At 36.5% G+C, this 60,948-nt stretch overlaps 1 long non-coding RNA gene across 2 annotated transcripts; it reads left to right on the forward strand.

The window, feature by feature from the left end:
• Positions 1-5,543: 5,543 nt before the first annotated feature.
• LOC101672051 lies at positions 5,544-38,555 on the forward strand. Of its 2 annotated transcripts, none has more exons than XR_006602417.1 (5): positions 5,544-5,666; positions 6,089-6,153; positions 16,863-17,489; positions 18,149-18,263; positions 34,594-35,411. It is a non-coding gene; the product is annotated as an uncharacterized LOC101672051 (long non-coding RNA). The 2 variants fall into 2 exon arrangements; XR_199990.3 differs by lacking the exon at positions 5,544-5,666 and adding an exon at positions 38,503-38,555 and having other exon boundaries at positions 5,756-6,153; positions 34,594-34,790.
• The last annotated feature ends 22,393 nt before the right edge of the window (positions 38,556-60,948 follow it).

The raw sequence follows: 60,948 nt of genomic DNA on the forward strand, positions 1-60,948 counted from the left end.
TTGAGCCATATGAAGTAACAGCAGTCCCACTTGGGAAACAACTCTGAAGGTAGTCTGATCAGTCTCAAGGAAATTTTATTGACAGCAGCTTGTTCAGAAGTAAGCAAGTGATTGCATGCTAGCAGATAAAATACAACGCAAGATTGCTATAAGAGATTCAAGAAATATTTTTCTTGAAGTAAAGAAAGTTTAAATGAACACAGGTTTTACTTCCTTCAGGATATCAACAAAGTAATAAGCTGCAACATATTTATTATAAGTTACTCACAGAGTAAAAACATGCTTTATGGTATAACTAACAATGTAGATTCCAGAGCAGAGAAGTTCAAAAACTGAGATTTTTCAGTGACTCCTAAAGCCATGTTACGTCTAGGCTTCCTATTACCTAAACTAATGAATTCATGCTTGTCTAAAGCATTTTGGAAAAAGTTAAAACCACACATTTTCATCACTACAGAGAGTTCTAGAAATAACCACCATTAAACCTGTTTTCTGAGCTCCAACCTGCACGCTTTCTATTAGGAGCTCAATTCACAGGACAGCCTTTAATAAGGGCAAGTGATTAAAATCAACTAATCATCTTCACATGTGCTCAACTTTTTTTTTTCCCCCCAAATACCTAAATTCTCCCTATCACTTCCCAGAAGTCAAAGGACATAAGAATTAGAAGTCTGATCATAACTACTTTTTAATTAGTAAAAAGAGATAATGAACAAGAGGCAAAATGGAGAAGGCGAAGGTAGACATTTTCAGAGGAACCTGTCAAGAAACAAGGCAAATAGTTTTTCTCATCTGATCCTGTCATCTCTTCAGTACTAGGAATTCAACACTTAATAGCCACTTTCTAGAACACTATCTTTCTATATAATATACTTACTCAACTCGACCCTTTTAAGGATATCTCCTACTTTAAGTGCGACAGGACATACAATCTACAGCAGTGATCCCAGACTCTCAGAATTACAGACTGATTGTAGTGGGTAATACACGTGTACAAAACAGGGAGAAGTCATGATGGGAAAATGACATCTGTTGAGTGTTGAAACTAGGACAGGTCACTAGGTATTTTCAGAAGGCAATCATAATATGAAATTCCTCCCAACTCTCTGAAGTTGGGGATATTATCTCCACTTTGTAAATGTGGAAGGGAAATCTTCAAAAGTGAAATAATTTGTGGAATTAATACAGACCATAAAAGAGCTGATTTTGAAGCCATTGCTAGAAAATAAAAAATACATAAATACATAAATAAATAAATGTCTTTATTAAGCATGTGGAAGACTTAAAGAAACTTATAATTGAGCAAATAATGTAATTGAATGTCTAAGTGAATAATTGTTTTTCTGTAAGGAAAATCCTGTTGGGTGACTCTTTTGGTTAAGCATCCGATTCTTGGTTTCAGCTCAGGGCATGATCTCAGGGTAATGAAATTGAGCCTAAATTGGGATCCATGCTTAGTGGGGAGTCTGTTGAGATTCATTCTCTCCCTCTCCCTTCCCTCTTTCACTCTGCCCCTTTCCTGTTCTCACTTGCTCTCTCTCTCAAACAAATAAATAAAATATTTTAAAATATGGTTTAAACACATGAAAACAGGATACACAATATTCTGGAAGATGATGATGGATGCCATTAGCAAGTCAAACTTTTGAGGTATTTCTGAATGATAAAAACCTTTGGAAGTGAAAGGGAAAAATAAGGCTCCCAGGAGAGATGTCTCCACCTATAGAGGTAAAGATCAGAATCAGTGAATGCGAGAGCAGAAAAGACCTCAGGAGCAACAGTCAAAGTAGTAATGTGAGGCATGCAGAGGGTGTAGTTTTTCTCCCCAGAGACAGAGACATATCTCCATGGAGACCATGAATCATTAGGGACATATTGACCATGCAATGAACTGATGAGCCCCTAGCACTCCCTGCCTTTTAGTATAGCTCTTATACCCTAATCCTTACCATCACCAGAAGCAGTTATGTATAGTCAAATCTTGTCCCAATGGTAGTAATAAAATAGGAATTCTAAAACACAAAAGTCAGCAAACAGCCAAAATGCCAACATTTGAGGGAATTAAAACAAGACAAAAGAAACATTAGTAAAAAGACCAACAAATGTGAAAATAAATCAGCAGTCCAAATAAGGAAATATAAAAATAAAGATAATGCCTCTTCTCAGATATTAAATAGAATATTGTGTCATACAAGAGAGCTATGCAAAAACATCTATTAGACATTTTGACACTTGAAATATAATAACACACACACACACGACAGGTTAATAAAGAAAAGTTGAGAAGTGACTAATTTTAGTCCTAAAACACGGTAGAAAAGGAAAAATTATAATTTGGGAAAGAAAATTTAAGAAATAGAAATAGAATAAAAAATATTAACCCAAAATATTTAAATTGAAAAATATACTTTATTCCCAGATTATCAAGTTATCACTTCATAGTACAGAATAGCATTAATATAAAAACGATCAATATCTAGATACATTGTAGTGAATTTTGAAAAATTGAGGATAAAACAAGTTTCTGAAAGGATATAAAGATCTGTTATCTACTGTAAAAAGATAATTGAGCAATAACTTCAAAGTTTATGTAGAAATTACTGTGTGAATTAGAATCTTATATGCAGGGGTGCCTGGGTGGCTCAGTGGGTTAAGCCGCTGCCTTCGCCTTGGGTCCTGGGATCGAGCCCCACATTGGGCTCTCTTCTCAGCAGGGAGCCTGCTTCCTCCTCTCTCTCTGCCTGCCTCTCTGCCTACTTGTGATCTCTCTCTGTCAAATAAATAAATAAAATCTTCAAAAAAAAAAAAAAGAATCTTATATCCAGAAATACTAAATTTAAATTATAAAAAAATAAATAAATTTATTTAATGCAACAAAACAAAGGAGGCATACAAGAAATCAGAAAATGTTACAATCATATTCTAGATAAAAATACAACTCAGAAGTTTAAGGCAGCAAAATAAAAATTGTGAATGTGGGAAATATGAAATAGCATATGAATGAAAACAAAACCAAACAAACATATGTGTCAGTATTAATATCAGACAAAATAGAATTCAAGGTGAAGATATTAATTAGACTGGAAAACTTCTTATTTATAAATTATTTAACTATAAATAATGTAGCAGTCATGCTTGTTTCTACACACATACATAAACATTTCCTCTAGCCATCTAACTTAAAAAAACTGCAAGTTAATGAAAATAAAAGTAGACATTTTAAAAATCTATAATCATAGTGTGAGTCTGATCATGAACATTAAAAATTCCAAAATAAAACATGCAAAGTATTTAATACTAATGAAAAGTGCAAATATTTTGTACCATAACAAACCAAATGCTTATTTTTACAAACAAATTCGAACCAGTTAAAAACATAAATGCCTTTATTAAAAACAAACAAACAGATGGCAGTGAGAAAATCAACATTGCAATAAACAGGAATTGAAGGTGGAGGTTGTCAAGCAGAATAGAATATTATGTGTGTGTGTGTATGTGTGTGTGAAAGAGAGAGAGATACAGAGAGAGATGTCTACCTAGTATTTTTGTCATTTTTTTGTTCATTTTCAAAGCATGTATGAGCAAATTTCTAATTCCCCTTGGGTAATCTAAAAGTTCAAAGAGTTCTTACATTTTTATAGTAATGTGCCATGTTCAAAGCTTGTTAGAATTGCTCTGTTTGCTTAAATTATAACAGAATGCTTAGAATATTAACACTGAAGCCCTTCAGATCTATTTTTGTAGGAACACTATCCATAGTTGACTAAATTATTTTCTTCACTAGTTATTTATTTAAAAATTTTTGGTTATATTACTAGGCTTAATTGAATTTTGTTTTACAGGTATTTCCACTATCAATCTGTGAAGTCAATTCTGAAGTGATGAATGCATTTGCTTATTATAATTATAATATGTGAACTATCCCGCAGAAGTGTAGCTGGGCATGAAAATCATTATTTGAATGTAGAACGCTGGGTAGCAATTTTATAATGTTTATAGAGGCATATAGACTCTGTTTCCTACACACACACACACACACACACACACACACACACATACACATAGGTTCTGTTTCACTTCTGTTGGCCATTGGGGTATAGGATGCTAAAACAACCTAGAGTGTGAGAAGGTCATCGATTTAGAGTCAGGTTTTCCTAGGAGACTTTTCCTGGCATAATCATCTACCAGCTGTGTGGTCTTATCATTTATTCCTTATTTATTCCACTACAGTGGAATATTGTCATGTATGGGGCATTGTGGATGATATAAGTAGTATATAAATATTCTTAGCACAAAGCTTTATATGTGATGCTCAAAATAGGAACCTGATACCACAATATAATGTATATTTAATATTGATACATAATATGAACTCATGTTTATTACACTCCAGGATTTATTAAGGGTTTTGGTGGGTTTTTTGTTTGTTTCTTTGTCTTTAGGTAGGTTCCACAACCAGCATGGAGCCTAATAAGTGGATTGAATTAAAGACTCTGAGATCAAGAACTGAGGTGAGATATGTAAGGGCCTATTCAGCCAGAGCAGCCCCACCCTGGTTGAACTGCCATTTTGTTGTAAAACTTAAATTGACTTTACCCCCCCCCCCCACGGGAACTTACTTTAAAACAAGTCCCAGAAACCACTCCCAGGTAGCAAAGTCCAAGTACAAGGGTGGGTCAGGCCAGGTGGAGGTATTCAATCAGAGGGGGTGCATACTGTCTCCTACCTACCAAGGACTATGGGCCCCGCCCTTTGGGCACCTTTTGGGTGCCAATTCTGAATAAGGCGATAGGCTGGTTCAAATGTCTACGAGGGTAAATTGTAATTCAATTGGTCACCCAGCATGACTGTGCATCTTTCTCAGTGTGTTACAATTTCACTGGCCACCTGTGTGTGGCCAGGCCCAACCACATGGCCTTTGCTCTATAAAAGTTAGTCTGGAAAGCAGGGAGGGGTCGTCCTTTCTGTAAGGGGCGGCCACAACTGGTCTGTTTGACGGTCGGTTTGATTCTTGATGCTTGATGTGAAATAAAGTCAAACTTTTGCTTTGTATCAGTCTCGCTCCTTTAATCATGGACCCATTATTGGGGTACCCACTTTTGGGGGGAAGCAACATTGGGGGTTTGTCTGGGATTAAACAATGAGAACTGAGCCAGCATTAGAATTTCTGGGTCTGGATCTGTCTGGTTGTGGAGCTCCAGGTAGGGCCCACCAGGGAGAAGCTGGATGCAGCCATGCTCTCCAGGGCTGGAGTGGATGCGGGAATGCCCCATCCCTCTTCTGGTAGATCATCTAGGGGTCCAAGTCCCCCCTAGGCGGTCATCTGAGTCTGGTTCTGTTCTGTGGCTCATTCAGGCAAGTGTCTGTAGGGGGCCGGGAAACCCCCGTCTGTAGGGGGCTGGGAAAACCCCCACCAGCAGGTGAGGGCTGCTGGGTCTAGGTCTGTTCTGTGGCTCATCTGGGCGAGCATCTGTAGGGGGCTGGGCCAGGAAACCCCCATCTGTAGGGGGCCAGGAAACCCCCGCCAGTGGCAGCCTCTGGGTGAGGGCCGCTGGGTCTGGTTTTGTTCTGTCGCTCATCTGTGCAAGCGTCTCTAGGGGACAGAGAAGACCCCCTGGCAAGCATCTGTAGGAGGCCAGAAAAAAACCCACCCAGGCCAGCTCTGGGTAAGGGCCACTGGGTTTGCGGTTGTCTTTGTCTTGTCTTTTTGTAGCCTGTTGTGTTGTTTGTTGTGTTTGAAGGATGGGGCAAGCAGAGAGTAAGGGGACTCTGATTTCATCTCTCCATTCCTCCTAATAGATGTGGGGCTTCTCCCTCACTCATTTCGTGTGTTAAGGGCTATAAATGGAGCCAACTGGGGTTAGTCTAACTCAAGACAGACTTTAAGGAATATTCCTAAGCAGATGCCAAAACTACCTTTGTTTTGGGGACATTCCTTGCCCTCTCAGGCCCGACAGGAAATGACCAGCCCCTCCCCCTTGCTGGCGGGAAAGCATGGCGTCTGCTCCTCTCTTGGAGCTGATGAGCACTCGAATGGGAACCCTTTCTCTGCCTTCTGGTGGCACTTTGTTTTGTTCTTCACTGTCAGGAAACAAGAAAAGCGCCCCCTGGACCTAACACCCCCTACTCCGGATCTTCCCACTCAGGTCTCAGGTAAACATTGGAAGCAGAGTGGGCCCAGGTGGAATGTAAATCAGTATTTGAACTAAGTTAAGTTTGTCGGGTTAATTAGGATGAACATGTCTTTTGAGTTATCAGTAGTAAATGGGAGACTTCAGAGTTTTTACTTAAAGTCAAATAAGCTCGTGTTATTTGTTACAATCTGTTAAAATCTGTTAGCAAAGAGATGACTAAACTGATGATTAACTGTCTATCTCAAAGTTTTAATGGGTAATTGTCAAAGTACCTGAAACTTTGTTAACCTGAAACTTTAAACCAAATGGGATAAAACGCTAGAGTGCTAGTTCCTGGAATTAGGTTTGTGCTTTTGAAATCTGTTGGTAAACATCTTTTGTGCTTAACTGAATTTTGTTATAACAGCTCACAATTGGTTAATATTTAGTCTTCACTAGAGATTGAGGTGTTTTTAAGAAAATGTAAATGGTTTTTCTCTTTGCCTGCCCAGAGTTGTAAATGAGATCTCTTTGACTCATAAGGCTTTTCCTTGTTATGCTAAGTTACTCAGGGGGGTACTGCTAAACCAAGGATAAACCTTACATTACATTTGGGTAACCTCCCTAAAGGAATTCCTTTGGGAGACTTTCAGGACAAATACAGGTCTTTGATATGTTAAAATCCTGGGAACTGTAATGGGTAATAATTTCCAGAAGTAAAAGCTGCTTTAGGACTAAACCAGAATTAGTAACATGGGACTAGATGAACTGAAGGGAAGTTGTAATGTTGTGTCTCTTAATGTGTTGTCTTATTTTAAACATGACTAGTTTTGTAATGTTTGCTCGTCCAGACTAGGGAAACTTTTTCTTAAGTTATCTGTAACTTATAGAAAGGTGAAAGTGCTCATTTGTAAACGAATCAAGACATTCAACCTTTCTCTCTATCTGAACCCTCTGAAACCAAAAGGTCTTAGTAAGTATTCTTTCTTTCATGGCAATCAGTCATTTGCATAAGTTCAATAAGAAAAGTAGTTTTATTTATTTTTTTAAATTTTATTTATTTGACAGACAGAGGTCACAAGTAGGCAGAGAGGCAGGCAGAGAGAGAGGAGGAAGCAGGCTCCCTGCTGAGCAGAGAGCCTGATGCAGGGCTCAATCCCAGGACCCTGAGATCATGAACTGAGCCAAAGGCAGAGGCTTTAACACACTGAGCCACCCAGGTGCCCCAAAAAGGTAGTTTTAATAACATACCTCTATGGGTGTTAAATTCTAGATTAGGTTGTCTTTAAATGTTTGTTTACCTAAGCTAGATAACTTGAGGTAAACTCCAGAGAAGTTGCACCATAGCTCGTTTAGACAGTCTTGCTTTTGCCAATCAGTCAGCCCCAGAGATAAGGAGGAAACCTAAGAAAATTGAAATTTAAAAGGAAGAATCTGACCGAGTTAGTGGGAATAGCAGAAATAGCCGCTGAGGACTATGGGTAATGCTTGCGGGGGGGGGGCAGGGGGGCTCTCTTACAGACTCTGCAGGAAAAGGGTATCAGGTATCAGCAATGAAAGCACAGCTTTGTCAGAGCCACACCACTTATTTAGGCTTTGATCTCCAAGAGGGAGTTTCTTGGGATTGTGGGTTACTGCAGGCTGTGGATACTGTGGTTCGAGGAGATGGCGCAACCTCTCTACGAACTGACTAAGGGAGGTTTGACTCAGACTCTGGAGCCTTGGCAAAGGCCAGTAGCCCACCTTAACAAAAAACTAGATCCAGTAGTGGCTGGGTTCCCCCCTTGCCTCTGCATAATTGCTGCCATGGCCCTTCTGGTAAAGGATGCAAGCAAATTGACTTTGGGCCAAAATCTCATCTTGCCCAACATCCACGCTATTGAGGGCCTTCTCCGGACTCCACCTGATCAGTGGATGACAAATGCCCAAGTGACAGGGTATCAGGCCCTCCTCCACAACAAACCAAAAGTGACCTGCCAGCCTCAGGTGGTGCTAAATCCAGCCACGTTGCTACCAGAGGTGCTGGCTGAGCACCCACATGACTGCAGGAAGGTCCTGACCCAGGTCACAGGAAAAAGGCAGGATTTCAGAGACACTCCCCTCCCAGATGCGGAAATGACTCTGTTCACAGACGGGAGTAGCTACATGGTCGATGGAAAGAGGTATGCAGGGGCTGTGGTGGTTTCTCCGAGCAGGAACTCTGGATGACAGCCCTGCCACACAGAACCTTGGTACAAAAAGTGGAGCTGATTGCACTCACCAAGGTGCTACAGATGGCCAAGGGTAAGACCACCAACATCTGTATGGATGGAAGGCTGGGTAGAGGCTTTTTTTTCTGCCAAACATGAGATGGCAGGAGTGGTAGCGAAAAAGGCTACTAGAGGTTTGGGTTATCTCTCACGATTGGGTCAGACAATGGCCCTGCATTTGTGAGTTCAGTCTCACAGGCATTGGCCAAATCTGCGGATACTAATTGGAAACTACATTGTGCCTACCGGCCCCAGAGCTTTGCGCAAGGAGATAAAATGAACTGAACTCTCAAAGAGACCTTGGCAGAGCTAATTCTGGAGGCTGGCAGTGGATGGGTGGATCTCCTTCCTTTTGCCCTCCTCAGGGCTCCATGTACACCCTGCTTAAACAAGGTTACCCCATTTGAAATAGTGTTCAGGAGACCCCACCCATGCTCTGCCCTTGCCTACAAGAGGTTGCCCTAGCAGAAATGTCTGATCAGTCTGTACTCCAGTCACTACAGGCATTGCAGTCTGTCTTGGAAGGAGTCACATCCTGGCCAACCCAGGGCTTTGGTTTAGATATACCACCACCAAGTGGGAAACTTGGGAGCCTGGCTGGAAGGGACCATTTACTGTCATCCTGACAATCCCCACAGCAATAAAAGTAGACAGCGTCAGGGTCTGGATTCACATGAATCATGTCAAACAAGCTGAGGACGAGGACGCCCCCCAGAGATGGACCCCGCCACTCATGGACTGAAGCTAAGACTCAAAAACAATGAGTTCATTGCATTCATTGTTGCTTCTATTGTTAAAATATAGGTGGAAATATAGACAATAAGGGCTTGATATACTATTTCTAACAAGAGGGAGCTCTGTGTAGCCCTAGGAGAGAAATGCTGTTTCTGGGTAAATCACTCTGGAATCATTAAAACAGTCTGGCAGCCAGTGAAAAGGGACATAGAACTGGCTGAAAAGTCAAAGATTTAACCTCCAAAGAAAAGGGGGAATGTAAGGGCCTAACCAGCCAGAGCGACCCCACCCCGGTTGAACTGCCATTTTGTTGTAAAACTTAAATTAACTCTGCCTCCCACCCCCCCGGTCTGTTTGATGGTTGGTTTGATTCTTTTTTTTTGGTTGGGAGTATTCTTTTGGTTTTATTGTTCTTTTAATTTTAATTTTATTTTTAATTTTATTTTATCTTATTTTATTTTTGCACATTTTATTTATTTTTTTAATAAACATATAATGTATTTTTATCCCCAGGGTACAGGTCTGTGAATTGCCAGGTTTACACACTTCACAGCACTCACCATAGCACATACCCTCCCCAATGTCCATAACCCCATCCCCTTCTTCCAACCCCCATCCCCCCAGCAACCCTCAGTTTGTTTTGTGAGATAAAGAGTCACTTATGGTTTGTCTCCCTCCCAATCTCATCTTATTTCATTTATTCTTCTCCTACCCACTTAACCCCCCAATGTTGCATTTCCACTTCCTCATATCAGGGAGATCATATGATAGTTGTCTTTCTCTGCTTGACTTATTTCGCTAAGCATGATACCCTCTAGTTCCATCCATGTCATCACAAATGGCAAGATTTCATTTATTTTGATGGCTGCATAGTATTCCATTGTGTATATATACCACCTCTTCTTTATCCATTCACCTATTGATGGACATCTAGGTTCTTTCCATAGTTTGGCTATTGTAGACATTGATGCTATAAACATTCAGGTGCATGTGCCCCTTTGGATCACAACATTTGTATCTTTAGGTTAAATATGCAGTAGTGCATTTGCTGGGTCATAGGGTAGTTCTATTTTCAACTTTTTGAGGAACCTCCATGCTGTTTTCCAGAGTGTTGCACCAGCTTGCATTCCCACCAACAATGTAGGAGGGTTCCCCTTTCTCCGCATCCTCGCCAGCATCTGTCATTTCCTGACTTGTTGATTTTAGCCATTCTGACTGGTGTGAGGTGATATCTCATTGTGGTTTTGATTTGTATTTCCCTGATGCTGCGTGATATGGAGCACATTTTCATGTGTCTGCTGGCCATCTGGATGTCTTCTTTGCAGAAATGTCTGTTCATGTCATCTGCCCTTTTCTTGATTGGATTATTTGTTCTTTGGGTGTTGAGTTTGCTAAGTTCTTTATAGATTTTGGATACTAGCCCTTTATCTGATATGTAGTTTGCAAATATCTTCTCTCATTCTGTCAGTTGTCTTTTGGTTTTGTTAACTGTTCCTTTGCTATGCAAAAGCTTTTGATCTTGATGAAATTTTTGCCCTTGCTTCCCTTGCCTTTGGCAATGTTCCTAGGAAGAAGTTGCAGTGGCTGAGGTTGAATAGGTTGCTGCCTGTGTTCTCCTCAAGGATTTTGATGAATTCCTTTCTCACATTGATGTCCTTCATCCATTTTGAGTCTATTTTCATGTGTGGTGTAAGGAAATGGTCCAATTTCATTTTTCTGCATGTGGCTGTCCAATTTTCCCAACATCATTTGTTGAAGAGGCTGTCTTTTTTCCATTGGATATTGTCAAAGATTAGTTGACATAGAGTTGAGGCTCTATTTCTGGGCTCTTTATTCTGTTCCATTGATCTATGTGTCTGTTTTTGTGCCAGTACCATGCTGTCTTGATGATGACAGCTTTGTAATAGAGCTTGAAGTCTGGAATTGTGAGGCCACCAACTTTGGCTTTCTTTTTCAATATTCCTTTGGCTATTCGATGTCTTTTCTGGTTCCATATAAATTTTAGGATTATTTGGTCCATTTCTTTGAAAAAAAAATGGATGGTATTTTGCTAGGGATTGCATTAAATGTGTAGATTGCTTTAGGTAGCATAGATATTTTCACAATATTTGTTCTTTCAATCCAGGAGCATGGACCATTTTTCCATTTTTTTGTGTCTTCCTCAATTTATTTCATGAGTTCTTTATAGTTTTCTGAGTATAGATTCTTTGCCTCTTTGGTTAGGTTTATTCCTAGGTATCTTATAGTTTTGGGTGCAGTTGTAAATGGGATTGACTCCTTAATTTCTCTTTCTTCTGTCTTGTTGTTGGTGTAGAGAAATGCAACTGATTTCTGTGCATTGATTTTATTTCCTGACACTTTACTGAATTCCTGTACAAGTTCTAGCAGTTTTGGAGTGGAGTCTTTTGGTTTTTCCACATATAGTATCATATCATCTGTGAAGAGTGATAGTTTTGATGAGGGAGCAGGAGGCTGACTGAAGACAAAGCAAAAGCTTTGCACTCCCTCTCCACTGGCTCCCCTTGGTAGTAACATTCCTAAGGCACCCCTGACTGTCATAAATGATAAACAAATAGTTAACTTGCAGAGATCACAATCCTGCAAGACAGGAGTCTCCCTTGGTTTACAAATGTCCTAAAGATCTACTAACAAAGAAGTTACCTTATCAATAGCACAATTTCCAGAGGCAAATAACTCAGTTCCTCAGTCCTAAATAAAGTTAAATTTCTTCTAAACCCAAATCTCACTAATAAAGATGATTGATAGCAGAAATGTGAATGGCTTGCCAAAAGACAACACTGATCAAGCTGCAAGGCCTCCAGTATCCTGGCACCTTGTAGGCCCTCTTTAGCATATGAAAACTCCATTGAAACCTTCCTTCCCCTCACCTTCCCCCAATGACAGGGTACATAACCTGCCATCCCTCACAACCAGGGGCAGCAGCTCTTCCTGCCCATGGGTCCTGTCCCTGTGCTTTAATAAACCACCATTTTGCACCAAAGATGTCTCAAGAATTCTTTCTTGGTCATCCACTCCGGACCTCAGCCCACCGAACCTCACCTAGGTTCTAGAACTTCATCAGTTTGACTTCTTCTTTGCCAATTTGGATGCCTTTAATTTCTTTTTGTTTTCTGATTGATGAGGCTAGGACTTCTAGTACTATGTTGAATAGCAGTGGTGATAATGGACATCCCTGCCGCATTCCTGACCTTAGCGGAAAAGCTTTCAGTTTTTCTCCATTGAGAATATTTGTGGTGAGTTTTTCATAGATGGCTTTGATAATATTGAGATATGTGCCCTCTATCCCTACACTTTGAAGAGTTTTGATCTGGAAGGGATGCTGTACTTTGTCAAATGCTTTTTCAACATCTATTGAGAGTATCATATGGTTCTTGTTATTTCTTTTATTAATGTGTTGTATCACCTTGATTGATTTGCAGCAGTTTGATTCTTGATGCTTGGCATGAAATAAAGCTTTGCTTGACTTTTGCTTTGTATCAGTCTCGCTTTTGTAATCATGGACCAATTATTGGGGTACCCATTTTGGGGGGAATCCAACAAGATCAACAGTGGGACTTTCAACTGACTGAGCCATGTAGGTTCCCCAGACATTATTAAGGTTTTAGCCTATAACCTCTAAAAACTCTAGTAGGGGGTTTTAAAATTATTTTCATCTTGTGGGTGAGAATGATGAGGTATAGAGGTTAAATAACTTACATAAAGTTACACTGTGTGACCAAGAATGCTGTAATCATTAATAGTGTCCCAAGCATCCTTAAATTTGTCCTAGTGTGATTGTTTCCAAATTTAGAAGGCCCAAAGCAAATAAGTAACCAAGGATGGTGGTAAAACCCTTTTCTACTATGTCCTCAAAACATATTTCTCCTGTAAAGAATCACCTCTTCCTCCTTTTTACAAAATCTTCTATAACTCTAGGAAACTGTATTAAAATTGTTACTAGTTGTTCTCCTATGTCCCAGGGCCCATTAAATATATTGGATTCTTTTTTATATCCACTTTATTCCACAGGTTATGGTCCATCTTTCACTGAATATTTTGAAAAGTCACTATCTGTTCATGAAAGTGTGTTCACCGTGTAATACAATAGTTCTTCATTTTTGTAACTTTGCAATTGCAGTGACTTTAACTGCTCCACTAATTAAGAATCATATCTAAATGATGAAGTCCCAGAACCTAAGTCAGGTTCGGTGGGGTGAGGAGGTTCGGAGCCGATGACTAAAGAATTCTTAAGACGTTGTTGGTGCAAAATGGTGGTTTATTAAATCACGGGGACAGGACCCGTGGGCAGGAAGAGCTGCTGCCCCGGGTTGTGAGGGTAGGCATGTTATATACCCCACAGTTGGGGGTGGTGGTGGTGAAGGGATGGGAGGTTTCAACAGAGTTCTCACATGTTAGGGAGGGCCTACAAGGTGCCAGGGGGAGTCCTTGCCCTTATGGCTTGATCAATGTCGTCTTTAGGTCAGGCATTAATGTCAAGATAGTTGGGAAATTCTTGGTGGGGTATTATTGATGAGAGAGCAGGAGGCTGGCTGAGGACAAAGCAGGAGCTGGCACCTTGCACCCCCTCTTCACCCTTTCCCCTCCATAAGTGTAGTATCCCTCAGGCAGCCCTGACTGCCATGAACAATGAGCAAATAGTTAACTTGCAGAGCTCACAATCCTGCTAGACAGGAGTCTCCCTTGGCTTACAAATGTTCTAAATCTCACTAACAAAGATGATTGATAGCAGGATTGTGACACCCCACCAAAAAGTCTCCCAACTATCTTAATGTTAATGGCTGGTCTAAAGACAACATTGATCCAGCAGCAAGGGCAAGGCCTCAGGCAGGCCTGGAACATCCTGGCACCTTGTAGGCCCTCTTTAGCATATGAAAACTCCACTGAAACCTCCCTTCCCCTCACCTTCCCCCAACAGCAGGGTACTTAACCTGCCATCCCTCACAACCCCGGGCAGCAGCTCTTCCTGCCCATGGGTCCTGTCCCCGTGCTTTAATAAACCACCATTTTGCACCAAAGATGTCTCAAGAATTCTTTCTTGGTCATCGGCTCCAGACCTCAGCCCACCAAACCTCACCTAGGTTCTAGAACTTCATCATTATGATCCGGCTATCATTTACATTCCCTTCTACCTCAGTCTCCTCCAGTTTATGGTGGGAGGGAGACATTGGGGCTTCAGGAACCAAGAGTTATTTGCCTCTGGAAATTTGTGCTATTGATAAGGTAACCTCCCTGATTAGGTCTCTAGGACATCTGTAGAGCAAGGGAGATTCCTGTTCTGCAGGATTGCGATCCCTGCAAGTTAACTATTTATCATTTTATGGCAGTCAGGGGTGCCTGAGGAATGCTACACATATGGAGGGGAGTGGGTGAAGAGGGGGTGCAAGGTGCCAGCTTTTGCTTTGTCCTCAGCCAGCCTCCTGCTCCCTCATCACAAACATCTCACTTTCTTCTACTATCTCCTGTCATTCCAGGTAATTTTTCCATCACCTTCATTCTTTCCTAAGCCTCATTAAGTTCTCAAATTTCATGAGCTTTACATGGCAATGTTTCTCAACCATTACACATATTGCAGTTATAAGTTAAAAGTTTTTGATAATTCATTTGTCTTGGCCCAATCTTCAGGGATTCTGATTCAGTTGATCTGACAAAATTTTAAATATCCATATATTTTAAAATTCTCTTCTTCTGTTTCTAATGTGCAACCATTGTTAAACCCCATTGTTCCAACATTGTCTCAATTAGTCTCTTTCTCAATTGATTAGAGGTATTCAATTCAGCATATGTTCATCTCTTTACTATCTTTTGTCAATACTCTTAATCCCTTGCCTTTTTCTTTGGACTGTTAGATTCTCCAACCACAATTAGGCCTTCACTTCTGCATTTCATTCCTCTTGTGTTACTGTTTCATTCCTCTTGTGTTACTGTTCCATTCCTCATTTCCCTAGGGCTTCTCCATATCTCTTTTGTCTCCTGTCTCTCCTTATAAGAGCCAAAAAACCTTTCTTGACAAGTTTATATCCCATGAAGGGAACTAATCATATGAGTTCACTGTTATCTGGAACTGGAATCCCTCAAATGGTTAAAGTTTTGTTGCATTTACTTAGTCTTGTTTTGTTTTTAACCCAGAACATCACAAAGTCTGTTATACTCAAATGGGTTTTATGAATTATCAAATGTGAAATACAATATTTAGCCCTTTTAAAACTGGTTGGTCTGTGAAATTCTTCCAATCTACCATTTTTTTTCTATTTTTTCCTTTACAAATTAAAGGAAGGAAGGAAAAAGTAGAAGAAGGTAAGAAGGGGATGGGGGGAGGAGGAAAAGAAAAGAAAAAGAAGGAGGAGGAGGAGAAAAAAGAGAGGAAGAAGTTGCTGGAACACGGAACAAAAGTCTGATTATAAAATGCTTTCCCAATTCATTCAGAATCATGGTTGCCAGTCTTTAGGTCTGAGGGTTTTATTAGATGTCTTACCTGATATCTGGCATCCAAAATTCTAAATCATAAACACCATAAATGTTAGATGGGTAAAAGAAGATTTCCTCTCTGTGCCCTGATAATTTAAAGTCTGCTAGTATCACACCTAATTTGTAAAGTGAATGCCTCCAGGCAGCTATCTCTGTTGTGGAAGGGCAGGAGACCTTCATTAGAAAAACAAGGGAGCTGAGAATGGGCCATTAGGCTTTACAAAGTGTTTTTCAGAAATTAAAAGTTCAGGTAGAATTGAGGTCCCCCCAACCTTCCTTTAAGAATGAGTACAGTCAATTCTGATTCTATTTGAGCATCTAGTTAAATCTACCCTGTATTTTAAAGTATCATAGATGATTTCTGGCTAAATATGTGGCTTACTTTCTGGGAGCATGACAAAACTTTTGAGACATGATTTGCTCCTGAGGATCAGGTTCTCCAGCAAGGGCTTACATTCATGACAGTATAAAAGAAAGTAGTTTCACATGTAGTTTCACAGTTTCACATGGTGGCCCCATTAAAGTTTCATGAAGAATATTAAAAAGATTTTTTTTTTTTAATGTCCAAAGTTAGAGAAAAGGAAGTGCCTTTCTAGCAGGAAGACAAAAATATTTCAAACATGTTTCAAGGATGACAGACAGAATGAGAAGAATGTAGTGCTGGTATTAGGGAATAATGGGTGATACAAATGCAAAGGTGCCATCAAACCAAATTCAGAGGATATGTTTATTAGATTAAAGGAAATTTGCTCAACCTTGATATTTGTGACATTTTGCATCAGATAGCCATTTGGTACAGGTGTTTTCCTATCCACTGTGGGATGGTTGACAGGATCCTTGGCTTCCACATGCTATATGTCAATAGCACCTCTGCCCTCAGCTGTAATAATGGAAAATGTTTTAGACATTGTCAAAAGTCTCTGGGAGGGTGATGGGGGACAACATCTCCCTGGTTGAAAACCACTGGACTAATGAAGGCTTTTGATTAAGGAAAACTGTTTTATGGAGATTATTCTGGTGTCATTGTGCAAAATATATTGCAAGTGAGAAGGACCAGTTTGGGTACTGACATTTGGGTATTGAGTTGTAATAATGCAAAGCAGCAGAATTAATAGTGGCATTGAGACGATCACAAAAAGATCTTAGTGAGAAGAAAGGAATTAAGGAAACCAGGATCAGCAGAATGATGACTGAATCTGAGGAACAAGAAAGATGAATGTCAATTATTTCAGTGACTTTAGCAGCAGAGTAAATATTATTTTATTTTCATTTGTTTCAGTCTTGGAGCCAGACTTTATTGTGATTTCTTCCCTTCCATCACTATGCAAGGACAAGTTGTATTTTTTTTTTTCTTGTTATGATGGAAAAAATAAATGGACAATAAGCTGATGGTGATTTGGAAGTAGTTATAGGAGAAAAATGGAAAACATTTTTGGAAAAATTACATGTACAGATGCCCTTAATGAAGTGATGTGATCTTCCATGAAGAGAATGTCAGGTAGAAACATTAAGGAAGATCATAAAATGTCATAGGTAAAGGTATCCATATAGAGAAGAGGAAGAAGGCAAGGGGCAGCGGGGAGAAAATTTCAGGAGGGTAAATAGGCTCTTAGGCCAATGACAAAAAGGAAAAAAAAAATTTCAAAGAAGGGTAAAATCAACTCAAATGTTTGGCATGTTAAAGATTGGATCAACAAAAGACCAGAAGACTTGTGTGAATAAAAGATGTATGTTATTCACGGAACAGAAGTCAGAGCAGGAATTCAATGGGTGTGAGTTATGGAAGGTTGGGGGATTATAGACAGTCATAGAAAAAGTACCGCCAACTTTTTTCTGGAATAAGAAAAATAAAGAAAAAGAATGCTATCCTGAGAGGACATGAAGATGAGTTAAACAAGTCCTGGAGGTAAGAGATATCTAAGTCTATAAGGGGAATGAGTAAAAGGAAGGAAAAAAAAAATGAAAACTTAGAAGATGATCTCTAAATACTTTAGATGTTGGTTGGAATATTGACTGTTCCCTGTGTTTGTGTATTCATAAATGAACTGCTTTCTGCATCAGCATGTTTGAGCTGTACTACACCTTTTAAAAGAATTAAACAAAAATTGACATAAATGGGTATTACATCTCTCATGACAAAAAGAAAGTTGAAATCCTATAAAGGCTGTCATTTTTCAGGAATTAAAGAATATATATATTTACAAAAGGGAAAAGAAATAAACCATGTTCTCTAAATGTCAAAATCGTGAACAGAAGCATATCCACAAGAATCAATAATACTATTGTATTTATAGCCAGTGTTCTTGTTTGAAGAAATAGGTAGCAGGTTTATAGTGAACTTCCAGCTCTGGCCATTTGTTACTCATCAGACTTTTGCTGTATTTTTGCAAGAAGCCCCAAATTGTCTCAGCCAAGATTGTTAAACATAGAGGCTAAGACATCAAAGTTACATGGGACAAGTCTACTAAATTTGTTTCAGAAAAGCAAAATAAAAGAAGGAACCTATTTACTAGTTCTAGAACAAAATGTTTTAGTCATTTCAACTTTATTTTTATTTTGTTTTAGACATCAAAACAAGAACTGGCATTAAGAATGCAAAGGCTCAACTCTGATGGTCTCTACTTTTCCAGATACCATCCTGCCTGTCCCAGATTCCCACTGTTGTGAAATCAACAGGAAGGTATACTATTCAAATAAATACTGGAATTTGCTCTTGAGGTGAATTGTGGACACTGTGTATGCCATTCATCCAAAGTACTGCTTCATGTCTAGGGTGCAAACCTAATGCAGTCACTTGATAATGTGAAATAATACTGGTTTGTTTTTTTGTTTTGTTTTGTTTTTGTTTTTGTTTTGCATGTAGAGTCACAGTTCTTTTTAGTATTATTTAAGTTTAAAATTGGATACTTGATTATTCAACATGCTTTCCATAGTCTTTAAGAAATGAGTCTGTATATCATTAACATTTATTAACATAGATGTTGTTGGATTTCATCTCTGTCTACAAGTTAAAAGCAGACCACAGATGCTGATACCTAATTGTGAGCTCATTTGCCACTCCTACCTAGCTGTCTTCCTTATTACATTGGAGAAAGACTTTGGAATGCCACCTTTGTACAGGGCTTGGATTGGAAACTGAGGACAAAAACAAGAGTGAGAAATACTTCCTGCTGTCATGTGACTCAGGACAGAGACAGTCACTATTAAAGACTTACAAATATCCCTCTTTGTAAAATGGGGAGGAATCAGGGAAATCTTCAACAGAGAAGGGGTCCATGAATGGTACTTTGAAAAATGCTAGCTCATCAGGCAGATTAAGGTGATTGAATATCCAGGAAATTAAAACATCAAGCCTAAAAAGTCCAGACTCTTACAAGCCAAGATGTGTTTGGGAGATTGAAAATCTCAGAATATTCAAAGCTTAGAGAACAGGGTTCCATGACTAAACAAGGAAAGAATTAGGAGTAACAATATGAGGAAAACATAATGAGAAGAAACTTTGCTTAAAAAATGCACTACTAATAATTCTTTTTTCTTTATTTTGCATACTCTAACCTCAGAGCAAAAAGAAACAATAAAGATAAAACCTCACAATACACATCCATACCCCATGTCAAATAAGGGACAGGATAGAGCTTGAATCCCTTGTATCCTGCCTTAGGCAGAAGGACAGGAGAGAAGAACAACCATTAGACATTGGCAGAGGGAACTAGGTGGGCCAGGGCCACTTGCAGCTTCTGGGGGAACCATGGGGACTATAGGACACAAGGTCTGCAGGTAGAAACTCCTAATCTACTTCTTCCATGTGAGAGGCATCCTTGTCAACCCAGAAGACAGCCATGTTGGTTTCCTCTGCTGTCACCTCATTTTCCTCAGTGCTCAGCCCTAGTACAATCATGAGATAGATAAGGTTAAAGTGGGTCTGGGAATCCTCAACTGAGAAACCATAAGAGAGCACTGCAGTTTCAAACAGCAGTGCCACGAGATCCTCAACAGTTTGTCATCCTTGCCTACCTCTGCCGTATGCCACATGATTCCACAGTGGGGCTGTCAGGGTGGATCTTCAGGGGATTTGGGCCATCATATAGCTCATTATTGAGAATGGTTTTCATGATGATGGAGAATATGATGGAGAGAACAAGGATTCACAAGGTTTTCCAAAGTCAGTCCCTGCAGCTGCCTCTAAAGAAGGAATTTTTACAAAAAAAATCATGCAAGAAATTCAAGGGCTAGAACCAGAAGATCCTCACCACCATTTATTTCCTGAGCTGACTGGAGTCAGTCAAATGTGCTCAGTCTGGAGGAGACATTGGCTTTGCAATTCAATAGGAGCCTTTGGGAACTCAGCCCAAGTTAGGATTGGAGTGGTCCAAGGTTGGAGCAGGGCTCCTTGTTTAGGAATCTTCTTGGAATTAAAGGATTAAAAAGATAGGCCTGCAATGGGGCTGTGAAACTCCTGACAATGCCTGTGTAAAAAGATGTCATTTAATCTGCCTGCCTTCATTATTTCTGCATTCAGACAGCATCTTGTAATGAAGTCAGACAGGTCAGCTTCAGATTAGATGGCAGCCCCATCACTAACCATGTGACATTGGGCAAGTACTATGATGTGCTTTCCTCCCTTCCTCCTTCCTTCTCCCATATTAAAAAGTCTATTTTTAGTCATCATTGTTATCATCTAGTTTATTTTTACAGTTATGCATAGAGATATATTAAAGGTATCAATTCTATTAAAATTGCTATAAAAACAAAGAGACCACAAACTTTTCTACTTTAGGGAAATACAAACTGAAACAAAAAGGAGATACCACCTCACACTAGCCAGAATGGCTAAAATTAATAAGGCAGGTAATGACAGAATTTGGCAAGGATGTGGAGAAAGGGAACTGTTCGTTTCCACACTGTGGGTAGGAATGCAAACTGGTGCAGCTACTCTGGAAAAAAGTATGGAGGTCCCTCAAAAAGTTGAAAATAGAGCTACAATACAACCCAGCAATTGCACTACTGGGTATTTAGCCCAAAGATACAAATAAGTGATCTGAAGGGGTGCCTGGACTCCACTGTTTATAACAGCAATGTCCACAATAGCCAAAATATGGAACTGGAGGGTATCATGCTAAGCAAAATAAGTCAGTCAGAGAAAGACACATATATGATTTCACTCATATGTGAAATTTAAGACACAAAACAGATGAACATAGGGGAAGGGAAATAAAAATAAAATAAGATGAAATTGAGAGGGAGGCAAACCATAAGAGATGCTAAATTCTAGGAAAGAAACTGAGTGTTGCTAGAGGGAAGGTGGGTGAGGGTATGGGATAATTTGGCGATGGGCATTAAGGAGGGCACTTGATATAATGAGCACTGGGTGTTATTTGCAACTGATGAATCACTAAATTCAACCTCTGAAACTAGTATAACGATATCCAGTATTTGTATTTTTTATGATAATACGGCATAAATCAAAGTATATATTTATAGTTGAGGCACACATTATAGCATGTTTATTTATACTCTCTAGTATAGTTTTTCAGTTTCCTGGATTTGAGGATCATGGCTGTTCCTGTCTGTTTTCCATTTGCCTAGGTTTGTGGTTGGTTTTTTGTTTTAACTTATAATTAGCTCAATCTTAAATCATCTCTCTCAGTTAATTCTCCTCTTATTTTGTTTGACCATATTTGAAGTTATACTGCTTTTAATTCTATGAATGAATGATTCCTGAATCCTCCAGTGGACTTTTGCAAAAGGCAGAGCCATCATTCTAGATAGCACTGTCCAACAGAAATGGAATGGAAGCTATACACCTAAATTTAAAGTTCTAGTAGCCACATATAAAAAAATAAACTAAAGTTGGCAAATTTAATTGTAAAATATATCCTATGTAAACTAATATATTCAAAATGATCATTTCAGTATATAATCAATATATAAATTTGAGACATTATATATTCCATTTTAATTTGTACTTAAATTTGAAATCTATGATGTATTTTATACGAGACTGGGTCAACAACCCTGTTAGCCAAACCCTGTCCAACTGCTTGATTTTGCAAATAAAGTGTTATTAGAACAAAGTCTCCACCATTTGTTATTATCATCAGTGGCTGCTTCCTGTTACTACAACAGAATTGTCTGGCCTGCAAAACCTAAAATATTTACTATCTGGACCTTTACAGAAAAAGTTTGCTAACCCGTGTCTTAGGGCACATCTCATTTTGGCCTAATGACATTTCAAGTGCTCAATAGCTATATGTGGCATTTTAAACATCTCTTCAACATAAATATGGAAATTTCACTTTTCTCTCTCTTGCTTTATAGCCCTCTATTCTATTCTTTTTCTCCCTCCAACCCTTGTTTTGTTTTCTCTCATATTTTGGCAAGTAGAGAATATCTTCTAGTACATTTCTGAGAAAAGGTACATCAAAGTGAAATTTTATAGACTTCCACATGCTTATTGTGCCTTCAAAATAAATCAATAAGCTGGTTAGTTAAGAATGCCAGATTGGGTGGCATTTGTACTAAGATTAAAATTTAGCTTCTTTATCTTTTAAGAACCTCTATTGAAAATATGAGATCCCTTTCGATTTCCTGATTTTTTGTTTGAGACCCTGTTTTGTGTGCACGTGCATGTGTGTTTAGTTTCATTTTTTACTTTTAAGTATTCTTTAAAATTTTTCCTATTAGCATCACCACCTTTACCTATGCCTGGTGTTTCCAGGCCAGAAACCCTCTTTTTTGTCTTCTCTAGGGAATAAATATTTCCTTTTTTCCCATGAAAAAGTTGTCTGACTTGGAAGAGTGACAGAGGAATTAATGTCTTTACTTGTAAGAAATTATGCTGTTCTTAAGCTCCTTCATCCTCCCTACTATTATGAATACCTGCTAATGCTAGATTATGGACATTTTAGACTTTTCTTTTCTTTTTCTTTTCCTTCTTTTCTTTCCTTCCTTTTAATATAATTCTCATGTGATTGATATGCATGTTTAATCTACCAACTTAAACATGAAATCCTTCCATTGTTTTCTAAGCCTTAATTTTGTCATCTTTAAAATAGAGATAATAGTATCTACCTTGAACAATTATTATGAAGATTAGAAATTATATCTTCTTGGAACAGTATCCATCTTTTAGAAACTCCATAAAAATAAGTTGAACAGTTGTGATAAGCTTCTTAAGGATAACACAGAGTAGAAGCAGAACCAGATAATGTCAAAACAGAAAAAAATATTATAGATTGTAACACCTAACCTTCTCTTTCACAACTGAACTACAGATTCAGTTGTAATTTGCTTGTAATTTCTAATCCCAGTACTTTATAAAACTGTTGTTCTCTGCTATTAATTGCTTATACTATGATGTACAGATGGAAGTTAGGTCAATTATGAAAGAAAAATAAAAAGCTTGGTGAGGCTAGGGATTTTTTAAATAACTACAGAATTTTTTTTAACATATATGTTATACTTTATTTATTTTTTTAAATTTCTTTTCAGCGTAACAGTATTCATTGTTTTTGCACCCCACCCAGTGCTCCATGCAATATGTGCCTTCCCTAATACCCACCATCTTGTTCCCCCAACCTCCCACCCTCTGCCCCTTCAAGACCCTCAGGTTGTTTTTCAGAGTCCATAGTCTCTCATGGTTCACCTCCCTTTCCAATTTACCTCAACTCCCTTTTCCTCTCCATCTCCCCATGTCCTCCATGTTATTTGTTATGCTCCACTAATAAGTGAAACCATATGATAATTGACTCTCTCTGCTTGACTAATTTCACTCAGCATAATCTCTTCCAGTCCCGTCCATATTGCTACAAGAGTTGGGTATTCATCCTTTTTGATGGTGGCATAATACTCCATAGTGTATATGGACCACATCTTCCTTATCCATTCATCCATTGAAGGGCATCTTGGTTCTTTCCACAGTTTGGTGACCGTGGCCATTGCTGCTATAAACATTGGGGTACAGATGGCCCTTCTTTTTACTACATCTGTATCTTTGATGTAAATACCCAGTAGTGCAATTGCAGGGTCATAGGGAAGCTCTATTTTTAATTTCTTGAGAAATCTCCACACTGTTTTCCAAAGTGGCTGCACCAACTTGCATTCCCACCAACAGTGTAAGAGGGTTCCCCTTTCTCCACATCCTCTCCAACACTTCTTGTTTCCTGTCTTGTTAATTTTGGCCATTCTAACTGGTGTAAGGAGGTATCTGAATGTGGTTTTAATGTGAATCTCCCTGATAGCTAGTGATGATGAACATTTTTTCATGTGTCTGATAGCCATTTGTATGTCTTCATTGGAGAAGTGTCTGTTCATATCTTCTGCCCATTTTTTGATATGATTATCTGTTTTGTATGTGTTGAGTTTGAAGAGTTCATTATAGATCCTGGATATCAACCTTTTGTCTGTAATGTCATTTGCAAATATCTTCTCCCATTCCGTGGGTTGCCTCTTTGTTTTGTTGACTGTTTCCTTTGCTGTGCGGAAGTACAGAATTTTTAAATCAGCCTATAATCCTCTGCTTGAATAACATTTCAATGAAACTAGCATTTACATATAAGGTCCTCATAATTTTCAAGAGGGACCTGCCAAATGAACTAACAATTACATAAAAAAAAGGAGTGGGGTGAGGGAGATGGGCAAAAAGAGGTAAAGAGAAGTGGGATACATAGGAGTGAGTAAGTCAAGGGATAAAGGACACATAGGGGATATAGTCAACGGTACTGTAATGGGATTGTAGAGTAGCAGAGGGTAGCTACACTTGCGGTAAGCACAGCATAAGGTATAGAGTTGTTGAGTCACTATTTTTTACACTTGAAACTAATGTAAAGTTGTGTGTTAACTATACTTCAATTAAAACAGAAAGAAGAGTGATGGTTATGTGATATGACAATAAAACTGAAGAGCTCAGATATACATGGAGCATGAGCAGTTTTCTAGAGTATAGTAGGTTGTCTGGAAGAGTCACATTAGTATTATTTTTAAAATAATGACAATGTGATGTTTGCTCCAATAATAAAACCAAGTTTCTTCAAAACATTTCACAGGATGAGGAAGTGGAGAGGTTAGACCTGATTGAGTGAATTCGCAGATAAGCCATTTAGTAGGAAGTAGTCTCTCTGTGAAGCAGGCTATAAAAGAGCGATTTTCATTTTAAGTTACTACAATATAGTCATTGATTTCTGTTAACTGGGAAGAAGTTAATGCCAAAGCAATGTGGGCAAGACAATTACTTGTATTATAAAAATTCACTGTGAGCTAGAGAGAATTTCTTCCAATTTAGGATACTTCCTTGTTTTTTTATTTGTTTGTTTGTTTTGGTTTGGTTTTTTGTTTTTATTTTCTATGAACCTCCTGCAATTTGTTAATACAAAAAGGAACTTTATTGAAAGACGAGTAATACTAAATAGTCAACAACACAATGTTCAAAGATACTACTGGTAATACTAAAAGGAAATGGGAGGTTAGGAACACTCTAAAGAATAGCAGAGAACACTCATCAGTTAAAAACAACAACAACAACTACAAAAGCAACAAACAGGGAAATGGTAACCACATATCAATTCAAAAATTTTAGTAAGACAATGAGATAAAGTAAGAGGTATTCAAAGTTTGGTAAAATAGTGAAAAATTACAGCAGGAAATGATTCAGGACCTGACACCTCAGTTTAAAAATGTGGAAGACAAAAAAATTATGACAGAAACAAATTCCAATAAAGATATTAACTAAAGAAAGAGCAGACACTTCTAAAAGCATTAGGGACATAGAACAGAATTAAACAAAAAAAAAAGATGGAAAATTAAGATGAAGCAAATAATACATTAAGAAAATTAGAAATAGGGTACCTGGCTGGCTCAGTGGGTTAAGCCTCTGCCTTTGGCTCAGGTCATGATTTCAGGGTCCTGGGATCAAGTCCTGCACCAGACTCTCAGCTCAGCAGGGAACCCGCTTCCCCTGCTTCTCTCTCTCTGCCTGCCTTTCTGTCTATTTGTGATCTCTTTCTGTCAAATAAATAAATAAAATCTTTAAAAAAAAGAAAATTAGAAATAAATATTAGGAAGGGCAAGAAAGATGCCACATTTTCATAATTACTTTATATTTTGAAATAAAAAAAAAATCAAATTTGAACAACTCCAAGATATAATTCAAGAAAACTTTTCAAAATTAGAAAAAAAAAAAAAAAGGACTTAGGGGTGCCTGGGTGGTTTATTCAGCTGAGTGTTTTGCCTTTGGCTCCAGTCATGATCCCAGGGTCTTGGAAGCAAGCTCCACCTTGAGCTCCCTGATCAGGGAGAAACTGCTTCTCTCTCTCTCCCCCTGCTGCTCCCTCTGCTTGTGTGTTTTCTCTCTCTGTCAAATAAATAAATAAAATCTTAGGGAAAAAAAAGAAAAAGACCTAAACCCAGGGATTGAAGAAAATATTATTTCCCTAAAGAAACAAAATGAAGGTTGTAAAATGATCATTAACATAATATATTTTTGAATTATCAGTGGCTACTTAAAATTACTTACTTTGGAGGCTGTTGAAGCCTTAAGCCCCAGTAACTCAAAATGAGAAACTAAAAAGTGTGTTTTCTAAAAATAAATGTATTTGGATATAAGTTCTTAAAATGATGCCCACTCACAGAGGAACAATTGTGGAAAGAGGCAGCAAGAGGGTAACCATCTGCAAGTGAAGGATAGGCTTCATAGGAAATCAACCCTGAGGCATCTGGGTGGCTGAGTCCATTTAGCAACTGACTCTTGGTGTCTGCTCAGGTCATGATCTTACGGTTGTAAGATGTAGCCCTGCAGTGAGCTCCATGCTGGGCCTGCTTAAGATTCTCTCTCTCCCTTAATGACTGCTCCTTCCCCTAACTTGTGCTTTCTCTTTCTTTCAAAAAAAAAAAAAAAAGTCAAAAATCAACCCTATTAACACCTTAACCTTGGACTTCCAGTCTCCAGAACTATGAGACCTATTATTTAAGCCACTCAGTCTGTGGCATTTTGTTTTGTTGTGTTCTGTTTATTTAATTTCTTAAGATTTATTTATTTATTTTAGAGAGAGTGTGCACAAGCAGAGGGAGAGCCAAAGGGAAAGTGAGAGAATTTCAAGAAGACTCCCCACTCGAGTACAAAGACTAATGTGCGGCTTAATTTCATGACCTGAGCCAAATCAAGAGTTGCTTAACTAACTGAGCCACCCAGGCACCCCAGTCTGTGGTATTTCATTATGGCAGCCCTAGCAAACTAATACCAAGGGATTTAAGGCAAAGTAAGATATCAAGCTATATGTAAGATTAAAAAAAATAAAAAGCAACTAAGGCAAATCTTAGACTTTTACAGTGATGTTAAAATATAAGGGACATTTTTATAATACCTCCAAAGTTCTAGGGAACAAAGTGTCTCAGGAATTTTATAGTAAATCAAATTGCCACACAATATCAAACTGCAATACATATCAAATGCAATATATGAATATTAATGAATATATGAGGACTCATGTTTTGAATAAAGCTTTTACTAAAACACTACTATAGAATATAATTTAATTAGCAGAAACACTAGGTGCCTAATTAACAATGAAATATCTCTCAACAATAAATTAACTTAAATTTATGACTAAGTCTGAAAAATTTGTGGTGATTTACAGTTGAAGAACAGAATGCATATATTACTTATTATAGGAATGTAGAAATAATATGACCAATACAGATCAAAAAGGAAGAAAAAGGAATAGTGGAATATTATAAAGTACAATAAATTTCTCAAGTTTAATAACAGGAATATCATAATATAATTTAATGAATATGAATCCAAGATTAGTCATACAAAGGTAAAAATACGAAGAACTAGAAATAATAATCTATAAAAATTCATACTGAAGGTGAGGCGAGAAGGGTCATGTGAGATGAAGAAAACTATAAAGCATACCCATATACACATTGCCTCGATTAGGAAGTCATTAGCAGAAGGTCAAAGGTCTAAAGTAGAAGAGATCTTGATATGTTACAGAAACCTATGGTTAAAACCATCATTGCTAGAGAGGCTTAAAAATAATTTTAAATTACAAAGAAAAAATATGTAACAAAAAAGAAAAATAAAATACATCCTAAACATAAAGAAACAAAAGAATAAAATATAAAAGCTCAGCATAAAATATTATTAGGTAAAGGAGTTATCAAATCTTTTCTATCTTGGAATTTTTTCTATGAAGGGCCAGATAATAAAAATTTTAGGTGTTGAAAGTTATATGACCTCAAGTACAATTATTTAAGTTGACCATCTTAGTAAAAAAGAAATAAAACAAAATAAAATAAAAATCAACAATGCATAAATGAATGGATGCAACCAGGTATGACCTAGAGGTCACAATTTGCTAACCCTTAATTTAAAATACTGGTTCACAAAATGAAATGCAGCTGTACATTGTGTATAAGAGAAACTAAAAAGTGTGTTTTCTAAAAATAAATGTTGATGATAAAGGGAAGGACAGAAGCATACTACTTTAAACAAAAATAAGGCAAGGTATTATATTAATATAACATTGGTTTGGATTTAAGACAAAAAGAAAAAAACTTTGAAAAATGAAGAAGTATTCAATAAATAATTAACATTTAATAATTATAGAGAACTCTTCCAAACAATATACCACTTAATATTGATTAACTAAAATTAGAGAAATCAAAAGACATACAGCATTCATATAGAATGAAAAAAACATTAACTCATCTCTCTCAGCAATGGGTAGATCTGTTCAGGAAATATACACACACACACACACAGACAAACACACACACACACACATATGTCAATAAGGTATTGTGAAAAAATGGGAAGTCTCTGAGATTTTTACACTTCTTAAAGTGTAAAAATGGTTTTCTGGATATTGACAGAAGATATAATTCTGCATCAGAGACAACATAAAATCAACATTTTGCATCACTTCTTCTTGCTAACCATAAAGAAGGCCAACGAATCTTACATAGTATAAATACAAAGAGATTAACAAATAGATACACCAAGTCAAATTGAAAAGCCAATGACCAAGAGAAAAGCCTGAAAGCAACTGGAGAAAAATGACTTATACACAAGAAAGTACCAATGCAGTTAAAAAGTGACTTCTCATTTATAACAATGGAGGGCACAAGGCAGTAGAAAGAGATATGCAGAACATTGTGTTGGGATGGACTATCAACCAATAATTCTATTTGCAGGAAAACCATTTATCAAAAATGAAAGTAAAATAAAGACCTCCCACCACCCAAGAAAAAAGCTGAGAATTTATTGTTAGCAGACCTGTCATATAAAAAAATAATAATGGCATGATTTTTCAGGCTTAAAGAAAGTGGCACCTCCTAGCAACACAAATATAAAAAGGAAGGAAGGGAAATAAAAAATGGTGTAGGGATGCCTGGGTGGCTCAGTGGGTTAAAGCTTCTGCCTTAAGCCTTCAGCTCAGATCATGATCTCAAGGTCCTGTGATGGAGCCCCACATAGGGCTCTTTGCTCAGCAGGGAGCCTGCTTCCCCCTCTCTCTCTGCCTGCCTCTCTGCCTACTTGTGATCTCTCTCTGTCAAATAAAAAATAAAAGTAAGATAAAATAAAATCTTTAAAAAATGATACATATGTGTAATAATATGAAAGACTACAAGGATGTATATCCTCATTTTTCTCTTAAAAACTCTAAAAATTATACAAAGCAATAATTACAGTACTATACTAGATAGTAATTGGTAGATAGTGATATATCTGACAGCAAATATATCTATTTTTTAATCTTTTAGCTGCTTGGTGAATAAGTTTATGATTATCTTTATCTAAAAATTTCATTATAGAAAACATATTTAAATATTTATCTATTACAATTCTTTGCAGAGATAGGTGGGATCAGGAGGTAGATCTTTTCTATAATTTAATAGAATTACATCAGAATTAATTTGAAAAAAATGTGATGTTAGAGGCTTATTGTAATTCTTAGAGAAATAGCTAAGAAAACAATGCAAATAAAATCCAAAAAAAATAATTCTATTCTAAAATACATGCATTTAACAGAAAAGAAGACAATAAATAAAAGACATAAGAACCAAAAATACAGGAGGCAAATGGGAAATGCATATCTAACCATATCAATATTCCTATTAAATGTAAATGCAATAAAGACCAGTCAAAGTTAGGTGGAATGTAAGGGGAAAATAAAGCAAGATCTAAATATATGTTTCCGGGGCGCCTGGGTGGCTCAGTGGGGTAAGCCTCTGCCTTCGGCTCAGTCATGATCCCAGGGTCCTGGGATTGAGCCCCGCATCAGGCTCTCTGCTCAGCAGGGAGCCTGCTTCCTCCTCTCTCTCTGCCTGCCTCTCTGCCTACTTGTGATCTCTGTCTGCCAAATAAGTGAATAAAATCTTAAAAATAAATAAATAAATAAATAAATAAATAAATGTTTGCTTTAAGCAACAAAACTTAAATACCAAGAAATAAGAATATTTTCTTTTAAAGGAAAAGAATGATGTATATTATAAAAATAGTAACCATAGAAGAAATAAAGTGGCTATTATAGAATGAGACAAAATAAAATTAAAGAAAAAGAAAAAATCACTAGGCCTTCCTTGAAAGGGTGAACACATTAGAAAGACATAGCAAGAATAAACTTACTTGGGCTCAATACCTGAGGGAAGGGGAGGATGAAGAAAGGAAGTGAGTAGGAAGAAAGGATATTCATTAATATGGATAAAAGAATACTCTATTCACTGATGCTGTAATTATGTATGTAGAAAATGCTAAGAAATACACAACAAAAATGCTAGAAAAAAATCAACATTTTTATTATAGTGGCAGGATACAGGACCAATATGACCCAGCAATTGCACTATTGGGTATTTACCCTAAAGATACAAACATAGTGATCCAAAGGGGCACATGCACCCAAATGTTTATAGCAGCAATGTCCACAATAGCCAAACTATGGAAAGAACCTAGATGTCCATCAACAGATGAATGGATCAAGAAGATGTGGTATATATACACAATGGAATACTATGCAGCCATCAAAAGAAATGAAATCTTGCCATTTGCGACAACATGGATGGAACTAGAGCGTATCATGCTTAGCGAAATAAGTCAAGCAGAGAAAGACAACTATCATATGATCTCCCTGATATGAGGAAGTGGTGATGCAACATGGGGGCTTAAGTGGGTATGAGAAGAATCAATGAAACAAGATGGGATTGGGAGGGAGACAAACCATAAGTGACTCTTAATCTCATAAAACAAACTGAGGGTTGCTGGGGGGAGGGTGTTTGGGAGAAGGGGGTGGGATTATGGACATTGGGGAGGGTATGTGCTTTGGTGAGTGCTGTGAAGTATGTAAACCTGGTGATTCACAGACCTGTACCCCTGGGGATAAAAATATATGTTTATAAAAATTAAAAAATTAAAAAAAAATAAAAATAAAAAAAATAAAATGTATTTCTATACACTATCAATGAGCAATAAAAATAAATTTGAGAAAAAAATTCCATTCACCATATCCTCCAAGAAGAATACAATATTGAGAAAAGAAATTTAATCAAAAAAATATAAGACTTATAAATCAAAAAGTACTAAATGTTGCTGAGAGAAATTTAATATAATTTCTGAATGAATGAAAAATATTTTACATTCATTGGTTACAAAACTAAAAAATTCCAAATCTGCTATTCTGTGTAAAATGATCTATAAACAAAATGCACCCCACATCAAAATTATAATGAAGCTTTTTGCAAAAATTGACAAATTGATCTGAAATATATGAAACAAGGTAATAAGTCACGAAAAGAACCAAATGATTTTGAAAAGTAAAACAAATTTGTAGCCACACTGAGTAATTTTAAGTAATTAAAAGAAAAAAAACATTGTAATCAGGACAACATGGTCTTGGTTAATAGAATCAGGTAGATAGATCAATGGGACAGAATTGACACTCAAGAATTAAACTCTTACATTTATAGTCAGTTAATTTTTGACACAGGCATCAAGACAAATCAATGGGAAAGAACAGTATTTGTAGCAAATGGTGTTGAGATAATTACATACACATGCAAAAACATCCCTGTAGATCTTTAAGCCACCAATTAGCTCAGCATGGATCATAAACCAGCAAATACAACATTTCTAAAAGAAAATATATGAAATAATGTTCTGACCTTGGATTTGACAAAGATTTCTTAGATAAAACATTAAAAGCACAATTTATAAATTTAAAAAATGATTCAATTGAAGAAAAGTAATAGTGTTTCAAAAGATACCATTAAGACAATTAAAAGGCAGGGCACGTGGGTGGCTCAGTGGGTTAAGCCTCTGACTTCAGCTTTGTCATGATCCCAGGGTCCTGGGATTGAGCCCCAATCTACTCAATCTACCCAATCTACCTCCCTACTCAGTATGGAACCTGTTGGGCTGGCAGAAGGAAAGGGCTACTTAAGATGGCGAAAGTCCCCACCACAAAATGAGCTCGGACAAGAGAACAAAGACACAAGCAGGAATCTGAAAACCCTCCCACCCTGGGCTCCCATGGACCAATGGGACCCCAACGAGCAGGCGAAATATACAAATAAGGGAAACTTGCCAAAAGACCCCTGAACTCCCCTCCAGCCCCCTTAAAAGCCCCCTTATCTCTGCCTTGGGCACGACTTCCACGCTCTGCTTTCTAGAGTCGCTGAACCTCCCCCGAGGGTGCCCACCTCCTCCCGGGGCAACTTTCCTGGCTCCCCTTCTCCTGAGCCCTGAAACTTTGTGGGAGAGTGTTTTTAATAAATCTCGCCTTGCACCCACTTTGCCTGGTGGTGTGTTTATCTTGCCGTAAAAACTTTACGGAACCTTCTTCTTCCTCTATCTCTACCTTTTCCCCCACTCATCATCTCTTTCTCTCTCTCAAATAAAATCAAGAAAGAAAAAAAGAAAGAAAGAGAAAGGAAGGAAGGAAAAGAAAGAGAGGAAGAGAGAAAATGAAAAGGCAAACCACAGTCTCTTAGGACTGGAGGGAATTTTTTTTCTCAAATTATGTATTTGACTCATATCCAGAGTATAGAAAAACTAATAATTCAATAATAAGAAAACAATTCAATTAAAAAACAAACAAAAAAATATGAATACACATTTGACCAATGTAAGATATATAGGTAGCTAATGAACACATGATGTTCCAAATCAATATTAATTAGAGAAGTGTTAATTAAGACTGCAGTGAATTACCATTATATGTCAACAATAATGACTATAATCGAAAAGACAAAAAGTACAAAGTTTTGATAAGGATGTGGGGACTTTGGAACCCTCATTCATTGCTGGTAGGAATATAAAATGGTACACATTGGAAAACATTTGAAAACTTTTCAAAAGCCCAAATATAAATTTTCCAAATGGTTCAATTACATTTTAGGAATTTACTCAAGGGGGAAGGAGAATATGTATATCCCATAAAAGTACATACATAGATTCCATAGCAGCCTTATTTGTTGTAATCATAACCTAGAAAACATTACAGCAGTTGTCAGCTTGTAAATGGAAAAACAAACATGGTAAATTCATTCATACAATGGAATATTATCCAGCAATAAAAATGTATCAAGTACTGATATATGCCTTGAATAGATATATTTCTAAATATGATAAATTCAAAAATCTAGGCACCAAAGAGTTAACAAGAAGCTTTTACTGATATGGAATTATTTCTTATATGGGTAGAGGGAATACCTTGTCATTCAATGTATTTTTCAATACATTATTTTGTTTTTAAGTATTTTACAATATTCTGAAGTAATACAAACAATTTTTAAAACAGGTAAACTTAATGAGAAATACACTAGTTATATGAATGAAACTTTAAAATTCTAATCTGAGGAACAACAACAACAAATAAAAACAATAAGACATATTGTTTCCTTACGTAATAAAATAATATCATAGTCTAAAAGTCTCTCTAAATTCATCCACAAAGGTAATGAATTCCTAGTGAAATTTGCTAGTGGATTTTTAAAGAAATAAACTATTCTTAATCAATATTCTTAATTAATATAAAATCTCAGCTTATTAATAGCCAGAAATATTCTGAATAGAGGGGTTCTGAACAGAAATTAGCCCAAGCCAATACTAAAAACCAATTACATAGCTACAACAATGAAAAGTAGGAAGCTAAGTTAGAAATAAATAAAACATCACAGTAACAAAATGGAAAGTCCAGAAATATAAATAAATGTAGAAATTTAGTGTATGAAAATGGTAATGAAATGTTAGTGACCTGGAAATACATAGTTTGTTTGTTTATTATTTATTTACTTCATTTAAGGATTTTATTTATTTATTTGACAGAGTGAGAGAGCAGAAGAAGGCAGAGCAGCAGAGGGAGAGGGAGAAGCAGGCTCCCCACTGAGCAGAGAACCCAATGCGGGGCTTGATCCCAGGACCCTGAGATCATGACCTGAGCCGAAGGCAGTCACTTAAACAACTGAGCCACCCAGGCGTTCAGAGAACTTCCATTTTGAGAAGAGTTTTTCTTGATAGTTAACCTCTGCAGAAACTGTTTGTCTTAAGAGGGCAGTCTTTTAGGTATGGGCACTTAGGGGTTACAATGGTAGCCCTCAGAAAAGAGGTAGCGAAGCCACACCCTCCAGCCGTGAAGCAAAACATCCTCATTCATAAACCAGTCTGCACGGCAAGATAATATCTGTTCCAGTTGTATTGCCAGGAACCAAACAAGAAACAGAGGCCAAAAAGGAATTGGAGGTCTGAGAGGCTATGTAGGCCACAGTAAAGAGCTCAGAGGTTAACAATAATAGCTGGAAGCCATTGATACTGCCAAGGACAATGACAAGAGGTAAGGATTTTCAGCCCAAGATCTTTACCACCAAGCAGAGGCTGAAACCTCAGTGGGCTTGTTAAACAGGAGATGGGGCCACAGAAGAACTATCTCCTGAACCAAAAAGAAGGGAAAAAAACATGAAGGTTTACCCCCATCCTCTTGGTCTAAATCTTATTTCATTGTCTTCCATTGATCAAGCCCTGCCAGAAATCAAATCTTCGCTGGATGGACAGTCAAAAGGCTCCAGCTGCCATGAATTTCAGAGCAGAGGTAAAGGTTGAAGAATTTGACTGAGGCAGAGGTTCTCCAAACAACCACTGCAATCAGATGAGATCTTCCATGTTCTTATCTTCCCTGTGGCACCCAATCCAGAAGGGAGAGAGAAGCAGCACAGGGTAAGAGGCAGAAGAAACTAGCTGTTCTCACCCTCCTCCCTATCACTCCCAAACCATCTCCCCACACAAACACAAGAACCCAGAGCTCCCTCAGCCTACATGGAGGGAGTTTCATCTGTGTACTATTAGACAGCCTGGCAAGAATGACACTCTTATACCTTGATCATGACTCAAACTACCCCATCCATGCATTGTCAAATGCATGAATGAATGAATGGCAGAAAATTCTCCCAGTACTGAACCACATCAGCACAAATATTAGTTACTTGGTGGTAAATGTAGACTCTGTGCCACAGATTGGTTCTATTCAGTATTTTCCCTAATGAAAGACAGTAGAATTCAAGGGCTATATGTTTTCTGATGCAAATCTCACTCTTTTTCAAGTTACTTAAACTTTCAGGAATGAAATGACCTTGTCTGTTAAATTAAGATAGCAATAAAAATCACTTTCACAAGGTTAATGCTCCCATCTGGGACCAGGTGGTTGCTTGATACCTATTGTTTTCTTCCCATAATTAAATTTAATGGAATATTCTGAATTTCATTTCTATGAGAAGCTCATGTATTGGATAAAATCCACCTTAAGTCTCTTTTTCAAGATTAAATCTCTGCCAAAGAGAGAAGCCCTATTTATCCATACTTTTTTTTTTTTTTTTTTTTTTTTTTTTTTTTACCATGTTCATGCCTTAGGATCACATGACAGTTATTTAACATTTTAAGCATGGAGGATATGGAGAGGAACAGTAGGGGAGGAAGCATCATTTACATGTTTAGCTCCAATTTGCTCTGCATTCTTCTCCATATAATCACCATTCCTTGAGCATTCGCTGTGCACATCCTTCCAGAGCTGAGGACCAGAAACCAGACTGTTTTGGTTCAAATCTTGGCTCTACCTCTGGGTAACTAAGGGACTTTGGTAAGTTTATGTAACCTCTTACTTTCACAGTTGTACCACCTACAAAATAATAGTACTTATTTCTGAGAAGTAAATTACTTTCCAAGTAAAGATCCTTGGAACCAAGTTTTGCACATTAAGAACTAAACAGAGGTTGGATTTGTTATTCTCTGGAGGTATAGATAAGCTTTTAGATTTAATATCAAATAAATTATTATTCTTGCATAAATGGTTCCTTACTGAGAAAATTTTCTGCCATTCATTCATTCATTCATTTTTAGAGATTATTTTCCATCATATTTATCCGCACAGAAAAATTCAAATGCACCTATAGTTACGTAGATTCAGGCCACAAATACTTCCAATAGGCCTTCCCTATGTTATAGATGGCTTTCCTCCAATAAATGATAAGTATCTGTACAAAAATAAACACATCCAAATTGAATCCCATGGGAAAATAGAAATCTTATCTATCACTGTATATCTGTATATATTTTTAGAAGTACCTGTGTATATATACTATCTTTGGGTGAACTCCTTTCTAATACAAAGGAAAAAAAGTTAAGAAATTTGAGTGATTTTTTTTAAGCTTTATTATTTATTTATTTGTTTATTTCGGAGGGAGAGAGAGAGAGAGAGAAACAGACTCTGTGCTGAGCATGGAGCCTGACTAGAGCTCAGTCTCATAACTAACCTTGAGATCACCTTATTTTTTTTCTATGTCTTTTATTTTTTTCAGAAAATAAAAAAAATAAATTTAGATTATAATTTTTTTAAGATTTATTTAAAACAGGGGAGGAAGTGGCAGATGGAGAGGGAAAGAAGCAGACTGCCCACTGAGTAGGGAGATGGACTCAGACCTAGATCTCACAATCCTGAGATCATGACCTGAGTCAAAAATCAAGAGCTGGGTGGTAATCGAATGGGTCACCCAGATGTCCCTAATGTGCTTAGGATCTGTTTTCTTTGTTCTCTCTTCTTGGCCCCTAACATTTGCCTCTAGTAAACTCTATGCAGTCCTGCCACTTTCTGTCATTGTGAACAATTGCCTGATTGCAAAAGCAGAGAAATAAATTACAAATGGGTCTACCTTGGCAGAGGCCCCACCTCAGTGAGCAGTCAACTCTAAGCTGTCAGTCCCCAGCCTCATATCTCTTATATTTGGTTTCTTATTATCTCACCAATGGTATGTTTTTGAAACTAACATCCACTCATGAAGCCATGAGTTTGATTGTCCTGGCTAGTTGCCTTTTAGATTTTCGAATGAGCACCTATCATTTTTAAACCAATATAATTTAAAGCCCTATTTATTTTCCTCTCCTTTCCCTCTTTCTTAAAAAGTTTATAACACTACCTACTACGCTATACTTCCACTACACACACATACTCCTCTACCAAAAAGGGCACATCCAGCCAGGTTGTTTTATGTCCAATTTGTTTATCGTGATGAGAAATGTGAAAATCTTTGGCAGAGATCATTAATTTTATAGCTTGTGTTTCAAAAGTAGTTCCTGGGCTATTTACATCTCTTCATATTAACACCTGAGAAAATGAGTATCCTGAAGATATAAAACTTGAAAGCAAATTGTGTTTACCGTCTCCCTCTAAATATAATTCATGGCTCAGAACAGATCTTTATGACTCATGATCAAATATTTTCCTGGGGTTGCATTTGATGTTTGCTGCAGTGACACTGAATGTCTTTGGGTCTTTTGATTCCAAGACATTTAACTTCTTGTAGGACTTTGATATTCAAGGTGAAATTATTACAATCCATCTTGGCAGGGACAATTACTCTTTGAATTAACTGGTACAAGTGTCATGAGTTGCAAAAGATTTCCAATTTATGAAAACATTTTTTTAATTTACATTATAAGAGAATGAGCTGAAAAGAATCCCAGAAATTATATAATGTCATCTTATTTCTCTTATTTTATTAAATTTTAAATTTCAACATTACTGACCATAATTGACATTTAAAATAGCAAGATATTTAAAGTATAAGTCATGGTGATTTGATAAATCCATGCACTATGATAGATTTCCCCACATTTAGTTAATTAATACATTAATCACCTCACATATTTATCTTTTGTGTATATGTGAGAACATTTTATATTCTACTTCCTTAACACATTTCACTTATACAATACAGTGTTATCAACTAGAGTCACCATCTTTTACATTGGGTCCTCAGAACATATTCACCTTATAGCTAAAAGTTTGTACCTCTTTCCCAACTTCTTATTTTCCCCACCTCCTGGTCCTTGTCACGTTATCATCTATTTTTCAACTTTGTTTCTATGGGTTTGTATTTCTTTTTCTTTTTTTTTTTTCTCTTTTTTTTTTCTTTTTTTAAGAGTGAACAAATAAATGAGCTCATACAGTATTTGTCTTTCTCTGCTTGGTTCATTTCACTTAGTATAATGCCCTCAAGTTCCAAACATGTTGTTGCAAAAGGCAAGATTTTCTTTTTCCTCATGGTTGAATAATATTCCATTGTTATGTTTATACCACATTATCTTTATCCATCCAGCCATTGATGGGCAGTGAGTTAAACCTGGGAATGCAAATATATTTTTTATATCCAGCCTTCATTTCCTTTGGATATACACCTAGATGTGAGCTTTCTGGGTCATATGGTAGTTCTGTAACTTAACTTCTTAAGGAATTTTCATACTGTTTTCCATAGTAACTGTACCATTTCACATTCCCATCAAGAATGTATAAGGGTTCCATTTACTGAATATTCTTGCCAATATTTGTTATCTTCTGTCTTTTTTTTTTTTTTTTTTTTTTTTTTTTTTTTTTTTAAAGATTTATTTATTTGACAGAGAGAAATCACAAGTAGACAGAGAGGCAGCCAGAGAGAGAGAGAGAGGGAAGCAAGCTCCCTGCTGAGCAGAGAGCCCGATGCGGGACTCGATCCCAGGACCCTGAGATCATGACCCGAGCCGAAGGCAGCGGCTTAATCCACTGAGCCACCCAGGCGCCCCATCTTCTGTCTTTTTGATAAGAGACATCCTAACAGGTGTGAAGTGATATCTAATTATGGTTTGAGTTTGCATTTCCCATGTGATTAATGATGTGAGCAACTTTTCGTGTACCAGTTGGTTATTTCTGTTTTCTTTGGAAAAAGTTATATTCAGTTTCTCTGCCCATTTATTAGATTGTGGGATTTTTCTTCTGATGAGTTGTAGTTCATTATATACTTTGAATATTAACCCTTTATCAGTTATATAGTTTCAAGTATTTTCTCCCATTTCATCCATTTAGTTGAAGAGAAACTTTTTTCAGTTTCTGAAACTGTTTATAGTTTCTGTTTATAGTTTCAGTTTATAGTTTCTGAAACTATATCAAACTAAAAAAAGCGTCTGCTTTTTTTAGTTTGATATAGTTCCACTTGCTGATTTTTACTTTTGTAACATTTGCTTTTGGTGTCATACTGAAAAATATCATTGTCAAGACTGATACTAAGTAGTTCACCTCCTGTGTTTTCTTCCAAGAGTTTTGTAGTTTCAGGTTTCATGTTGAGATCTTTAATCCATTTCAAATTTATTTTTGTGTATGGTGTAAAATAAGAGTCTAGTTTTATTACTGTGCTTGTAAATATCTAGTTATCCCATAACCATTTGTGGAAAAGATTATCCTTTCCTCATTCTGTATTTTTGACTCCATTGTAATAGATAACTTAATATATATATAAATGGGTTTATTTCTGGGTTCTCTATTCTTTTCCATTGATATATGTGTGTGTGTATGTCAATACCATATTGTTTTAATTATAGTAACTTTGTAATAAAGTTTGATATCAGGAAGCATGGTGCCTTCAGCTATGTTCTTTTCAGGTACAGAGGAAGTTCGTGGCAGTTTCTTAGCTGGGTATTTTTTTAATCTATAAGTACAAATGAATATCTAGAGATTCCACACATATTTAAGAAAAACAAATGTAACAGCAACAATAAATGAAAAAATAAAGAAATAAGATGCATAAACACAAAGGGGTGATATTTACAGAAAAGAAGAGAATATATACTATATATATATATCTATATACACACACACACACACACACATACCTTACCTGAGGGTAAGTTCTAAGAATGTAAGAAAGGAATATCATTCATTCACTTTTTCAGCAAACATTTTGTTCCATCTTTTGTAGTATTAAAATGAAACACAGGGATCCTGGGTAACACTTTTGCTTTGTGAGGGATTCTTGATTTCAGCTCAGGTTGTGATATCTAGGTTGTGAGATTGAGCCATGAGGCTCTGGACTGAATGTGAAGTCTGCTTAAGATCCTTTCTCCCTCTCCTTGTGCCCCACCCCCCACCAAATAAAGTAATTTAAAAAAAGAAAAAGAAAAGAAAAGAAAAGAAACACATGTTTCTAGCAGTCAAGGCCTCAGCCTAGCAATTAATTATTGCACCATTGTGGCAAGTGTAAAAAAATCAGTAATACATCATGAGATGTACATCAGAGAATGGGGGAAAAAAGGTACATAATGGCCTGCAGGGCACAAAAAATATTTCCAAGAGATTTAGCTACATCTTGAAGGAAGAATATAAAAGAAATCTCAGGAGACAGATAAAGAGAGGATGGTTGTTTCAAAACAACCAAAAACAAAACAAAAGAACATATGATCTCCAGAAAAAAACTAGGAAAATGGTTTGACTTAATTTGAGAACTCAAGGTCATTGCAGTTGAGAGGGTCCTTACACACATAGAAAAGAAAAAAAAGACCTACAACATGAGTCACATTATGCTGGGCTTCATGTTTCTTGCTAACTAGTTGATGCTAAATTCTGGAAATAATAAGCCACACAGAAAATTTTAGGGCAATAAAATAACAAGTACACACTTGAAGAGGAGTTTGAAAGTTGAAAGCAACATGAAAAATTAGAAGTTGATTTTATAAGATAAAAACAGAGAGGGAGGCAAACCATAAGAGACTCTTAACTATAGAGAAGAAACTGAAGGTTCCTGGAGGGGAGGCCACAGAGGACTTGGCTAAATTGGTTATGGGCATTAAGTAGGGCACATGTTGTGATGAGCACTGGGTATGTAAGTGGTGAATTACTACATTCTACTCCTGAAACCACCAGTACTCTATATGTTAACTAATTTGAATTTAAATAAAATCTTGAAATAAAAAAATAAATTAAATTAATAAATTTTAAAAAGAAGTTTATTTTAATAATACAGGAAAGACGCAAGGATAGATCCAAGGCAAGGGGATTGAGATAAACAAAAGGAACTGTTGTATTCAAGAGAAAATATGGAAGATCAGTTAAGAGGATGCAGGGAAGTATAATCCTGAGTGCAGATTCCTCAAACCCTGAAATGACTTTCAATCTAAAAGCAGGAAAAGAAAAAGTGTGTGTGTGTGTGTGTGTACCTATATAGTACCTGCACACAAAAGTACAGAAAAAATGTGAGAGTATATTATTACATCAGAGTTGTTTTGCAATCAATACTCTGCCATATTTTATTAATGTTACTATTTTCATAAGACTAATATATTTTTAAAAACTTGTTTTAGGGAAAAGGTGGAATTTTTATTGTATCTTTTAGAACAAGTAATATTTAACTTCCCCAAAAGAAGAAAGGTGCTCTTTCAGCTATGGGGAACAAACTGATCAATGTAATGAGGTTGGAATTAATCTGGTTTGGACTAGAGATGATGAGAAGATGATACCAACTAAAAAAACAAAGCACACAACCAGGGAACAGCTGTAGAATGTGAAAGAGGTAAATAATAATAATAATAAATAATAATAATAATCTACAACCGGTTGAAAAATTGCTTGTTTGGGTTTATGAGTGAGAGTAGCAGAAGGAATTAAGAGAAGGCAGATGGGATTAAATTAAATAATTGGACCCACTGTGCCTGAGAGGAGGTGGGCTATGAGTGGCTGCAAGGAAATGGACCTCAGAACTTACGAGGATCGAAAGGGTTTCTAAGAGTGGGAGAGATGAAAGAGATTATTGAGTTGACTAAGGTCCAATAGAGAGACAAAAAAGAAAAGGTCACTTCACACAGCAGGATTATTTTGTGTGAAGACAAGTAGGTACACAATGGCAAGTCACATTTACCAAACCCTAACTAATTGAGTGTGTTGAAATGATGGGGCACATGTGTGTTTGGTCTGGGGACGCTAAGAAGATGTTATCACTTAGGTTTTGGAGAAATTTAACAGGTAGAAGGGGCATGGAGTTGGACAAAGGGAGAAGCAAAATCTAGATGATCTTATACAGAATACCACAGAGTCTAGGTTTTATCTACTAATGTGCTGTCATTTGAAGATCTGTGATAGGATTTGCAGTTTTGAAAGATTTCTCCTTAGAGTGGACAACTGAGAAAGAGAGGAGAGAGACAGAATCAAGGTATTCTATTTATCCAGTGGTTTCTCAAAATTTATTGTGTATGTGATCTTGTTAACATTCTGATTCAGTGGGTCTGAGGGGAGCCTGAGTTTCTACATTTACAACATTTGTAGTAGTGAGAAGATAGGTTGCTGGCTCATGGGCAGCACATTGAATAGAGATGGTGAAAAGTCCTTTTTTCTGGACGTGGTGAAGTGATGGGACCCTGATCCATAGACAGAAGCGGTTGCTCTACATCTATTTAGTGTCCTCACTAGGTGATTTTCTGATTAGTCATATTCCGGATGTGTGGCACACATGAATTTTAATTATTAACTGCTATAACCATTTAAGAATATTCACACAGGCCAGTACACCCTAGGTTTTCTCTTCTCTATGAATCAAGAATATGTTCTAGTGACATACCTCTTTTCTTTAAATAAATACCTATTTCATCAAATTGTACTCCAACTGATTTTCTGGTAGAAATATAAATACATAATGAAATCATAATGCATTTTTTTCCAGTACTCACAGAACTGTTTTTACTTTGACCTGAAGAGACTGTGTAAATTAAACATTTTCTTTTCCAAACCGTTTAACTCTTAGAAATCATTATGTTTAAACACTGATGTGAGGAGGCTTCTGTTTCCTCTCTTGTGCAAACTAATTTGAGAACCCATACTTGTCAATGAGAGGGGTTTTCTTAGATATCCATCTTCTTCCAGTGATATTTGCACATTATGGAATTCAGTCATTAGTTTTAAGTTAAAGAGTTACTGAGTATTCATTTTCTAAACACAAGAACAAAGGAAAAAAAGAAATCCCCTGGAAATTTTAAATTTGATCAATTGGGTGAAGTTATTCCCTAACATCAATCACTCTTTCCTTCACTATCTGACACAAACTCTGTATATTATTTGCAAGGACAATGGATGAGTAGATTCAACACCCAAACAAACAAACAAACAAAACAATTTGGTTAAGAAATGGACAGAAAATATGAATAGACATTTCTCAAAAGGCATACAAATGGCTAACAGACATATGAAAAAATGTTTAACATCACTCCACATTAGGGAATCAAATAACAGTTTTTTGATGCAAATCAAAACCACAATGAGATACAACCTTACACCAGTCAGAATGGCTAAAATTAACAAGTCAGGAAACAGATGTTGGCAAGTTTGCTGAGAAACCTCCTTATGTTGTTTGTGAAAATGCAAACTGGTGCAGCCATTCTGGAAAACAGTATGGAGTTTCCTCAAAAAGTCATAAGTAGAACAACCTTATGACCCAGCAATTGTGCTACTAGATGTTTATCAAAGAAGTACAAACAGAGATTCGAAGGGGCACTTGCAACCCAATGTTTATAACAGCAGTGTCCACAATAGCCAAAGTATGGAAAAAGTCCAGATGTCCATCTTAAAATGAGTGGATAAAGATGTGATATATACATGCAATGGTATATTACCAGCCATCAAAACGAATGAAATCTTGCCATTTTCATAAATATGGATAGATGTTTGTATAGATATGGATGCATAGAAGTTAGATTTAGTTGTAAAATATTTTCTCATACTCACCTATGGCTTTTTTTTTTTTTTTCCTACCTCATGTTTATTCTTTCTTATCTTGTGGACCCATTTCCTGCCTTACTTGAGAAATTCAAAATAACCTTCAAATTTCTCTTAAAAATTAGATACTGATAAAAGGGAAAAATAATTAGTGAAATATTTATTTCTACATGGAAAACATACGTTAGATCTGTTGTAAAATATTTGTGAAGAGTCAAAGATTTTCTATACTCAGAAGCTAACAAAGTTGCTTGCCACAGTTTCACTGCCCTGAGAGAAGACACAAGTCTCTGGGTCAGAAACAAAGGTGTTTGTTCATGGCATAAGCATATAGCATTAGCTTTGTATCCCTTTTGATTTTCCTTGTTGCTCTCACCTTAATTCCACAGAGGAAAAGTCGAGAGACCCAGGTGCTATCTGTGCGGTGAATCCATGCTATAGCTAAGGAACCCTGAGTTTAGGGAATCTGAATCTTTTTTACTAGGCTCCAAGCAAAGTGCCCAACATTTACCCTGGTGGGAGATCTGATCCTTATTATACTGGAAAGTAAACAATCCTTCCTTTCCCTCTTCTCCAGAGGGAGGCAAGTCTCCATCTTCCTAGGCTGATCACTATACAAACTTCCTTGAAAAGGGGCAGTTGCACAGAAAAGTTACAAGTGTTGTTGCTTGAAAGAGGTGTAGAAATGTTTGACACCCATGCCCAATTGTTATAAATTGATTTCTGTAATTTGAGATGTAAGACATAAGTACCAGCTTGGCAAAAATTTAAAAATTTTATTTAGACATCTGTCTTAATGTAAAGTCACCATTTTATTTCTCAAAGAAGGCAGCATGAAAAGAGCTTTGGAGTTTGAATATTGTGAATTTAACTGTGGTTCAGCTTTTCCTAGATGAGCCACTTTGGACAATACACCTTTCCTTTTTATACCTCAGACATCAGAAACCTGAGAAGGGTATAGCACCATTTCTGTGGAACCAACTTCTGAGCACAATGTCTAGAAATTAAAGGAAATCATTAGTTATTTTTTGGCTTTATTTATTGTTTTGTTTTGTTTTGTTTTTGTTTGTTTATTTGTTTGTTTGCTTCTCAACAGTTCTTCTTTCCTTCCCTTACTCTAAGTGTTTACTCTTATAAATACATGCATACTACCTTCTCACCCAATTTTAAATATTTATGAGAATAGCTTACTGGTCTGTTATTTACTTTCAATTTATACTCTAACTAATCACAGTGGAAAAATAAAAGGAAATATAGTCTGAACCAGAAGCATAATGAATCAGAGATACTGGACTGAAAACCTTATTGCAAAATAATTTTAGGAAAGCCATTGTCACAGTGACCCAATCTGATTGTAGCTCTCTTTAGGTACCTCACACATCAGTTGAAGAATACAAACTTTAGAGTCATGCCCACCATAAATCCAACTCTATTGCTTAATCTATAAATTAATAAAATAATCAGAACTGGACAGTTTCCATTTTCTATATATAGAAGAAGTTTTAAAATATGTGTGAGAGGGGAGGTGGGCAGGAAGATGGGTTAAATAGGTGATGGATATTAAGGGGGGCACTTGTGATGAGCACTGGGTGATGTCTGGAAATGTTGAATCACTATATTGCATATCTGAAACTACTACTACACTGTTAACTGTAATATAAATAAAGACCTGGACAAAAAAGAAAAAAATGTAGTTACCATGTTCCAGGGATTCAATGAGATTACACCTGAAACACCTATCACAGTCTATTGTAGGAACACAAAGAACATTTTTTCCTTCCTCCAGAAAACTTTACCTCTTCTTTCTGTCTAATATTTGTATCACAAAGTTTGCTTTTAACTGAATATTTGAGGACTTCCTGATCACTTTTGAGAAATACTCAATCTTGCTCTTCTTTCCAACTGCTATTCTCTAGCCACCAGAATTCTCAAATGAGTGACCAGTGTATATTAGTTGTCCATGAATTATCTAAAGCAAGAGCCCTCTATCCATGATTATCATGAAATAAATTAATTAAAATCCAAGGCCAAATGAACCAACTTTGCCATTCTTTTGAGCATGTTTCATGACATACTTTATAGATTATTATACAGGTTCTGCATTTTCCAAAAATCTCACTTCTATTCCTCCATACTCTTTGAGAACATTTCACTCCTCATCAAGTGATAGTCTATTTCCATCCCTTTGGGCAGGACTATGAGTACTCTGACAAATAGAATGTGACAAAAATGATGCTATGTGATCTCCAAAGCTGGGTCATAAAAGGAATGTAGTTTTTTTTCCTGGCTCTTTGTGTTGGCATACTTTCCCTTCAAGCCCTGCCACCATGCTGTAAGAGCCCACAATTCAATTCTGGAACACTGTGTCTAGTGTTCCAGACTAGAAGCCCAGCTAATGTCCCAGTTGACTGCCAGGCTCCATTACCAGATGTGAGTGAATAGGCTTCAGATGATTCCAGATTATAGCTTCTAAATTACTTCAGATTTTGCTTCTTCCCAGAGGAGGCTGCAAACATCATGGAACAAAGATGATTTAAACCCACCATGGCTTGTGTCAATTCTTCTGACCCACAAATTCAATACAATCAATAAATTCTTTGTATCACTAAATTTTGAGGTCTTTGTCTCAGGACCACAATTCTTTGAGAGCAAGTCTTCTAAGGACTAAATTTTAAAGATAGTTTCTTTCAGGATCATGCACATGTGTCCCTAAATTTGGGCCATAGGACCCTCACTTGCCCTGAGCTCTGACCCTTAATGTCTCTCTAGATATATTTCCCTGTTAAAATCCTACCAGCCTTGCATCTGTAATTTAGTGATAAAATGAACAGGCTCATGAGTTGGACTTTCTGGTTTAAATCTCAAGTTTGTCATTAACAAGCTGTGTCATGGAGATTATTCTAACTCTAAGTACTTTAGTGTTGTCATCTATTAATTGGGATAGTGGTATTATGTATCTTTTAGGGCTAATAGAGAGATTGAATAAATTAATGAAAATAAAAATGTTAAAAGAGTAGTTGTAATAGAAATAGTTAGTGTTGGTTATAACTATTCTCTATTATAATTCCTCTTATATATGTGCCTCCTCATTATAATAATTTCCACATATGTAAGATTGAACTTTTGGCCAAAACCTAAAGTAACACTACATCTGAATGTTTTCACTCTTGATTAGGTCTTAAAATTATTTAACTCATTTAGGCCAAAATTTACAATAATCTTTGTACTACCATTTTCTCTCATCCAAATGTGGCAATTTTTTTGTATGAATATCACTTCACCCTACTCCTTTTTTGTCTGGCATTCTAGCCTTTATATATTTGATGAGGTCCTGGTTTATGTCTGTTTCACCCAAGTATCAGTGGAAATCATCAACCTCACCCTGAAAATTAGCCACCCCTATGGCTACTCATACACACTCACACCTAGATTCTCCCAGGCTGATTTATTATTCTAAACTCTTTTTTTTTTTTTCCAGGTCTCTCACCAAAAATCATCTAGGTTTCCTTATTTCCTATTAAAACAATCTCCACATCTCAGCCTTACTATCAATGCTAATAAGTAAACTTGATTAACCTAACTGACCTCATTTTTCATTAACATATAAAATGCATTTTCCCAAGTAGTCTTTTGTATGTTCCATAAAATAAAACTGCTTATTTAAACATATACTTTTGTAGATTGTGGGTTTTTTGTTGTCACTTCCGACATACATGACCCCTTTTCAACTTTGACCTTTAAATTTGCTATGTTTAGGGTATAAGTTATGTTATTACTGAGCACTTTTCACTATCATATAATATTTCAGAGAAATATAAGCATAGGAATTTGTGAGAAACTAACTAAAATCATTACTTGTTAAAGTTTTGTTTGTTTGGAAACTTTAGCTGTCCAGAATAATCCTCTTTGTACTCCAGGGTTCCAAATCATATGGAAGTTATTGATAGACTTAGATGGAATTGGACAATTTACTTATTTCTCTGTAGAAAATAGGATATATTTCCTGAGAAATATAGTGCAAAGGTTCATTCTTCTTATATCCTATAAGAATAAACAAATCAGACACAACTTTTTTTTTTTTTTTTTCAAATCAGACACAACTATTAGGACCAGTCCATAGAACTACTGAATCATTGAGAATCATAAAATCACAAATCATTGAGAAATTCATAGATGTCATGATCTGATTTTCTGGCCAGTTTTTATATATATATACACACACACACAATATGGTTTATGTATATTGTCAACATCTTTTAACTATCATGAAATTTATTCCATTATTTCATAAAATTCAAACAAGGTCCCCCTTTAACACCCAGTTAAATGCTTAAGTTATGAACTAATGACACTGAATTTATTAAAATTTTTACATATTCTGGGCATCTTGAAGCTTTTACAAAATTCTGTATCATGAGTTACATAATGTTATGATTATAATTTTGATAATATAATCAAGGCAATAACCAAAAAGACCATTCCCCAAGTCAATAATAGTTTTGTCTGAGAATGAAGACAAGCAATTTGAAAGATAATTTTCTTTTTGTATTTTTAAAGATTACTCAATAATTTTGTTTTGATGAAATATTATATTTTAAAAATTCAAGTAGAATTGAAAAGTACTGAAAACAAATTCTCTAAAAGTGTAAAATCTGGAAATAAGTGGGGTTAATATTTGAGGAAAAAAGGTAATTTTCTAAGATGATTGGAAAATTGTTAAAATTTTTTAAAAGAAGAAAATCGGTCAAGTAATGCTATTATTTTGATTTATCAAACTGAAGAGAAAATGAAACATAGTCTTTCAGGGAGATATCTCAACAAGGCTATATTATGCAAACCAACCCTTCCTCCTTGTGAGTGTTGGACACTCAATTATAAATAATTAAGATTCTTTGACCAACTACATTAATAAATTACAGATGAATCTTCCCTATGAGGTAGACAGGGACGGGAAGCTAAGTATCTTGAAAAGCTGTGACTGATACACGCCTCACGTTTCTGCTATTTGCATCAAAAATGTCTCTAATTCTTTGATTTTGTTATTAATTGGTTTATATAGTTGGCTGCTCCCACGTTGGGGGCATAGATATTTGCTGGGGGGAGGGGTTTTGGGAGACGGGGGTGGGATTATGGACATTGGGGAGGGTATGTGCTTTGGTGAGTGCTGTGAAGTGTGTAAACCTGGTGATTCACAGACCTGTACCCCTGGGGATGAAAATATATGTTTATAAAAAATAAAAAATTAAAAAAAAATAGCTATTAAAAAAAAAGTCTCTAATTCAAGAAGCAATAAAAAATGGCACAAGAAGTCTAGTGGGGTACTTTTTTTCAAATTGTAGAAACAATATCTCATCCTTACCAACCATAATATTTAATATCCACCATTGGACTAATTAACAGATATGGATGAAATCAAATTTATTTGCTCCAAGAATATAATGTATTTATGATGAAGAAAATATAAATTGCTGCTAATCAAACTACTTCATCCCTGATTTCTTATGATTAACATTAACAATTAACAAAAAGATCCAAAATTTCTGGGTTCTATTAAATAATTAGACAACATGAATGCAGGCTCGTTTATATTTGAAGCACTGTCTAATGGATTGAAGAATGGCCAACAGTCTAGATCTAAGGTAAAATGATAAATAGAAGCTTATTGAGCCAGAAGGCTTCCCTGTGAGGTGCCATGGGGATGAGAGTTGGTTGCATTTTATTTGTCATTATTAATGATGTGGAACAGAAGATAAACAGCAGATAAATTAAATGAACAAGCAATAGAAGATTGGACAGAGTTGCATGTCAAGGCAATACAGTGATGGGGCCCAAAGCAAGTTGGAAATCCATAATACACCCAAGAGATAACAAAACAATATTTAAGCCAAAAAATAATAAAATGCACATAGAAACAAGTAAAATACTGAAATTCAGGACAAATAAAAATAAGTTAAAAAAATAGTTATGCCTTGACTTAGAGTAAATTATATATGTGGTTTTAATATTTCAAGCATCAAAGGATCTTTTAATACTATACTTACTTATCCTTTGTTTTAATTAATTGCAATTATAATGTCAAGTTAATGTATTAATGTTTATCATAGATGCCTACATAAATGGAAATACATAGATCATAGGGTACATTTTTCTGGAAATAGGAGATCAACCAAAGTAAAAAGGACAATGGCTTAGCAAAAATTCAGCTGTTTTGGCTTTTTTTCTTTCTTTTTTTTTTTTCAGGGCCCCACCAGTATGGAAAATGTGGTAGTGTTGTGCCTCTTGTGGACATGAGGGGTTAGTAAAATGCCTACTAAAATACGCCATCTGTTCTTGCTCTGTAGTGTCTTATTTCTGTTTAGTTCTGTATTTGCAACTAAATAAATTAGGATTTATTGCATGCATCCATAGTCACTTCCCACAGCTCAAAACCTTAAAATGCTATAGACCCATTTCAGAATTGCCTTCTATGTGATTCTAATTATCTTTCACCTGTTTGGTCTATACAAAAATTTTCATGATACATTTTGAATAGTAAATGAGGAAACAGGACAAAAAAAAAAAAGGACTATGTATAGGGAAAAAAAGATTCTTAAGTGATTGGCCTTCACCTCAATACACATTATGGCTGATAACTCTCTTTCTCTCTCTGTTGGAAGAAGGAGCTAAGCTGGAACTAGAGCCACTGATCAACATAAGAGAGCCAATTTATTGACTCAAACTGTAATAGACTTCAGAAAGGTACATAACAAATAACAAAAATACTAAAAAAAAAAAAAAATCAAGAGGCTGTTGAGTTGGTCATAGATCCACCAAATTGTGTTGGCTGAGGCTATAGTAATCACATTAAAACATTCTTGGAACAGACACAGCCAAGTATCGAATCATGAGCTCCCAGAATGGAAAATGAGATTAGGTCATCTGTATTAACCCTCTAACTAGATGCATAAATTCCAGATAAGTGGTCATGTATCCTCTTATTGCACACTTCCAGTGCTCGGGAATTCACTGCCTCATCAGGCAGTTCATTCCATTTCAGGACAACGTAAATTATTTGAAAATCCTTTCTTCCATTAAGCTCAAATCTAGCTCCTAATAAATTCCACTTGTAGATCTTAGTTTTTCATTCTGTGGCTACAAAATAGAAAGAAGCCCAACAATTTCTTCTTAATACAAGCTAGTAAGTATTTGAAGACAGCAATAGTGTCAACCAAAGTCTTTGTCACAGGCTAAATACCATCTTTTTCGTTGTTGTTTTCTCACTTCTTCTCCTGATACATCCTCAATTGCATACCCACCACTGTCTTGACCTCTAACTACCCTGATTATCCAGTTTATCTTGGTCTTATTAAAAAATTTTATCCATGATTTAATCTGTCACTACTCTAAACTGTTCCTTAGTTATCATGAAGCAGAGTGGTACCATTACCATCAGCTGATGAACACTGAATTTGTTCTACTGCCAAATACAACAACAGCTTTTCTAGAACCTCTACTGTCTAATATGGTTGCCTATGTGGAATATTCAGTCCTTTTTCCTCTCAAATCTTTTTTTCTAATTGGGAGATCACTGGTACCTCAGTAATATTTAAGAAACAAACAAACAAACAAGCAGACAAAACAAAAACCCTGTAATTTCTTAGTCTCATAGTGGAGGTCATATGATGATTGAAAATCAATTGAAGGTACAGGTAGCTATTATTAGATTATTAATGGGTGAATGAGGAACCTAATTAAGAATAATTCTGTATAGAGAAGGAAAGAGGGCCAGGAGAATGTACATCTGTAATTTAAAAAACAAACAAACAAAAACAAACAAACAAAGACCCCAACTTTGTTAACTTACATTTTTCCTAAAGTCATTTTCCTAAGAAATGCATAATGAGACAGAAATGCCATCTTTGAAGACAAGTTAACCTGGCCATGAATCCATGCTCATTCACCTACTTGTTATGTGAACTTACAGCAATCACAAAATTTTTCTAATACTAACTCCCACCTCTATAAAATCAAGACAATTCTAACATTTACTTTAAATTATTAAAAAGAGAATTAAATAAACTTTGTGCTAAGTTGATAAGTACAATTTATTACTATGGAGCTCTATATTTATGCACTATAACTTCCTCTTCTTCCTAATACCTAAAATATGATTCATGAAGAAATTTTAAATCTAAGGTATGTCTGTAATAATTTGGATTGCTCTTCATTCAAAGCTTACCCTAGGAGTAGATTTGTGATTTGAGGGTAAATTGAAATAGTTTTGCCTAAAAGCATCCCTTCCACCTCACTGCCATTTTGTCTTGATCCCTTGTGAGTAATTTTTTACATTTCTTTTCTGTGAGAGCTGAATCACCAGGAAGTGTAGAAGAAAATTTAAGAAGTTAGATAGGGCTGAGATGAGGGTATGACTCACTGATCATCCAGAGAATGTCAGCTCAGGAACGATGCTTCTGCATACCTGGTAAATGAGAGTTACAGAGCAAATGAGATGGATGATAATGGGGAAATACTATTTGGTTCTGTTGGGAAAGACTCAGAAAAACCTGAAGTATTTATCTACCATGCAGAACAGACCCATACCTAATTGACATGGACCGGGCATTCTAAAGGCAGCTGAAGAAAGTTGTCCCAATGGGGTAGAAAGACTCATTTTTTTAGAAAGACTTTTAAAATTTTATCAGAATAATAATAACAAGATTCAGGGCATAAGATTTGGGGCAAAGCATTGGCTAAAATAAGGCAATCAGATGAGATTCATGGGTATCAAGGAATTAGCCAGGGGGCCATAGTTAATATGAGATGAAGGATTGACAGATAGTAAAAAAAACACTTGTAACTGTATCTGATGTTAGCCATTATTAAAGCAATGTGGTAGTTCAATTTCTTATATCTTTTCATAAAGATTTTTTTTCTGACCTAGAAATACTGGGAATGTAATAATATGCATGGCTGAGCTAAATGCCTCCACCATAATTATTGCAGACATGTTAACCATAAATAATGGAGTTATTGGTTAGAGCTGAGTCCATAAAACAGAAGGGTAGTGATTAGAGCATCAGTGCTTAAAGCAGCCACAACTGTGTGTGGTCTTTCATTTTGCTTTGTTTTATTTCTGACTGTAGATAATGGTGGTTCCTGTGTACTTGCCATGCTTTAAATAAACTTAGTTCGGCTTCTTTGTTTCATTGTGGGTATTTTTTTTTAACTTATAAGTAGACATGATTGCTATCTTCCTGGCTGCTGATTTACGTTTCCCATACATGAAATAGGTAAGAAAAATAGTCTTCCCTTGAATGAGAATTTTTAAAATATACTTTTAAAGTGCAAATCAAATCTATCACCTTAATCATAGTTTGATAAATCAGAATTAGTTTTTAAGGACATTTTTTTTGCTATAAATAATATATAATTTTAGTTCTGAAAAGGCTGTTAAAAAGGTCAGCTATAGGGGCTCTGGGTGGCTCAGTGGGTTAAGCCTCTGCCTTTAGCTCAGGTCATGATCTCAGGGTCCTGGGATCGAGCCCCACATCGGGCTCTCTGCTCATCAGGGAGCCTGCTTCCCTCCTCTCTCTCTGCCTCTCTCTCTGCCTGCCTCTCTGCCTACTTGTGATCTCTGGCTGTCAAATAAATAAATAAAATCTTAAAAAAAAAGAGAGAGAGAGAAAACCAGTATTTAAAAAAATAGTTCAGCTGTAAGTTATGAGTCTTTTGTCAAGAGCCTTTACTTAAGAAATGTATTTTAGCATAAAATGTGTAACTTGTGTTCATACACGCACACACACACACACACACACACACACACACAAACTGGGACAGATTGGAACAAGCCCATGCTACAGAATCAGACTAATCCAGATTCAGTTCAAAGCCCCTGGATTTACCAGCTGTGTAACCTTGGAGGATATATTTAATGTCTCTCAACCTCAGTTTCCTTGCCTGTAAAAACTTTTAACACATTCATTGTACCTATTTGAATGAAACTGGTAGCTTGTTTAGCAAACAGAAGGCATTTATTATATAGCGGCTGATATTCTCATCAACAATGTGCATAAAAATTTAACATAATACCAGTATATTAAACAAAGAGTGAAGATACTATTAAACAAAGAGTGAAGAATATTTTTGTATTCAGTGCATTCCATCAGACAGAACACCATATATGTAAGGGCGATAGAATAAGTGATAGCATGTACAGCATGATATGAGTTAAGACTATTCTTCCACAAACAGAGGGGGCAAGTGGCATCTAGGTCAGGAACACATGCATAGGAGGCTCTTCATACACAGTACACAGTACCAATAACAGGGGTGATTTATATTACGTGTAAAGCTACTGGTACCAAGTTAAATGCACAATAGTGATTTAATAAATGGTAGCTATTATTATGTTTTCCATAAGCATTATCAGACCTAATAACTTTATTCATTGCTTCAATTGATCCCCATATCTATACTGAATGTTTATGCTTCTTAAGTGGATTACCTCTTCTTTAAGAGGTCATCTTTCATTTTTAATAAACCCACTGCTATTTTGTTTTGCTTTCTTCTTTCAAAGTGTTTGGGCCCTTATTGATACAGGGCTTATCTAAAACAAACAGCACAAGTCTATACAAAGCAAAGAGTCAAGTGAAAAGAAAGAGGTGTCTGTGTCACAGCCATAGTAAGTGGGGGCATATCAGGTGTTTGCTGCAGATGCTGCTATACTGACCCAGAAATTCCATACATCATTTTGACAATGTGTGGTGTTTTGGAGTTGACTATCACCAGGCAAGCTCACTGCCAAGTATAGGCAATTGGAGATAAATGCAAAGGAGATACTTCTCTTAAGGAATTTCTTCCCATGAGCATAATTCCAAGAGTTAGGACCATACTGCTTTCAACCCAAGTAGGTGAATTTGCCTTAGCCAGATTTTGATATCAAACTTCCAAGAACAATGATTGTAATCAGTCAAAATATAAGAAAGCAAGTTAGTTCAAAAATGTTTTGCTATTGTTTTACTTGTTTGGTTTTGTAGCTGGCCAGTGTTCATGCTAGCCTACACTTGGCTAAATTAGGATTCTGACAGAGGAGCAAATTCAACCAAGATTCAGTCTAAAAACCCACATAAACACTCCACAGAAGAACGAATAGAAAATTTCAAGTACTCTTTGACAGAAGCTTAAGAATAAATTGTATTCCAGGGCACCTGGGTGGCTGATTGGGTTAAAGCCTCTGCCTTAGGATCATGTCATGGTCCCGGGGGTCATGGGATCAAGCCCCGCATAGGGCTCTCTGCTCAGCAGGGAGCCTGCTTCCCTTCCTCTCTCTCTGCCTGCCTCTCTGCCTGCATGTGATCTCGTCTATCAAATAAATAAATAAAATCTAAAAAAAAAGAATAAATTATATTCCATGTACCACAGATTTAGAATTTCTCAAATTATATGTGCTTACTGGAAATCAAGCATAATGTCTCAGATAAATCTAGTATTTCTACCTTTCTTTCCTGAAATTTTTGTTGATTTAATTTAGTCAGCTAAATGTAGAAGAGCTCTAACATGTTAGGTATTTGAAGATATCATTGTGAGAAATCTTGTGAGAAGGGTGTAGGCCACTACTATGATTAAGCAGAAATAACTAAAAATATGGTCCTCAGGATTTCCACCATTATTTTAATAAAGTCCGAGATTCTGTTTTTGTTTTGGGAGGATTTTGTTTTGGGGGAATTTTTTAAAGATTTTATTTATTTTTGCGAGGGGGAGAGAGAGAGAGAGAGAGAGAGAGTGCACACTCATGCTTGCATGAGCAATGGGGAGCGGCAGAAGGAGAAGCAGGATCCCTAGTCAGTGAGTCCCTATGTGGACTCCATCCCAGGACCCTGGGATCATGATCTGAGGCAAAGGCAGACGCTTAACTAACTGAGCCACCCAAGGGCTCTGAGACTCTGTTTTTCAGAGGCAACCACAAACCCCAGCCCCTTGAAGAATGAACACAATGACCTAAGTTAATCACTCTAAGTAACTATTAACCAAATGTTCTTATAATGGCTTCAAGTCAAAGAAAAAGGAGAATCGAGAACAAAATGATAGTAGATAAAGAAGGAATGTCATTGAGAGAGTCAAAGTTAATAGGGAGTATTGAGAATACTTCAGTATTATTTCACAGCAGGAAATGGTCCCTAACTAGATGTTAGGAGCCAATGTATTTGTGTAGAAGCACTAAGAAATGTAAGGGTAGATACTATACATTCATAGCTGAAGATCATTTTTCTAGTTTATTAGTAAAAAGAAAAAAAAAAAAGAATTCCCTAGGCTGATTCAAATTTTTTTTAAAAGAATGGCGGCACTCCAAAAAGCTTATAGTTTGACCAGAGGACCTTGAATTATGAGAGAAAAATCAGACTCAGAATATGGAAAACAGAGTCACCTGAAGCATGTTCTTTTCATTAAAGTTTTGTTTGACTTTTATACTTAATTTTCTCTGATGGTACTACTGGGCTTCAGAGTATGGAATATATGGCTCTTTGGAAAAGCCATGGTAAAAGAGAAGCCAGAAAAAAACTAGCTAATTACCTAGCTAATTCAGGAAGAGTACTGGATACTGAAAGGTCACAAAAGCAGAGCTTCCTTCTCTCCTTATCTTGAAAAGCTACATTGAAAAACACTTGAGAATTTCCTCTGGATACCTATGAGGATCTTGAAATTGTCCAATGATATGGAGAAAAACAATGAGAAGTTTTTAAAGATAAATTAAGTAGGATATTACTAGACCTGCTCAAAGTAGGAGCCTGAAGATCATTTCCTTACCACAACTTTGTTTTTCAAGTGAATTCAAAGCTCTTTTTATATGGCAGTGGTCACCAGCTACTTTTTGGTTATACATACTCTTAACTCAGAGAATAATACATTTTGTAGAGATAGGAGAGAAAACTTATAACTGATATTCAGTAAGTCACTGACATTCAACCAAGCCTGAATATGGCTAAAGTTATGTTCAGTAACTGCATCATGGGATCATAGTGACAAAGGTTGTTACCTTCCTCCTATGGAGATGAAGTTGACATTTACAGTGAAAGAGTGACTGACCAACAGTCTTATAAAGCACAGGCATATCTGTTGAATTGTATTCATGTTATCAGAGGTATCGTAGTCAGACCTTGAGCACTGTCCTTCAGGCACCACTGCACTCAAAAGAACAAGGAGAATCTTCCACCCCCATATCAAAGTCAAATATTTAGATGAGAAGATGATCAGGACTTAGGTCATGACCCAATTGTTGCATATGTGAAAATTAAAAAAAAAAAGGAAAGAATATGTTGCTTTTTTGCATGGCCGTTCTATGACCTTCTAAAGACATCATGCCTCTTCATATCACTTGTTGGTTGTGATCAGAGTTGACCTGACTTCTGGATGGACACTTCTTTCATGGTGCATCATCTCATGAGAAACTCAGCTCAAAATATCATGGTGTTGAAAGTATGATTTACAGCATCCCTCTACTTGCTTCTCTTCTTCCCCTGAAAATTTCTCTTCCATTATCTTTCATCCTTCTATCTGCTTCTAATTCAACCAATTCTTTTAGATTACAAACATATGCCTTTTTGTAAAATCATATATTTTTGTGCGTAGGTGCCAGGGTTATGAAGAGAAAACTGGAAATTGGATTTTTTTCATAGATCCAGAGATATTTGCGGATACTTATTTCAAAAAAAATGATTAATTTCAAACAATCATACATATTTTTACTATGTACCATCTATATATAATTACTAATCATAAAATATAATTGCTATTAAAGTTACTTGTTTAGCAGCACATTTATGCATTTTAAAATATAAAATTATTTAAAACTCATAAAATATAAGTAAAAATACAAGAAAAGCTAAAAAATAAATATAAACAGAAGTTTTAATATTCACTTCTCCCACTCCAAGCAATAAAGGTTACTCCTGTGGTATTAGGGTGTGATCAAATAAATATGGAATTATTTGTTATAGAGATAAAAGAGGCATATTTTAATTGCAATATTAAACCCCAAAAATGTATCAAATTCCAAAGGGATCCATTTTTAATAATAGAGTTTAGTCAACCAAAGATGTTCATGGGGAAATTTGAATTTGAATTTGAATTTGAAGCCTGGAAACTTGTCTGGCTCAATTTCAGGAAAAGCCACACATTTTTTTTTTTAAAGATTTTATTTATTTATTTGACACAGATCACAAGTAGGCAGAGAGGCAGGGAGAGAGAGAGAGAGGAGGAAGCAGGCACCCTGCTGAGCGGAGAGCCTGATGCAGGGCTCAATCCCAGGACCCTGAGATCATGACCTGAGCTGAAGGCAGAGGTTTAAACCACTGAGCCACCCAGGCACCTCAAAAGCCACCCATTTCTTAATCTTAATCCATGTGCCTTAATTCCTATTTCCTTAGTCTCTTTCTTTATTTTTAAAGGCTAAGCAATGGGGAAACAATAAGATATGACAATGTCCTCAATTATACACTCTGACTACCTATTTTTCTAGCTTTAGTAGGAAACAATTTCTATCATACTACTTGAAATTTGTCCTTTCTGATCAGCTATTTAAAAGAAAGAGAGAGGAGAAAAAAACAATAACAAGGCAAAGTTCTGTTTTTCCTTGATTGTTTGAAGAAAGAACAGCCAAAAGACAAGTTTGCCAAAAGAAAGAAATATAATTCTCTCCAGTCTTCATTTACCTTTCCTGTATGTGTTGTGGTGGGGAAAGACCTTTTACTTCATAAACTAGTATCCAAATGTCTCCCTTTATTTTATTTGGTCATATTTTCAGCTTGTATTACAGTAAAGAGAATGAGTTTACATCTTCCATATTATAAATAAGGAGATTAAAGATAAATAAACTTGGAGGTAGAGGTGTGTTTACAGGCCACAATGAATAATTCATAAGTAAATAAGTATCTGGAGGCAGTAGAATACACTAGTTACTGAGCCCAAGCCTGGGCTTTGTGACTTTATTGTTGCTTGGTACACCTTCTCATCAAGCACAGGAGGCAGGGAATCCCAGGTGGAGGTGCCACCGTTCCCACTTGCAACATACAGTGGGGCTCAGGCCTGTGCCACTGTTGGAGGAGGTTCAACTGGTTCTTGAAGCCTGCTTTAGCAGAGAAACAGTGATAGTGAGTGAATGGGGTGAAAATGGAGGACACCTACAATGTGGAGGCCTAGGTCAACCAGCTGCAGAAGCAGGCCAAACCAAACATTATAAAATGAACCAGAGGAGGCTTGGCTATTTTTGCATGATGTTCTTCATCTTGCCTATCAGGGCAATAACAAGAACGTCATCACTTACAGTTAAATAAAGATAAAAAAAAATAATATGTGCTATTCTGTACTACATATGTGTACTTAGCATCAATAACCATTTTTAATTCTTACCTAAACTCTGTGAATTAGGTATTTCTTTCCATTTTTTGCAGTTGTAGAGAAAAAGTTTAAAAATTCATAAAATGGGAAGCAACCTGCCAAAATTTAGACCCAAGTTCATTTTATACTAGAGCAGTATATTTATTCATTAAATAAATATATACCCAGTAATTGTGTACCAGGCACTAATTTAGAAGTTAGAAATATGGACATCTTGGAAAAGTGACATGGCATGGCAGAATAGGAGTTTCTGATGTATTCAGAAATATCACTACTTTTGACAAGGACCAGAATATCTTCATAGAAGTCAGTGAGCCCAATAGAGAAGTTCCAGAAAACCACTGGAGAAGAAGAATCCAAAACTAGATGCATTCAAGAGTATAAGAAAGGGGAAGCCTGGGTGGTACAGTTGGTTAAAGATCAGACTCTTAGTTTCACTCAGGTCATGAACTCAGGGTCGTGAGAATGAGCCCCCCTGTCAGTCTCTTCAAAGAGCATGGAGGCTGCTTGAGACTCTTCACCTTCTGCTCTTCATCCCCCCCTAAGATAAATAAGTCTTCAAAAAAACAAAGAGAATGAGAATAGTCTCATTGTACCAGTGGCATTCTCCCTCCAAGATAGCTCAGCTCAGAGCCAGAATACTCTCTCAGCCTATAATTGCATACAGTGTGTGAGTGAGCATGTAGCTTTCCCCTTGTGCTGCCAAAAAGGCTCACTTCTTTCTTGTCCCTTCCAAAATATGACGTGTGCTGCATGACTTGGGTGGAAAAGGTGGGGAGCAGTGTACCGGGCCTGAAAGCACAACAGCCATGGTTCTCCCAGTGCATCAAATGAATGAGTGGGTATTCTTCTAACCATTCTGCAGATTCCATCAGGAAGCTCAACTATTAGCTTTTGGGGATGTCTTTTCCTAGCCCCAGGCTCCAGTCCCACATTGCACTCCCTGCTCAGCAGGGAGTCTGTTTCTCCTTCTGACCCTCCCTCTTCTCTCACACACACTCTCTCTCATTCTCTCTCTTTCAGATGAATAAATACAATAAAAAAAAAAAAAGAATTCTGTTTTGGGCATGGCAAATCTAAATCATATTTTAGCAGCCATGCAAGTGAGGAAGTAGAATAGGCACAGGAAATAGGCCATATTTCACTGATTCCAATGCTCATTCTTCTTTCACACTTCAACATCCTTGTAAAATAGAAATGTACATAATTCATGTTCTCTTTAGTCGCTGATAATCAGGTGATGATTGTGATATGGTTGTCATTGTCTGATCATGGGCAAACAGTTACAGCTTTTCATATTGTTAGGATTTCACTTAGGTGCTATGCAATGTTAGTCCTTCACTACGTAAATGCCTTTCTGGTTGTTACTGGAAATAACTGAGCCTCTTCAGCCTATAAGTAGCACTTTAAAGCCATAGGACTGGAGGTGATGCACCATAGCATAAGATGAATAAGAAGACAGTACGATTAATCTTAGCCCCATAATGCGTCAACATTTAGAAGTCATAAAGACAGAGTGGACTAAGCAAAAGAAAGAAAGAAAGAAACAAACAAACAAGCAAACAAAAAAGAGTCATTGATGGAATTAAAAGGAAAACAGAAGGAAGTGGTATGTCATGCACCAGACACTGTATTTACAGAAGGAAGTGGTATGTCATGCACCAGACACTGTATTTACAGAAGGAAGTGGTATGTCATGCACCAGACACTGTATTTACAGAAGGAAGTGGTATGTCATGCACCAGACACTGTATTTACAGAAGGATGAAAGAATCAATTGGGTTAATTGTTGCTGAAAGCTCAAATAACATAAAAACTAAGGATTGGCCGCTGAACTTGGAAAACTGTAAGCCTTTAGTGATCATGACAAAAGCAGAAGGAGTTCTGTGGGAAAGGCAGAGACATAGTCTAATTGGAGTGACTTAGAGAAGATAAGAGATGAGGAAA

The sequence above is a fragment of the Mustela putorius genome, unplaced genomic scaffold (assembly GCF_011764305.1).
Source record: "Mustela putorius furo isolate JIRA1106 unplaced genomic scaffold, ASM1176430v1.1 tig00003867_pilon_pilon_pilon, whole genome shotgun sequence".
NCBI classification, from domain to species: Eukaryota; Metazoa; Chordata; class Mammalia; order Carnivora; family Mustelidae; genus Mustela; species Mustela putorius.